The following is a 72,089-nucleotide window of genomic DNA, read 5'->3' as shown; positions in this document are numbered from 1 at the left end:
TTCCCATCTGGAGTTTCAGTGGAGGCTCAAGGTGTTTATCACCCTCTTTAACTTGGAGTGACTTGAACTCTATTCTTTGTTTTCACAACTGGGTAGTTTGTATATTCTCCGCTCAGCTCTTCAATCCTACAGCTGATACTTATCACTTCATTCATGGCAGTCTCTACTGGTATGTGTGCAGTTTAATAGCAAAATATTTGAGGGCAATGTGTTGGCAAATTCTTCAGCTTCCCCATCTGTCAGATTCCCCAGTCCACTTCCAAGTGGTTGACAATCTTAAGTTAGAAACTTGATTCCTCCATCCTGTAACATTGCGGCTGCTTTCTTCTTGCATTTTATTTCCCACGCACAGTGAGAACTGGAGGGTGGGGATGACGCTCTGTTTTAATTTGCCTCCTCCTTACCCTCTTGGTGAGAGTCAGATTCCTGCCTCAGGGTTGAGGAGATGGCTGACCACGTGACATACACCACTGGACAGAGGAAATTGACAACAGTTTATTCCTCATATATACTCACAACCTGGGGGAGGAGGGCACTACACGCCATGCAAGGCCGTATGGAGCTTGTCCAGGAAGGAACTGAGCAACCAGGGACTGTGGGAGGTGGGTATTGTAATATTAAGAGGAGAGGGGAATGCCCTCTGGTCCTCTGGGGGTTGTTGATTGGCTTGTTTGAATAATTTACTGGCTGGCAGGGAATTGAAACGCTCTACTCAGCGATAAGCAGGAATTACACCTGTTCTCTGTAAAAAGGAGAGCTGTTTGGCTAGGGGACTGGATCTGTGGGCGCAGAGCTGGGAAGGGAACTCATGGTTCCATTTTTTGAGGCCCTCTCAATTTCACTAGACATCGGGGCTGCACATGATATTGGACCTTAATCTGAGGACTTAAACTACATGCTCTAAGCAGAAAAGCCAGTTAATGTGGGTCTCTCTCGGTGAGATTCATAGTGTGATTCATTGTTCTCAAAGGTTATCTTCCAGCTTCTGTCTGCTTTTGATCACTCTTCAGTGTGTTGAAAGGTTTTTATTTTCATATTTGGTCAGTAATTTGTAACTTTTATTGGGAAGAGGTTTAGTCCTTCACAACCTTTGGAGGGACGTGTGTCATTGATTTATTATTCTTCAGTATTTTATTATGAAAATGTTCAAACATAAGAACAATGAAAAGAATTATATAGGGAACATGCTTATCTCCAGCATCTAGATTTTACAATGAATATTTTGCTACATTTGCTTTGTTACACATCTATTTATCTATTCATTCTTATATTTATTTATCAATCTTTCTTTTAGAATAAGTCACCTGTGTTTTTTTTTTATTGATGTATGATTGACGTACAACATTATGTTAGTTTCAGGTGTACAACATAGTGATTTGGTATTTTTGTATATTAAGAAATGATCATCATGCTGTCTAGATACTGTCTGTCATCATGTAAACTTATTACAACATTATTGACTATATTCCCCATGCTGTACATTACACCCTGGTCATTTATTTTACGAGTGGAAGTCTTTGCCTCTTGATTCACTTCATTTTTTTCCTCCCTCCCATCACCCCCCACCTGCGGCAACCATTAGTTTTTTCTCTGTATCTATGAGTCTGTCTCTGTTTGCTATGTTTGTTTGTTTATTTTGTTTTTTGCATTTCACATGAGTGAAATCATGGTATTTTTCTTTCTCTACTTGACTTATTTCACTTAGTGTAATACCCTGTAGGTCCATCTATGCTGCTGCAAATGACAAATTTTCTTTACTTTTAATGGCTAAGTAATATTCCATTGTGTGTATGTGTGTGTGTGTATATGTATACATATACATGACATCTTCTTCATCTATTCATCTACAGATGGACACAGGTTATTTCCATTTCTTGGCCATTGTAAATGATGCTGCAATGAACATAAAGTTGCATATATCTCCTTGAATTAGTGTTTTCATTTTCTTTGGATGAATATTCAGATATCCAGAAGTAGAATTGCTAGATTGTATGGTAGTTGTATTTTGAATTTTTTTGAAGAACCTCCACACTGTTTTCCATAGTGGTTGTACTCATTTACATTCTCACCAATAGTGCCTGAGGGTTTCCTTTTTTCCACATCCTCACCAACACTTGTTACTTCTTGTCTTTTTAATAACAACCATTTTGACAGGTATGATGTGGTATCTCATAATGGCTTTGATTTGCATTTCTCTGATGACTGGTGATGTTGAGCATCTTTTCATGTGCCTGTTGGTCATCTGTATATATTCTTTGGAAAAATGTCTATTCAGGTCCTCTGCCTACTTTTTGATCAGATTGTTTGTTTTATTGATATGGAGTTGTATGAGTTCTTTATATATTTTGGATACTGCCTGTTTATCAGATATATCATTGCAAATATCTTCTCCCATTCAGTAGGTTGCCTTTTCATTTTGTTGATGGTTTCCTTTGCTTTGTAAAAGCTTTTTAGTTTGATGTAGTCCCATTTATTTATTTTTGCTTTTGTTGCCCTTGCCTGAGGAGACATATCTGAAAAAATATTTCTAATCCTGAAGTCAAAGAGCTGACTGACTGTGCTTTCTTCTAAGAGTTTTATGATTTCAGGTGTTGCATTTAAGTCTCTTAACCATTTTGAGTTTATTTTTGTATATGGTGTAAGAAAGTTGTCCAGTTTCATTCTTTTGCATATACTTGTCCAGTTTTCTCAACACTATTTATGGAAGAGACTGTCTTTTCCCCATTATATATTCTTGCCTCCTTTGTAATAGATTATATGACCACATAAGCATTTGTTTATTTCTGGGCTGTCTCTTCTGTTCCATTGATCTATGTGTCTGTTTTTTGTCAGTACCGTACTAATTTGATTACTATTGCTTTGTATTAGAGTTTTAAATCCAGGAGTGCAATATCTTAAGCTATGTTCTTCTTTCTCAAGATTGCTTTGGATACTTGCGGTCTTTTGTGCTTCCATATGAATTTTAGAATTATTTGATCTAGTTCTGTGAACAATGCCATAGGCAATTTGATACGGATTACATTGAATCTGTAAATTTCTTTGGGTGGTATGGACGTTTTACTGACAGGAATTCTTTCAATCCATTGGCATGATATATATTTCCGTTTGTTTGTATCATCTTCAATTTCTTTCATTGGTGTCTTATACTTTTTAGAGTACATATATTTCACGTCCTTGGTCAAATTTATTCCGAGGTATTTCATTCTTTTTGATGCAGTTGTAATGGAGATTTCTTTCCTAATTTTTCTGTATTATGGTTTGTTATTAGTGTATAGAAATGCAACATATTTCTGTATATTAATTTTATATCATGCAACTTTACTGAATTCATTTATTAGCTCTAGTACTTTTTGATGGAATCTAATTTAAAATGTCAGTGCACTTCACTCCTATGGGCACAGTCTGAAGATAAATTCAACAGTGTTAGAATATTAGGTGTACAAAAATGTGAAGTCAAAGTTGACATGATAGATTTTGATCTGAAATCTGAAAGAATGATGTAGTTATTAACCAAATGAGAAGCCCTTTTTGTGGAAATATGGGAAGTATGATTTTTGAAATATTTAGTTTTAAAATCCTATTAGACATCTGTGAATTCTTTAGATATAAATATTAAGAATTTATTCTAGGGGCCCACCCTGCGGCACAGCAGTTAAGTTTACAAGCTCTCCTTAGGTGGCCCGAGGTTCACTGGTTCAGATCCCAGGCACAGACCTATGCACCACTACCAAGCCATGCTGTGGCAGGCGTCCCACATATAAAATAGAAGAAGATGGGCACAGATGTTAGTTTAGGGCCAATCTTCCTCAGCAAAAAGAGGAGGATTGGCAGCAGATGTTAGCTCAGAGCTAATCTTCCTCAAAAAAAAAAAAAAAAAGAATTTATTCTAAGTATCTGGCATGAAGGTATACATCCATGATTAACTTATGTCTTTATTTTTCTATCCTCAGTCTAAGCACAGAGCCTGGAACGTAGTGTGCCTATTAAGGTTTGTTGGATGAATCAGTGATTCAATGAATGGGAAAATACATGAAAAGAATTCTTTTGAAAAATTTTAATTATCTTTAATTTTGAAGCAGTATAGGTATTCATAGGAGAATGTTTTATCAGCGTAGAAAAACAGATACATAAGTTTTCTCATGGTCTATTTCAGTTACTTCTAGGGAACCATTGATTCAAAAGAGACACATTTTTAACAGTGCCTCCTACTATCTAGAAAGGATGAATAATTTTGACAGTGTCACTCAACAGTGTTTTCCTCAGTGGAACAGGGGTGGCTCAAATTTTTAATTATTTATTTAGTATTTACATAATTACTTCATGTTTGTAAGCCCCTACTTATGGACAAGATAAGTAAATTCTAATATAAATCAGTGTCTATTTACAAATTTTGACATAATGTAATATTTTATTTTATTTTCATTTCATAATTGGATTTGTTAGTTACCTTCTTGCAGCCAGTATGTAAACAACAAGATACTTTGATAAAAGAAGAATTCTTCAGATGGGGCCAAAGGTTAGCAACTACAATATAAAACATCTTGTATTAATTTCCATATGCAATTTTGCATTTTATAAATATAAACTTGCATAAGCTCAATCCTTCTATTTAGTCCTTGAGGGTATATTTGACCTAAGCTTGAATTCTATTTTTGTTTTTTTAGTTTGCTGTTCATTGATTCATTACAAATAATACCATGAACAATACTGCCAGAATATTTTAAAAAGTCATAAAACCTTTTCTTTGGTATTCTAATTAACATTTTATTATTAATGGAATAACTGGAAAACACTACAGTAATTGTTGGCTGTGTCAGTATTTTTGACAGCTCTCCTAATTTTGAACTCAAGAGAAAAATAATACCTCATGTTGTCCCGTTTGCCTAATTAATAGACAAAGAGTCATTCATCATCTTTTGACTGGTAGAGTATGATGAGGTCAAGGCCATCAATCAATATTCGTATTCTTTAACAATGTCTGAACTTGACAACAAGAAGAGAAATTTTGCCAGTAATGTGCATGTTTGTTTTATAGCGACTACACAAAAGTGTTAAGCGATTAAGATAGCAATTGATTTTTCGGTATGGTGACATTAAGAATATACTCAGATTTAAAGTGATGTTCTTACTGTGAATCATTCTGTTTCTTGATTTGCAATATTGGCCATCATCAGAGCTATTTTTCATAATACCCTCTAGCACATTTCAGTGTCGGAATATGTTTCACTGTGACTGACTGGCCCCGCACTGCGAAAGCTTTAAGAAGGCAGGTTCACCTGTCTCACCGGAATTCTAAGACCTGGAGCGTCTTCTACCTGTCACTTTCTGTATAGAATTTAGATTTTTAAAAGATGTGTAGAGACAGCCTATTTTCAGTTTTACCTCTCAACTGAAACTTCATTCAGAAATTTGCTCTTGACTATAAAATAACATATTGTTAAGTGATCTGTACTTGACCTATAGTGTCAATATGTATAAAAGAAAAATGAACTTGCGGGATATTCACATCCAATTCTAGTGATGATAGCAATGAAAGATTTAGTACAAATAGAAGTCATTTCATTTTAGGAAAATAAGACCACATATTAAATTAGAATCTTTAACACAATCAAAAATTAATTTTATCGAACATTGAATCAATATTTCATTCATTAAAAAAGGAAGCCACTTTTTAAAACAGTAGTTTCATTAAAAATGTATATCAATTAATAGTTTGTAACAGTGACTATATTTGGTTAATTATACATTACAACAGTATTTATATATTTTCCGAGACACCATAATATTTTATACTCCATTAGATAAAGGAAAATATTTCAGCTGGCTTCCCTTATATCATAGAGTATAAAATGTATGTGTCATCTGGGTTTATAGAACCAAATAAAACATTTCAACTGGAGAAATTCTACACATCACTGAAGAAATCATACTCCTCTTGGAAGATGTGTCCTCTCTATTGATCCTTAAAGAAATACATGATTTAGGCATATGGATATGAAGAACATGATATTTAGTGCTATAATGAGCTTAGAAAAAATTTTATTTACTAAATTAATTTTGTGCAATCAGCTTGAACTGAGGAGAAACAGATGTTGGTAACATTTTACCAATTTTCTTTTCAAAAATCATGTTATAAACTATGTGTCTGTGTTTATTTTATTTTTATATGTTGGTTTTGCCTCTGATATTAAAATTTTTACATGAATTTGATTTTTTGATAGTTCATGATAGTACAAAATATGTATACTTGTTTTTCTTATTTGGGTTTTTCCCGAATCTTAAAGAGAGTGATTCCAAGGAAACCAATCTCAAGCAGAAACACAGAAAAGGTACTTTTAAAGCTATATTTTTCTAAAGGTAGAAAAATATGTTTTTGCACATGTAAAACTAGATAGAAGATTAAAGCAAATAGTACTTATTCATGGGTAAATTTTGAAACTAATGACAGTGGAAAGAAATGATTCCTGCTTAATAATACTGTGCATCTTTAGAAATACAAATGAATTTCTATTTTATTATTAAAAAGAAGTGGTAAAAGGAATTATGAAACTTTTGAAATATCCTGCGGGGATCAGGCAAAGTGACTAAAACTGTTGAGGAAACAGGAAGAAGAAATATATCTACTAGGGACTTGTATCCCATTTTTAGAATTCAGTAAAATAATCACTAATTTCTTAGAATAAATCACATACTTCAGTGGTCCATAGAAAGGGACTTGTACAGATGGATTTGTTGAAAGTCACACAACATACAGGAAAAACAGATGTGTGGAACAGTCAGTCAGCCACCTGGGGTGGCACCTCTTTGTGATTTTTGTGGATGTCGTTCTCTCATTTTCACAAGGCAGAAGAACTATGTACTGAGACTTCCTCAAAAAACTGTATTGGCTTATTGTAGGTATCCAAAACTCTGTGCTTTGACATCATTATTGCCCACCTAGGGCTGCTCTTTTTTGGTCTAGCATCAGTGTCTTTGGTTCTCTTTCTCTGACCCCTGGTTCCTCACTGCACCAAGAAACGCTACGTCATTGCTATTATTAGATGTTGGAGAGACAATACAGTCTGCTCGCCTGTGTGACATGCCTATGGTTTAAACGTTGTGACAGCAGGGAGAGAGCTAACAGAGAATCTTGAAGAAGAAACCAGTCGCATTTTTCTAACGAGTTCTTATGCAGCATCAGGACATTCAAAGCAGATTTACATATGCCCACTTTGTTCTCTTTGCTAAATCGTGTTTGCTTAAAAACCTTTACAATTAATCTAAAGTGTTTTCCATGTTCTCTTACCCGGTTGATACCTGATACTCCAGGAGACCTTTCTCATGATTGCTTTCTCTTTACTACTCCTGGTAACTAACGGAAAAGATCCAAGATGAAGAGTTTGCATCACTCCTTTGCGCACACCCTCAACTCCCTGGCCCCTTTTCAGTTTTATTGCACTCACCTAGAACCCCTCCTTCCATTTACATCCTCCTCTACACTCACTTCATTTGATCCAAATTTATCACTCCGTCTCTCTCAAACACTGTCTTCACTTGGTTGGGGATAATATACTCCTAATATTTTCCTTCTATCTCACTGGTCCTTTTTATAAGTCTCCTTTGGGTGGTTTTCCTACACCTCTGTAATCTCTAAATATTGGAATGCCCTCAGGCTCAGTACTCATACCTGTTTATTCTCTTCCCTTGGTGTTGTTAGCCAACTTTTCGTCTCTAAGTACCACGTATGTAATGACTCCTAAATGCATATTCCCAGCCCAGTTCTGAACTGTAAACCAATCCTGTCCAACAGAAATTCAGTGATGATGTCAATGTCCTGGCCCCACACTCTGCGTTATGGTAGCCGTTAACCACATATGGTTATTGTGCAATTGAAATGTGGCTAGCTAGTGAGACCGAGGAACTAAAAATTTAATTTATTTAATTTTAATTAACTTAACTTCAAATTGTTGTGTGGCTAGTGGCTATTGTATTAGACAGCATAGCTGTAAACTAAAAATTTCTAACTGCTAACTCAACCTAATCACTTGGGTGCCTGCTATGCAACATGGTACAGCCATTACTCCTCTTTCTCTCATCTCCACATCCAATACGTTAGAAAATCCTGCCACTTTTATTTTAAAATTGTATCTAGAATCTGACCATTAACACCATCTCAACTATGACTACTCTGGGAAAAAGATCCACAATCATTTTGCACGTCGTTTGAAACAGTGCAGTAACCAGATCAGTGGTGCCTTGCTTCCCCTATACTGTGTGTTCGGTTTTTCGTAACAGAAAAGTCTCTTTCGTAGCTGGAGTAGATTTCTGAAATATAATCAGACCATGTCACTACTATGCTCAAAGTTTCAAATGGATTCCCACCTCATTCAGTGTAGAAGCCAATTTCTTCGCAATGACATCCAAGGTCCTATACGGTAGTTCTCTCTTCTCCAAACTTTCACTTCCCAAGATTTCAGTTACCCAAGGTCCACCACCATCTGAAAATATTAAATAAAAATTTCCAGAAATAAACAATTCATAAGTTTTAAATTGCATACTGTTTTGAGTAGCACAATGAACTCTCCCACCCTCCTGCTCTGTCTCACTGAGGATCTGAATCATCCTTCGTCCAGCAGATATGCACTGTAGACATTTCCACCCTTTGGTCACTTAGTCATTGTTTCGGTTATCAGATCCACTGTCACGGTATCACAGTGCTTGTGTTGAAGTTACCCTTATTTTACTTAAAAATGACTCCAAATTGCAAGAGTAGTGATGCTGGCAATTCAGATATGCCAAACAGAATCCATACAGTGCTTCTTTTAAGTAAAAAGGTGAAAGTTCTTGACTTAACGAAAGGAAAGAAAAAAAATTCATATCCTGAGGTTGCTAAGATCTATGGTAACTTTTGTTACAGTATATTGTTATAATTGTTCTATTTTATTATTAGTTGTTGTTAATCTCTTACTGGGCCTAATTTATAAACTCAGCTTTATCGTAGGTGTGCATATATAGGAAATAACATAGTATATATAGGGTTCGGTACTTTCCGAGGTTCGGGCATCCACTGAGGGCCGTGGAGCCATCTCCTGCAGGTAAGGGAGGCCCACTGTGGCTGTTGTTCCCCTTCCCTCCGCTCTCTGGACCATTGCCTGCTGTGCCCTCCCTTGTTCTCTCTGACCAACTGAGGGTTCCTTGAACATATTAAGCATTCTCCAGCCTCAAAGCTATTGCAATATTTTTCCTCTAGAATCTAGGACTTAGATATCTCTACATGGCTCCCTAATACAGCTCCTTCAGGTCTTTAGGCAAATGTCACATTCTTCATAAAGTTTTTCCTTAGTAACTTCTTTAAAATTGCAATCCATCCACTATAGTCTCTATTTCTTCTTCCATGTTTTATTTTTCTTCATGGATCCTGAAATCTCTAGTGCTATATATATGCTATGTAATTCCAGAATATTTTAATTACCCTGAGAAAATAAACCTGGCACCCGTTAGGAGTTATTCTCCATTTTCCTTTCCTCTAAGCCCTTGGCAATCACTAATCTACTTTCTGTGTCAATGAATTTGCCTGTTTTGGTTCTTTCTTTCTTTCTTTTTTTTTTTTTTTGAGGAAAATTAGCCCTGAGCTAACATCTGCTGCCAATCCTCCTCTTTTTGCTGAGGAAGACTGGCCCTAAGCTAACATCTGTGCCCATCTTCCTCTACTTTTTTATATCTAGGAGACCTACCACAGCATGGCTTGCCAAGCAGTGCCATGTCGCACCAGGGATCTGAACCGGCAAACCCTTAGCCACCTAAGTGGAACGTGCGCACTTAACACCGCGCCACTGGGCCGGCCCCTGTTTTGATTATTTCATATAAATCAAATAATACAATATGTGGTCTTTGGTTTTTGGCTTACTTAAATTAAAATAACATTTTCAAGATTTATCCATATTTTAGCATGTATCAGTACTTTATTTCTTTTTAAAGCTGAATAATAATAATATGCTTTATAGATATATTACATTTCGTTTATACACTCGTCCATGGATGGACATTTGGGTTGTTTCTACCTTTTGGCTATTGTGAATAATGCTGTTATGAAAATTAATATACAAGTAATTATTTGAACACCTGTTTTTGATCCTTTTGGTATATATCTATATATCTCGTGGAATTTCTGGGTCACATCATAACTCTATGTTTAACTTCTTGAGGAAATGCTAACCTGTGTTCCAAAGTGGCTGCACCATGTCACCTTCCCTCAGTAATGCAAGAGACTTCCAATGTTTCCACATTTTCTCCAACCTTGTTATTGTCCATCTTTTTAATTATGGCCATGCTATTGGTGTCAAGAGGTATGGTGTTGAGGTTTTGATACGCACTTCTCTGTTGACTAAAGATGTGGAACATACATTCATGAGCTTGTTGGCTATTTGTATATCATCCTTGTACTTTTTCATTTGGGTTATTTGTCATTTTATTGTTCTGTTGTAGCAGTTCTTTATATAATAATCTGGATACTAAATCTTTATCACATACGTATGATTTACAGATATTTTCTCCCCTTCTGTGGCTTGTCTTTAAACTCCCTGATGGTTTCCTTGAAGCATAATGTTTTTATTTTAATGTATTTCAACTTGTCTATTTTGTCTTCTGTTGATATGTCATTTAATAAAGTTTGCTCAATACAAGGTCATGAAGATTTTATTCTCTGTATTCTTCTAATAGTTTTATAGTTTTAGCTCTTATATTTAGGTCTATGAACCATTTTGAATTAATTTTATAGGGCATGAGGTAGGAGTCCAGGCTTATTCTTTTGCATGTGGATATTCAATCACCCCATGCAGAAATATAATAGATTTTTATATATTGCTACTGTACCTTTCAATCTTGTTGAACTCGTTTATTAGCTGTTTTTTTTGTTTTGTTTTGTTTTGAGGAAGATTAGCCCTGAGCTAACATCTGCTGCCAATCCTCCTCTTTTTGCTGAGGAAGACTGGCCCTGAGGTAACATCCATGCCCATCTTCTTCCATTTTATACATGAGACGCCTACCACAGCATGGCTTTTGTCAAGCGGTGCCATGTCTGCCACAAGATCCGAACCAGCGAACACTGGTCTGCCAAGAAGCAGAACTTGCGAACTTAACCGCTGTGCCACCAGGCCGGCCCCACTCATTTATTAGTTTTAATACTTATTTTAGTGGATTCCTTAGGATTTTCCATATACAAGATTATGCCATCTGGAAACACAGATGGTTTTACATTTTCCTTTCCAAATTAGATGCCTATTATTTTATTTCCGTGTCTAATTACCCTGTCCAGAACCTCCAGTGCAATGCTAAAATTAAATTTTGTTACTAAGTTTATTGGTAAGCATTCAATCTTTCACCATTAAGTATGATATTAGCCAACAAGTTTTGTCTTTATTAGGATAAGGAAGTTTGTATCTAGCCCTCGTTTGTTGGGTGTTTTTATTAAGAATGGCTGTTAGATCTGTCAAACACTTCTTCTGCATTTATTGAGATAATCGTGTGGTTTGGTTTTTGTTCCATTACTATGGTGTATTATATTCATTGATTTTTGTATGTTAAACAAAGCCTGCATTGTTCAGATGAATTCTACATCATCAGCGTGTATAATCCACTTAACATATGTAGGTTCAGTTTGCTAGTATTTTTTTGAGGATTTTTGCCTATATTAATAAAGAACATTGGTTTGTGATTTTCTCTTTTTGTAATATCTTTCTGTGGTGTCAGGATAATACTAGCCTTATAGAATGAGTTGGAAAATGTATGTGAGGATTAGCGTTAATTTTCCCCTAAAACTGGTAGAATTCACCAGAGAAGGCACTTGGGTCTGGGTTTTCTTACAGGATGATTTTTTGGTTAATAATTCAATCTCTTCACTTGTCACAGATGTAGCCAGAGATTTTATTTCCTCTTCTGTCAGTTTCTGAATTTTGTGTATTTCTAGCAATTTGTCCATTTTATTCCTATTGTTTAATTTTTTGGCACATAATCATTCATTTTTTTTTCCTTGTAATCCTTTTTATTTCTGTGAAATCAGTAGTAATATCCCTTTTTTAACTCCTGACTTTAGTATTTTGAGTGTTTCTTTTTATTCTTGGTAAGTTTAGGTAAAAATTTGTAACTTTTGAGCCATTTTTCAGTTTGTTGATGTTTGCAATTATTTTTCTATTTTTTATTTCATTTGATTCTGCCTTAGTCATTATTTTTTTCCACTTGTTTGTTTTGAGTTTAATGTGCTTTTACTTTTCAAATTTCTTAAGATGGAAAGGTGGATTATTGACTTGAGATTTTTCTTTTAATATAGGCATTTGCAGTTAGAAATTTTCTTTTAAACACTGCTTAGCAGCATTCCATAAGTTTACGTATGTCATGTTCTCATTTTTATTTATCTCAAAGTATGTTCTAATTTCCCTTGTGATTTCTTCTTTGACTCGTTGATTATTTAGAAGTGTGCTATTTAATTTTCACATGTTTTGTGAATTTCCCAAATTTCTTTCTGTTGTATTCTAATTTAATTCCATTATGGTCAGAGAACAAATTTTATATTATTTAAATCCTTTGAGATTTATTAAGATGTTTTATATCTTACTATATGGTCTGTCCTGGAGAATATTCCATGTGCTCATGAGAAAAATGTGTATTTTTTAAAAATTTTATTGCAGTAACATTGGATTATAACATTATATAGCTTTCAGTGTGCATCGTAATATATGTTAAATTCTGTGTAGATTACATCATGTTCACCACCCAAAAACTAATTATAGTCCATCACCTCACACGTGAGCCAGTCATCCCTTTTGCCCTCCCCCCTCCCCACTTCCCCTATGGTAACCACCAATCCAATCTCCATTGCTATGTGTTTTTTGGTCATTTTTATCTTCTACTTATGAGTGAAATCATGCAGTATTTGACTTTCTCCCTCTGACTTATTTCACTTGGCATAATACCCTCAAGGTCCATCAATGTTGTCACAAATGGCCCGATTTCATCATTTCTGATGGCCCAGTAGTATTCCATTGTGTATATATACCACATCTTCTTTAACCATTCCTCCCTTGATGGGCACCTAGGTTGCTTCCAAGTCTTGGCTATTGTGAATAATGCTGCAATGAACACAGAGGTGCATGTATCTTTGTGCATTTGTGTTTTCAAGTTCTTTGGATAAATACCCAGCAGTGGGATAGCTGGATCATATGGTAGATCTATTCTTAATTCTCTAAGGATACTCCATACTACTTTCCATAGTGGCTGCACCAGTTTGCACTCCCACCAGCAGTGTACAAGGGTTCCCTTCTCTCCACATCCACTCCAACACTTATTTCCTGTCTTGCTGATTATAGCCATTCTGACTGGAGTGAGGTGATACCTCATTGTAGTTTTGATTTGCATTTCCCTGATAGTAATGATGTTGAGCATCTTTTCATATGCCTGTTGGCCATCCATATATCTTCTTTGGAGAAATGTCTGTTCAGATCTTTTGCCCAGTTTTTAATTGGGTTGTTGGTTTTTTTGTTGTTGAGCTGTATGAGTTCTTTGTATATTTTGAATATTAACACCTTATCTGATATATGGTTTGCAAATATCTTCTCCCAGTTGTTAGGTTGTCTTTTCATTTTGTTGCTGGCTTCCTTTGCTGTGCAGAAGCTTTTTAGTTTGATGTCGTCCCATTTGTTCATTTTTCTTATGTTTCCCTTGCCCAGTCAGACATGGTACTTGAAAATATACTGCCAAGGCCGATGCCAAAGAGCATACTCCCTATGTTTTCCTCTAGAAGTTTCATGGTTTCTGGTCTTACATTCAAGTCTTTAATCCATTTTGAGTTGATTTTTGTGCATGGTGTAAGGGAATGGTCTACTTTCATTCTTTTGCATGTGGCTGTCCAGTTTTCCCAACACTATTTATTGAAGAGAGTCTCCTTTCTCCATCATGTGCTCTTGGCTCCCTTGTCGAATATTAGCTGTCCATAAATGTGTGGGTTTATTTCTGGGCTCTCGATTCTGTTCCATTGGTCTGTGTGTCTGTTTTTGTGCCAGTACTATGCTGTTTTGGTTACTATGGCTTTGTAGTATAATTTGAAATCCTTTTGTTCTTTGAGCATATTTATAATAGCTGATTTAAAGTCTTTGATTAGTTTTTTCAACATTAGGGCTTCCTCAGGGGTGGTTCTATCAACTGTGTTGTCCTATGTGCACAGGACAAAGTTTTCTACTATTTGGTGCTATTTTTTGGTTTAAAAGCAATCATTTAAAATAATATAATGGGCAATTCTGTAAGTCAAATCTCCTGCCCCTTCCTAACAGGATTTCTTCTTATTGTTGATTGCAGTGGTTTTCATTATTTCGGTTTGTCTGTTACATGAATTTCTTGTGCCATCTCTGCAAAGTATTCTTTGTCATGTGCAACCACTGAAGCCTCTGTTTGGTTAGCCTAGTGGTCATAAAGTGACTGGACAAACGTTTTTCTTAATGCTTTTAATCAATAAGTCTCCAAGTCTTCGCTGAGTCGCTTAACATGTGTGTTGGGACAAGTCTTCATGCTTTGAAAGGCAGTTTACAACTCTGCCTAAGTTTCCACTTCCTACTTATGCACTATCTCAAGGTCAAGCAGAGCTTAGAGACTAAAGCCTTCTCAGGCCTTTCCTGGTATTATAGCCTGCTAGATTCTGGGAATATTTCAAGCTTTTGAAATCTCCCGCTTTTAAATTGTTTGTAGTTAGCGTCTTCTTAGCCTAAATGGTAACACTACCTCAGACAGTTGGAATGTTAAACAAGTCTTAGTGATTATTTTTGACAAATTCCCTAGAGATAGGGCTGTTTGCACACAGTGCGCTCAAAGTCAGGTCAATTAATGACAAGCCCTGAGAATGGAGCTTTTCATCAAGCTTCCAGGTCAAATAATGACAAATCTCTAAAATGGGGCTTTTGAGGAGCTCCAAATCCATCTGCCCTATCCAAGTGATACTAGGCTGCTGGTTTTTACAGCTACCATATTTGTGAGACTCAGTTTTCAAGACCACCACAGAGCTGAGGAGAAGAGGATAGAATTAGGGCAAGTTAACAAAGGTTATAAACTTACAGTTCCGACAAATATTCCACCATTATTTTGAATCCATGCTTCTTGGATTGTTGAAAATCTTTAGTTAATTTAAAGAGTTCTGAAAAAGGTGATTTTGACAATTTTTTCAACATCCTCTCTGTTTTTATTGAAGAGCTGATTTTCATAGTTCCTTATTCTACCACTGTAGTATTGGGAAAGCTCTAGATTACACTTGTGTAATCTACTAAATAGTGAATACTATTGGTAATTGGAGAAAAGAAAACCCGCTTAGACTAATAATGAAGTATCAGAGGATGGCTTTTAGATGTTGAAAATATTAAATGCGGAATGATTTGAGATTTTATATTTGCATTTTTGCAATTAAAGAAAAATTGGAAAGCAGACTTAATCCATTGATCACATTTGAATAAAAGTTTACTTTTATGGATTGCTTACTAGATACTGATTTGTATATAGTAAGTCTTTGCAAAAATTAACTCATTTAATGTTTTCAACAACTGTATGAGAAAATTCAAGCAGAAAGTCAAAAATGAAGCAAAGAAAGGATAGAAAACATGACTAAAGTCAATATCTACTAAGTGAGAGAACCAGGGTTAAAGGGGGCAGTTTTATTCTGGAGCCCATGGATATAGCCATCCTACGTATTTCATGCCTAATATAGAAAAGTATAAAGTCCTAGAAATTCCCATCCCACAGAGAAAGAGGCATTTGCAGGTCTCAAGCCATCTGGAAGAGTCTCACCAAGAAGATGCCACAGGGCTTTTCATAAATAGCTAATTGAACGCAATCTTTGCTTGCTTCACAATTTTGTCATTAATTAAATCTGATATAGACTAGACTTTACATTTCTAGAATTTTAAGTGTGTGCCAATTTAAAATATAGGCAGAAGGAATTAAGACAACTCATTAACAAAAAAAATCCCTCTAAGGCAAGTCGGCTAAAAGTCAGGACTTGAGTGGATTAAATACTTAACTAAAATCAGGCAGATGGCCTCCTTGGCATCTTATTACTTCTTATACAAAGTCAGTGCAATTTCTCTTTAAACGCAATTCCTTAGAATCTGCTATGGTACATAGCAGAAAGTAGACCAAAAATGTTTATCAAGTGAATGACTGCAATTGAAATTCCGTGTGTTATAAATAGATAATTGCATGATATTGAGGAATTCTAGGTTCTGGTTCAACTTGAGGCCTTTTCTTGAAAAATAATTTCACCATTCTATGTCTCAAATTTCTTAATGAAAAATTAAAAGTGTGGATAGATCACCTTAAACATTCGTTCCAATAAACACAGTCTATGTCTGTCAAATACAAGGAAATTTATAACATAAACTGCTTCTAAACAAAAAAATATAATTTCTTCAGTTCCCTGTTTGTATATATGAATGTATACTAACTATTAAAAAATATGGCACTGATCCTACTTTCAAAGGAAGAAAACAAAATTATAAAATAGAAATATTCAGATCCGAACAGATCAAGAATAGTTTGGTGCAGTCTGAAATTTTATCATTAACTGTGTAGACAGTTCTCATAGTTGATGAAAATGCAGCTGAAGTGGTATTTAATTGGAAATTTCTTGATTAGCCACTGCAACTCTAATGAATGCAAATTTCAGCACTTTCAAAATTATATCCTACTGTGTGAATCTTTTTTATGCAATCAACAACAAAACCGAAGTACTGATTTACTAAAACGGCCTTAAAAGTTATTATTTCATTGTTAATTTAATCAAATTTTACGTTCTATCTTTCTAAAAACAAATTTTTCATATGCTTTTGTTTACATGACATAGTGGGATTCTTTTGGAATCTTAACTCTAAACTGGTAAAGAAAAAATGAACCAGAAATTAAATGTATTTTAAAGGACACAAATCATCAAGAAACAATCTAACTATGCAGGTCTCCCCTTTAATTTAATTAAACGATATCTATCAAGCACAGTACTTGTTAGCACTGGAGGTTTGCTGAAGTCTCCACCTCTCTCTTTAAATGGGCGCACAATAATAATACCATAATGTAAGGAAGGAAGAAGAAGTCTAGCCATTTGCAGCAACTGAAGAAGATATTTATTTTGTAAGCATTCATCCCTGGACATGGGATAAGAGAGTTGAAAAGAGACTTAAATCTTCCTAATTCAACTTTTGTTTTTCTTTCACGGGAGAAAACAACATTCCACCTGCCCTGCACAATGCATTCTTCTGCAATGTATAAACTGTGTATTTGGTACAGAGTCTGGAAGATAAAGCAGACTCTTGAGTACCTGTTGAGTGCTTTCTGCTAAACTACATTATCTCGTGAAAAGTCAGTTGACTTTTGCCTTGACATGTGATAAATAGAATCTGGTAAAGAGCCACCTGATACAGGGTTCTTCAATGTTAATCAGAACTTACACTTACTAGCCTAACAATGACTTGTGCTTCTGTAACAAGCACATTTAAATATTCACTCCTGAGCTAGTTTTCTTAGGGAATACACCATAATCATTCAGTTTAACTAAGTAATACTTGTAAAATGCTTAATAATATTGGAAAAGATTTTCACAAATCGATGTGATATTGATTGCAAATCACGATTCAAGATAATTTATCTGAGGAATTTTGATTTTGAAAGCTGTAAGAGTTGATTTGGATTTGGTTTGCACCCGTGTATTTTTACTTCATCTGCCTATGGAAACTCCCAGGATTTATACAAAATGTAAAAGAAGCCATTGATTTCCACGTCTGAGTTTACCTGCAGCCAGTGCAGATATGTAATATGTAGATATTTAGATATGCAAGTCATGCTTCCAACTTCCCACTGCTCCTCTGCCTGAGGGATTTTCCTGGATACATTGCATCTTGCTTGAAAAAACTCAGAGGTTAAGTAGAATTATTGCCTCCAGAGATTACCTTTAACTCCTGAAGGACAAGAGATGAATATCCCAGGCTCCCTATCTTCTGGTGGGACAATCCTGAGAAAATAGAAGACACAATTTTGAACTTACTAATGTATATTTTCTTGGCTTATTTTCCTTCTCTCTCTCACTTTTCCCACTGCGTCATTTATTCTTCCTGGTGTCATTTCCTAAGACCCTTTCTCAGAGTTTGTTTTCAGAAGAACTTAAATAAGACATTGGGTGAGTAAAATTCTCCATTTTTAATTATTTAAATTATAAAAATGAACCACCTCAACCTCTCATGCTTATGATCATAGAACTCATACCCTGCTGGCAGAGGGATAGATGTAAATTATATGAAGTAGTATATGTAAATGGGTTAAGTACACGTTTCCATTTTATAGAACTTTAAAATGTACAGAGCAGCATAGAATATATAGTAGAAAAGTTCAGGCCTGAATATGGAAAAGGTATGAGATTAATTAGAAATTCAGTGTTTTAAGTACAAGAGGGGGCGTGATACTGGACTGATGTCTAAGTCGTTGGCTTGACACTCTTCACAGACGTGTATTTGTATCTCAAATGCAATATCCTTTCTATTAAAATGTTTTAATAGTTACCTCTGTTTTCTTCTTATTCAAGAACCATTACATGAGGAATTGTCATAGTGGTTTGGCATGACTCCACCTCAGTTAAACAATGGACTTTCTATTCATAAATATTAGAATTCCATTCCAGCAGAAGAACAAATTAGGAAAATATATGAGTCAGTGTCATCTCATATCAAAACATCAGGGTAGGGCCAGCCTGGTGGCATAGTGGTTGAGTTCACACATTCCGATTCTTGGCGGCCCAGGGTTCGCTGGTTCAGATCCCGGGTACCGACTCAGCACCGCTTAGCAAAAAGCCATGCTGTGGTAGGCGTCCCACATATAAAGTAGAGGAAGATGGGCATGGATGTTAGCTCAGGGCCAGTCTTCCTCAGCAAAAAGAGGAGGATTGGCAGTAGTTAGCTCAGGGCTAATCTTCCTCAAAAAAAAAAACAAATACAAAAAACAAAAAAAAAACACACCAGGGTGTTTTAAATGTCAGAAAACTTAATATGAGTAGACATCTATAATATGACAAAGGAAACAGTTTCCAATTCATTTTTGAAGTCACTATACACTAGGAGAAAGGCCCAACATGCACTCTATATTTCTCATAAATGTAAAAAATGTATAATAATATTTTAACTCCTTAGCTTAGCACACGTGTATATATGTGTGTGTATGTGTGTGTATATATATATATATATATATGCACACACACATAAATACATGCGTGCATGTGTATATATTTTATACATAGTGGCATATCCAGCAAAAATGAACTTGGTTTTATTTACCAAGATCTGACAATGACAGTATGATCTTACTTACAAAATATTAATTAAAAAAGGAGAGCACACACTGTACAATGAGAACTATGTGTATATAGGAATATACCAACAGTTACTTTAAGTATACTTCGAAATTCTTACACATGTGAATGTATTTGTACATGTCCATATATGAAAATATTTAAAATCTGCCTGTTTTCTACTAATGAAAACTCCTGCCAGGGCAAAGTTTCATTCCAATCTGTGTTTTTCTCTCTCTAATTCTGACAAACTTTTACATCCTCAACAATCATGCCGTATAAGTTTCTTCACTGGAAGCCACTCTCTAATTTTAGGGACCTTACAAAGCAGCAAACATTATACTTTCTTCTCCAGTTGCCTTTATTCACAGGCTCTATCATTTTCTTTCCCTGTGGATACTTCCATGCACTACACTGAAAAATACTGGCTCTGTCCTCTTAATTCCCTAGGAAAATCTTTTTTTCTGTTTACTTAGTGGTAAATCAGTCAATGAACTGCTTGATTTTCCTTAAGCTATATTTTTTCTGTGTCTATTTCCCTCTAAAACTAGAATCAAACAGTACCTGGAACACAGTAGTTGCACAATACTTGTTAAAGAAAAGTAGATTAACATTCTAAATTGACGTGAGCAGAAGAGTCATTCCCTAACTGAGTTTGAGCTAAAAGCAGCTTTCCCTTTGAGCAAACCAACATGTTTCTCCCATGTAAAACTATAGCATCTGCCCATCTCTAGTGTAGTAGCATGGTTTGCCATTTAATTTCTCAGATTTTGATGCAAAAATTCACTTTTTTTGATTAAAAAATTGAGAGCTCTCTAAGGTATATGTGAAAGCATCTTTGGTACAATGAGATGCTTTTTATTTCCGTGTAATAATAGAATTTTGCTAAACATGAAGGAATTTGAGAGTTGATCTATTAGTTTGTAATACTAATTTATAGTAATTATTGTTTATTCATATAGCAAGCGTTTATTTTATATGTATTTGTGTTTTACAATCGTCATCTCATTTACTACTAGCTACAACTCCATGCTTGTTGAACAGATATTCATTTATCACCAAACAGTGTGCTAGCTCTGCAGAATAACACACTTTGTATCATTCAGAAATTTAAAGTCTAATAGTGGAGACATTAAGGAACGGGACAATTGCAATATTGTATAATTAGTACAATAATAGGGATAAATGATAGCTTTGGGGAAAATGCAAAAAGTTTCATCTAGACTATCCTGGGTGAGTGGGGAACAGTCATAGCTTTCTCCAAGAGTAACTCATGACCATCAACTTAGAGATACTTAGTGCTTACCTAGTTAGCAGATGACAAATATGGAGATAGGATTGGGGTGGGAAAGATAGAAAAGGACATTCTAGTGAGAGAATGTCAAAGATGAACAAAGCTGGATACTAGTTAAAGTGGTAAGGATGCATTTTATTTAGTAATACACTACTGCAAAAAAGGGAAGAGTCCAGCGTGAACGGAATTCAACTTTGATTTGTACAGTGGTGACTGGCCTTTTTTTTTTTTAAGATTTTATTTTTTTCCTTTTTCTCCCCAAAGCCCCCTGGTACATAGCTGTATATTCTTCGCTGTGGGTCCTTCTAGTTGTGGCATGTGGGACGTCGCCTCAGCGTGGTTTGATGAGCAGTGCAATGTCCGCACCCAGGATTCGAACCAATGAAATACTGGGCCGCCTGCAGCAGAGCACGCAAACTTAAACACTCAGTCACAGGGCCATCCCTGGGTGACTGGCCATTTTAAAGGAAGAATGAGGGCAGAGGGAGAGGAATGCATAGGGGCTCAGTAGAGTCAAGGAAGAGAAAAATAACGAAAAGCAGGACAGTGAGTTAATCCATGTGAAACTCAACTGGGTTTGTTAATGGGTGCTTATCAAAGTTAGGCTCCTACCCTCTCACAGAGACTCAGGGAGAGGGGCCCTATCTTCAGGTGTCAGATGTAACAGACAGTACATTCTTTTGTCAGCCTTGACTTTTCTCAGGCAGGAACTTTGAGGGGAGCTAGGATCATCTTGGGATGCAGCCCTGAGCTGTTAGAAATTATGTCTGGTCAAATCTTTATAGGCCAGGATTGAGGACTAATCAAGAAGAGGGCTCTAAGGAGCCTGGCTGTAGTTTGGTCAAGGAGAGAATCTTTAGCAAGAGAATTACATATATAACAACAGAAAGATTGAAAAAAGTAGGTTGCTTTAAGTACTGAAAGTAGTTTTACTAGTCATGATAAACTAGGTTACGATGCAGTAACAAATTAAGAAGTCTTAATGACTTAACATTTCAGAAGTTTATTTCTCATATACGCCAAGTCAGCTGTATGTCTCATTGCTTTTGGCAATTCGCTTCCAAGTGATGACTCAGAGATACCATGGCTCTGCCTTGTCAACAATGGCTTCCAGTTTGTTGCAGGTGAGAAGGGAGTACAGGAGGATCATGCAGGGCATTTTCATTGCCTAAACCCCGAAGTTATCCTTGTCACTTCTGCTCATAGTTTTTCAGCCAGAAACTAACCACATTATAAAAGAGAGAAAGCCAGTTTGAACTAGATTAATCAGAAAATGGGGATTAAACAGAAGGAAACCAGTATACTTTTCAAAAGTGAAAAGAAAATTAAACATACAAGTCTTGGAAAAGAAATAAATCAAAAATGTATCTGGATCTGTCCATGGCATAAATTTACAGAACTTCTCTTTACAGCACCAGCATCAATATGACTCACCTCTTTAGACATTCCAATGTCTCTTCTTTCAAGTTTTATGCTCCCTAGAAAAAAACTCCAATTGTCTCCACTCAGGTTAGTTGTCTACTCCTGGATCAATCAGCTATGGCCAGAGAGGCACTTCCAACATAGCCAGATATTGCTGCAAGACTCACCTCCTTTGTAGAGAGAACATTCTGAAGAAGAGGAAATTCTGCTAATAACTAGCCACTGCAAAAGCATATATTAAAAGAAGTAATAGAAATATTCTTGGAAAAGACAAGGCATGAGTTAGCAGGATACCCTATAAAGTAATCATTTATGCCAGGTCAATAAACTAAAGCATCAACTGGCAAGTTTTGTACTTCAGCACAAGACCAAGCTCTTCCAGCCACGTGATAGCTGCCCTTCTCCTCAGAAGGGAATGAGCAGACAAGGACCATCGAAGATACCAAGGTTGTAACTACTGAGTATAATAGACAAGATTTCAGGTATAGAATAGAAAATACAACATTGCTGAAGCAGTCTCTACCTTTTTCCCTTCATTACGGAGTAGAAAAGCCCTTAGACCTAGAAATAAGAGAAAGTAGGAAATAAGTTTAGATATAAGCTTTCCATCATAAATCCTCTAGTCCAGGACAGAATGTGAGTGTGGGTTGGAGAGAGAGGGGACAATGTGGCAGGCAGAGTTATTCTCTGAGTTAGGAGGATTGAGAATAAACATTTGCACTTTGTTCCTTGTCCGAGACTTAGAAGAAAGACAGCCACACAAACAGTCTCAATGTAAATGGGAAAACCAGCGCAAGTGGCCTTGAGATATATTTCAGCAGTAGAGGGCCAAAGAGATGGCAAAAGAGAGGTTTGCACTGTTGAAAAATTTCTCCTGAATCTCTAAAGAGCTGATTTAGGGGGAAAAGTCCCCATGTGCCTCAGCGAGAGACAATGTGGCTGAAAGTAAGCCCTCCCAGTCCGATAAGGTAGAGTGGAGTGAGGCACAGAGTGTTTCCCAAGGACAAGCCTGTCACGCCGTAGAAGCTGATACATGGGGGATCACAAGCAGGCATCAAATAGGAGATGCAACAGGGCTTCAGGAGATTAGCTCCAGCAAAAGTCACGATAGGACCAAATCAACAGGAAAATACTGCCAAGCCTTACTGGAGCAATCACCTCAGATTTTCTGTGCCAAAAAATAGAGATATATTTTTATCAGCATAAGCACAGACCAGTGGCATCCCTCTGCAATGGTGCAAGTTAAACTCCTCCTGAATTTAGACATAATCCCAATACATGGGACAAGTGGACCAGCTGCTTGAACTGACTAAACGTTAAATTGAAGTGGCTGATAAATCAGTGGAATTGAGCTAATTTGGCTGAAAGCATTCAGATTAACATTTTAGTTTCAGACAGACTGGAGCTCAGATTTAGACATTTGAATCAGTATTAGAAATAAAGAACTTTATGGAAACTTGTAATATTATACTTTTTATGTGTTTTTAAAGTTTGCACTAAAAAGCAGAAGTAACAGTGAGTATGCAGAACTTTAAAGGGTACAATGCATAGATGCCTTAAGAAGTAAGATTAACAGCTTGTTATAACAAAGAGGAGGGAGAGAGAAATAGATAGAAACTCCTAGACTGAGACTCTGCTTTGTTAGGCTCAGAAAATGGGTTTTGTGTACAGAAGAAGGTTGTGGATGATAGTCGGGGCAGAAAGCTTAAAAACTTCATGTGACCAGAAATGATCATATTATCAGACTATATCAATAGTGTAGACATGACAGAGAATAAAGTGATTCACTTTTCTATGCTAATTAAGTTAAACCTAAAGTATTTTATTCAGCCAGTGGCCCACGTTTAACAATTCATGTGGTGGAGCACTTGTAGACAAATCGGGATTTAATAATTACTCATTCTGATTGCTTGTTCTGAAAGCAAATCTGCAAATGCAGGAATGGTTGAATAAGCTGGGCTTTAAGATCCTTTCTACCCTCAAAATCTTTTCATTTCTTTAAGATGTTTGGTTTTTGTTAAGAGCAGACATTCAAAATTGATGATTGAACTTAAACATTAAATTATCCCCATAAATTGTCCAACGTACCCCCAAAATGAAGCCTTACGCAACACTAACTTTGCATTTGCAAGGAGGTGGAAAATTAGGACAGTGGCTTTGTTGTCCTGATAGCCTATTAGTAGTGGCCTAGTATCCTGATTTTCAATATGTGATGAGAATAGAGACATGCAATCATATTTATTTCATATTAAGCTAAAATAAAAATTTTGATTTTGCCCAAGTGGTTACTTTTCATTAATTATAACCTCTACAATGACTTTAGGACTATCTAGCATTTAGTTTATCACAATGTAATTTTAGGAACAAACCCATGTATCTGAAACTTGTAAGCATTTAATTTGTATACTAAATACTAGCCCCACATTTGTAAAGAAAATAAAATCCCAGGTAGTAACTATTTGGTGTGGAACTTCATACCTTATCATGGGAGTTTAAATTTTTGATTAAGCAAAGTTTTATTAATATTATACATACTGGTTGATGTGAAACAGAGTAAAATTTACTAAATCTTACAGTACTCTCTTGATGTATCTTATAAAGAGTATAACCCCTCAGTGATGTGAGCAAGTTAAGAGAATAACATAATAGGTGAAAAAATACCGATCTACTTACCTACACCTTAATCAGTCATAGAATCAACTAATTCAATCACTGATTTAGTGTAGTAAGCATTCACTTAATGTCAACCACTTGTCAAAATCTAGATACACCAAAATGAAAAAATCACAAGCAGTGTCCTCAAGGTGGTCCACTGTCTCAAAGGGAAAACCATCTTTCAGACAAGCATTTATACTGTGATATTATTAATATATTTTTATTATATAAATGGGCAGGAAATAATAGGGAGGTCAAAAGATATATGATCAGGGAATACTGTAGAGAAAACATGATATTTGAAATGAATCTTAAAGAATTATTTGAATTTTGACAAGTATATCATTAGGAAAACAGTATGATGAGAAACCTTAAGGTATTGTGGTGTGTATGTGTGTGCATGTGCACACACACATACACACATAAACAAGGGGCAGATAAATAGCATAAACTATCTCATTATGAGCACACAGAGTTTGGTGGAACTAGTAGCAGATAAATCTGGAATGGCTTTTATGCACAAAGTTGAAAAATTATTTAGAAAACTTAAAGGAATTTGGAAAGTCATCAGAAATTTTAAAAGTCAGATATAGATCTTTACAGCACTAACACTTGGGGGAGCGTAGAAGACACATTGGAGGAGGGGAGGGTGAGCAGAAAATAAGTGTTGTAAAGTCCCCACTGGGAAACAGATGGCCAGGATTATGCCATTGGTTAACCTTGGTCTGTCCCTATTCGGATAAGTAAGGTAGAATTTCAAGGATAAATATTGAAATTATATATAAATTGCTTCATTTCTAAAAAAGTATGGATAAAAGTGTAAAACAAAAAATCAACAAACCGAACAAAACTCCATAAAGAAAAAATGGGTAGAAAAAAAGCAGTTTAGGAAAAGCATGGCAACAAAGAACATGAAATAAGATAATTTTTAAAAAGCCCGAATATATCTATGATAATCAATGTAAATGTACTGTCTTAGGCCATTTGGGCTGTTGTGACAAAATCCCACAGACTAGGTAGCTTATAAACAACAGAAATTTATTTCTCATAGTTCTGCAGGCTGGAAGTCCAAGAAAGGTGCCAGCATGGTCTAGTGAGGGCCCTCTTCCACTTGCAGACTGCTCATTGTTGTCTCACATGTAAGAAGGGGCGAGGGAGCTTCATGAGATCCCTTTTATAAGAGTGAATCCTACTCATGAGGGCTCCACTCGCCTGTCCCAATCCCCTCCCAAAGACTTGACTCCCTAATACCATCACATTGGGCATAAGGATTTTAAAATATGAAATCTGGGGGGACACAAGCATTCAAACCATACCATGCACTAAGCTCACCAGTTGAAAGGAAGAAATTATTATTTTGAAATAAAAAATTATTATTGTAAGAGTTATGCTGTTTTCAGGAAAAATGTCTAAAATATACAGACGTTGAAAGTTGAAATACAAATATTTGAAAAGATAAATCTGGTGTATATTCACCAAAATAAAGTCATAGTAGCTATATTAATATCACACATGACAAACTTTAAGTTGAAAAGTGTTTTTAGAAATAGATATGGAGACAGTAATTAAAAAGTTTCCACTTTTCAGGTAGATATAATAATTCTGCATTTAAGTTCAGTTAATACTATGTCTCAAGATATGTAGGGGGAAAATGGAATCATAAGGAAAAAAATTATACATCACATTACAAGAATTCAATATATCTCTCAGTTGACCAATGAAATGGAAAATGAGTAGCAAATGTATAAAATATTTGAACAATATAGTTAGCACATAATTTAAGGGGCAGATATAGAACTTTCATACAACAGTTGGAAGAAACATATTGTTTTTAAGCTCACATGAAACAATTACAAATACAACCATGCACAAAGCCTTAAAGTAAGTCTCAACAGGTTTCGAAGATTCAGTATCATAAACACAATGTTTTCTGACCATAGTAGAATTTCTATTTGATTAAAACATAAGAGAAGGCATAAAACCAACATATATTGTCATATAATTCATGAGTCAAAAAACTATAAAAGCAGGACTTTAAATATACCTAGAATTAAACAATAGTGAAATGACTATATATCGATTTTGTGAGACACAATGAAATTCACAGTGTTAATTATTATATTAGAAAATAAGAAATCTTGAAAATTAAAGAAGTAGATATCCAACTTAAGAAGTGAAGGGAATAAAGCATGCACTCAAGTAAATTATGAATGATAAAACACAATTAATAAGATTAGAAATAAAAGGAATACTCAAAATGAAAATTTGACTTAGTAAAATGACTACATTAATCCTGTTTTTCCAAATTGGATTGGTGATCAAATCAGGTTTTAATTATCTCCTATTTACCTCATTATTTAGAGAGGAACTCCTGACCTAGGGAATATGGGTGTGGCTAAAGATACAACACCCAACAATATGAAGATGATATTGACGGAAATTCATCAGGCACATGCACTCATGGTCTCAGGGGAGGAAGACACTGCACAGCACACGAGGTTATATGGGTGTTGCACTCAGGAACAGAGTGAACAATCAGGAGGTGTGGGAGGCAGACTTTTTATCGTCAAGAGGGTGAGGTGCTCTCTGGTCCCTAAGGGAAAATGAAACTGTCTTTGACCAATTCCACAGTTTAGCAGAGAACTGAAACCCACTACTCAAGGATAAGCAAGAACTGTGTCCTTTCCTTTTGACAAGGAGTGTGTGGCTAGGGGACATTATCCATGAGAGCAGAGTGGGGAGGAGACTTAGGAGTTAGGCCATTTGAGTCCCTCTCAATATTACCAGATGTCAAAGCAGCACGTAACATGAAGACTTAATTTCACACCTATACCACAAATTGGTGCAAAAAGATAGCAAGTAAACAAATGCATAAGTAAACAATCAATTGTATAAAAACAGTAAAAAATGCCATTATTTGTAAAAGAAATGTTCCCTACATAAATATTTAAGTATAAATCACAAGATAAACAGTAAGTTATGCAATTTTCTGGATATCAAATTATTATAAAAATAGATAAATTACAATCCATTAGAAAATATTATTTTAATTTTATTCAATTTTACAAAAGAAACAAAAGCTGCAAAAAAAATCTGAAGAAATCTAAGAAAAGATAATCAAGACATCTATAGAGATAATTACAAAAGTTTTTGACAGTGTGGCAGAAAGATAAACTAGGTCAATCGTCACTTTTTTAACTTCCTTCTAAATGTGCATTATCATATAGCATCAATACAAAAGCTGAAAACAATGTTTCTCACATTCCTTTGCAGTTTAGGTCCCAGAAGAGATTTAAGTTCTGCCAGTCAAGTGTACCCAACTGAACTTGGACTTGAATTTGGAACCAAGTTACGCTGGGAATTTGGCAGTGTGCAAGGCATTCGTTTTTGCTTTTGCATTTCTATTAGACCCAGTGTGGCTCTGAAGCCAATAATTGTAGAAACAGCTGAATGGCAGTGAAGCTGGTATTCTCCTGAAGCCAACATTTGTGGTAGCACCTTCCCGATCCAGGCAAAATGGCTAACGTGGGATGATCACAAAGTCAGTGGCTGGGACTGTTGACTTCCTATGTGCCAAGTTTCTGATTATGGCAAGGGTAGAACGTCATTGGCAGGTCAACATATGATTTTATCCAAGGTGTCATTCCTGGAAATCTAGCTTAAACACCACTCCTCCGACTCTTCCCACCATTTGCAAGCAATTAAATCACCTTCTGCTTAAAATAGTTTAAAGGTTTTCTCCTACTTTACTCTAACAAAACAAAGACATAATAAAGATGTGCATAAAATCAGTGATATGCTTTTATAAAGAACTTTCAATATTATAAAGATATAGGTACTTTTTTTTTTAAATATTTTTTTTTAATACCACTTTTTTTTTTTTTTTTTTTAAAGATTGGCACCTGGGCTAACAACTGTTGCCAATCTTTTTTTCTTTTTTTTTCTGCTTTATCTCCTCAAACCCCCCTGTACACAGTTGTATATCTTAGTTGCACGTCCTTCTAGTTGTGGGATGTGGGACGCCGCCTCAACGTGGCCTGATGAGTGGTACCATGTCCGTGCCCAGGATCCGAGCCCTGGGCCACCGTATCGGAGTGCGCGAACTTAACCATTCGGCCATGGAGCCAGCCCCTAGGTACTTTTTAAATTGATAAATTCTCAGAGCTTCTCCTTGAATTTTATTCTGAATCTAAAATTTACATAGAATAATTATCTTACAAAATATCAAGATAATATAAAATCTTTATGTAAAAAATTGGTGTGGACATAGGGAAAGATAGATAAGTGAAAATAGCAAATCAAAAACCGAGATCAGAAGTAGGTTCTCGTTTATATTCATTATACCAACACATATGTAATTATTATTTAATCTAAGTCAGGAATTGTTCTCGAAGCTGTGACTACATTAAAGAAGAAAAGAGAAAAAATGATGTGTTCTCATTTAGGTTGCATTCTGGAGTGGGGAAACCCCATGTACACTTTCTAAATAATGAGGCAATCAATTTGAGAAAAGTGAAATTGGATTTCTATCTTGTACTATACACAGAATAACTAGTACCATTTAAATTTTTAAAAAGGAGACAAAGAACACCCACTAAAAAATGAATTAGGATTTTAGCTCTGACACATAAAGAGTTGTGAATTCATTGCTCTCATCTTTCTAATACAAAAAAAAGATGGAAAAACTGAAAAAACTGACTTTTGTCAGACTCATGACAGAATTGAGGCTGCAGGGAAAATGGCCACACTAAAATCTGGAAACATGTACATGAAGAGAGATTCAGCAACCAAGATTTGCTTACCTGGAGCAGAAGCTACTAGAGCCATAAACTGCTAGAAACACTTAAATGGTAAATTGCTGAACTGAGTCTGAGTGTGGACTAGAGTGGTAATGATAAAACCCTGGGGGCCACAGTCTTAAAGGTGCTCTCATGCTTTCATGTATTCATCATAAGGATCTGGGGGAAATCCCTTCATGATTCTGGCAAGGGAAGGAGAAGAGTAGCCATTCTGAAATATGTCCGGAACCTTCTTCATAGCAAAGGACTAGTCTCCAGGGAAGAGTCTTACCTAAGAACAATTCCACAATCCTGAAACATAGTCCCAACCCTTCCCAGTTTTCCTTTCTAACATAAGGGGAAAATAAAAATATAGTCAATAGGAGTAAGTGCTTCAAGGAAATTGATTGGGAATTATGCAAAAAAAAAAAAAAACAAAGAAAATAGAAGAGGAGGCAGGAAGATTAAAACTAACCATTGGAGAAACACTTGCGTGGTCGGTCACCAGAGAAATGGGCCGCTAGAAGACTGAAATGTAATTGGAAGAATATGCCCCTCTCTCACACTTCACCTAACAGCAACAGGGTTCTAGGATAAAAACAATGAATTAAAGTTGAAGCAATAGAAAGACACAGACTCAAGACATAGGCAAGCTCAAAAGTCAAAGAGGAGACGAAAACAAGGACATGAGAGGAATTTGAAGCCTCTGATCACTCAGCTATAGCAAACAATAACCAGAGTCCAAACAGTAACCAGGAAAACATGTATATTCACACTCAATGCCTTTTTACTTACATTCCTACTATCTGATACACCATGTCCAGCTTTCCAAAAATTGTCATGTTAATAATGAAGAAAAAACACACGCTAATGAAAGAAAGCAGTCATCAGAACCAGATTATTTAAAAAAAAGACACAAATGTTGGAATTATCAGATAGGGAAATTAAAATAACTATAATTAATATGTTAAGGGCTTTAATGGAAAAAATAGATAGCATAGAAGAATGTACACAAAACAATGCAAACTCTAAGAAAGAATCAAAAAGAAATGCTACAAATAAAAATCACAGTAAATGAAATGCATTTGATGCATTTTATCAGTGGACTTGAAGCATCTAGAGATAGAAGCCCATAAATTGAAGATAGGTCAATAGAAAATTCTGAAATTGAAAGGCACAAACAGAAAAAAAGAAAAGAAAGAAATAGAATACAATCTTCAATAATTCTGGGACAATATTAAAATGGATAACATATGAATAACGGGAATACCAGAAATAGAAGAAACAGAGAAAAAAACAGAAGAAATATTGGTAGTAATAATGTTTGAGAATTTTTCAAAGGTGATGACAGACACGAAACTACATATCCAGGAAGCTAGGAGAACACCAAGCAGGAAAAATAACCCCACAAAGCATGTAGATTCACATTCTATTCAAACTGCAGAAAACCAAAACTAAGGAGAAACATCCTGAAAGAAATCAGAAGAGGAATGAACCCCACTATCTATAAAGGAACAAGGGTAAGAAATACAATGGATTTCTCATCAGAAACCATGCAAGCAAGATAAGAGTGGAATAACATAGTTAAAGACGAAAGGGGAAAAAAAGCACGAACCAATAATTCTGTATTTGTCAAAATTATCCTTCAAAAGTTAAGGAGAGAGACTGCCATGGTGCCCTTGTGGTTAAGTTTGGCACTCTGCTTTAATGGCCCAGGTTCCGTTCCCAGGTGTGGACCCGCACCATTTGTCTGTCTGGCCATGCTGTGGTAGTGAATTGCATATAAAAGGAGGAAGATTGGCAGCAGATTTTAGCTCATGGCCAATCTTCCTCAGCTAAAAAAAAAAAGTGAAGGAGAAATAGACTTTCTCAGAAAAATAAAAAGCAAGAACATTCAGCAGCAGCAAACAATTTTGAGTAAGAGAAGCTCTGTAATTAATAAACACGAAAAATACTCAAATTCACTGATAATCAAAGAAATGCAAATTGAAATAGATTCCACTACACATCCATAGGCTTAACAAATTAAACTTTTAGCAGATCTGCAACAGAGGAATAAAACAATTATCAGAAAGTAACAAAGCTGTAATTACTTGCAAACCTTATGATTGTGTATATTGAAAATTCAAGAAAAAAATTATGTACTGTTAGAATTAATAAATCAATATGGCAGGGGTGATCTATATAAGATAAACATAAAAATTGCATATACTCTTGGAAGCAATGAATAGAAAATGTAGTCAAATACTTATTTTTCATAGCATTTAAACCCTCGAATATTTAGAAATAAAACAAAATATATCGAAGATTTCCACACAGACAACTATATAAGATTACTGAAAGAAAAGAGGACTTGAATAACATATAACAAATGTATAGATTGAAAGACACAATATTGTAATAATGTCTATTTAACTCCAAATGACTCCAATCTTATTTTAAAAATATAGTTCTTATGCTATGATTGTTGCTGTTCTATGTGCTTTACAAATATCGACATTTATTTTGCATAACAACCCAATGGCATGGGCATTATTGGTATTCCTATGTTATAATGAGAAAACTGGGGCACAGAGATTTAAAAAATATTGTCCATCACACAGAATTTGTGAAAGTATGTGTGTGCATATATACGTAATTATATACATATATGTGTGTGTGTTGTGTGCATGCATGTGTATACGGTCATGTCCCACATGATGTTCCAGTCAGTGATGGATGCGTATACGACGATGATGACAAACGATTAGTACCAGAAAGCCTAGGTGTGTAGTAGGCTATACCATCTAGGTTTGTGGAAGTACATTCTATGATGTTCACACAATGACAAAATCACCTAACACATTTCTCAGAACATATCCCGTTGTTAAGCAGCGTATGACTGTATATTTTTTTCATGAGACAAAAAATAAAAATGGTAAAGTTGACGATGAATTGATCACTGTAAGATTATTTTTTTAAATCAATAAAAATTACTAAATTAAGTCAAACTTTTCAAGATAATTGGTAATATATTGATGTAAAAAAATTACCATTTGTTTAAAATGATAAAAATTGCAATAGAAGATGTAAAATTTAAAGTAAAGCAATTTAAAATGAAGAAATATAAATAATGAATGTATATTTGAATTACATTTTCTGTTCTTATAATAAATGAAATGCATATACATCAAAATAATGATATGCTATTTTACTTGTTGAACTTTTTAGATTATAAATAATAATACCCTTTTTTTATAACATTTGGAAAACAGATATTCTCTTGCCAAATTTAGAGAATCTTTATGAATGACAATTTCAATACATATTGATAACTGTAATAAATGTACAAATCTTTAGTCTTAGAAATTCTACTTCAAGCAATAAAGAATATATCAAAGGTATGATCAAATGTGCATACATAAGCATATTCACTGGAGCATTATTTATAATGGAAAATGGAGAAAAGGAACTCAATCCTCAATTATAGTGTGTTGACTAAGTAAATGAAGGTATATTTCTATGCTGACATTATGTGAGTTCTGATAAATTATGGTTTGCATGTGTGTTTGTTTACATGAATAGATATACATAATATATTCTTAATTTCAAAGAAAGCTAAGAAGCACACATTTTATAATACTTTTTACATTTTATAATAGTATAATACTAATTTTATTTAAAATATATTTATATTCATATTTTCACAGAAGTCCCTCTCACTCATCCTCTACAGCCTACCTCAGTCAACTATCTATGCTCTTCTTTCTATGTGGCTGTTCTACCACCGAGCTAGCAGATTTTAAAAAGAAATAAATACTCAAGGGTCAGGGCTTCTCAGCTTGGATTATCCTTAGTGAGTTTGATTCTCAAATCAGCACTCTTTTCAAGAAAATTTCTTAAATGACACGGTTTTGCACTCAGAAGCGTGGCTTGTTCCAGCAAATATGACTCATTTTAAATATTATTACCATGATGTCTGAGCAATTCATAGAAAAGCCATTAATATTATATTATTGGCATGGATTTTTCAAGGTTCATAAAGAATTTCTGAGGCAGTATTCTGGCAGTGCATGTTCTAGTTCCTTTTTTTTTTTTTTTTTTTGCTGAAGAAGATTTGCCCTGAGCTAACATCTGTGCCAATCTTTCTCTATCTTTTAGTATGTGGGCCAGGATCACAGCATGGCCACCGATAGTCAAATGGTGTAGGTCCATGCCCAGGAACCAAACCCAGGGACACCGAAGAGGAACAAGCCAAACTTAACCACTAGGCCACTGTGGCTAGCCCTCTAGTTCCATTTTTATGAATAGAAACTGCAGAATATACTCTCATAAGATGGAAACAAAATATGAATAACAGTGATGAAGATGTACGAATCTATATTAAAATAGAGTTATGACGAGGAGATGACCTATATTTGTACTCAGTAAAAATGAGTTACGATGCTCTGACAAATTGACTTCATTCATAAACCTAACTTACAAAAGAAAAATTACTTTTTTCCTGAACATATTTTGTCTGCAGCTGCCAACTAAATGGGTCACCAAAATCTATCCAGTGCCATAATGTTTGATTCGGTGATTATATATAGTAAACTCTGATGTGTCAATATGAGCATTGAGGGGCCAACCCCGTAGCCAAATGGTTAAGTTTGTCTGCTCCACTTCAGTAGCCCAGGGTTTCCCCGGTTCAGATCCTGGGCGCGGACATGGTACCGCTCATCAGGCCATGCTGAGGCGGCATCTCACATGCCGCAACTAGAAGGACCCACAACTGAAAAAAGTAGATGTATACACACAACTGTGTACTGGGAGGATTTGGGGAGAAAAAGCAGAGAAAAAAAAGAAGCAGATTGGCAACAGTTGTTAGCTCAGGTGCCAATCTTTAAAAGAAAAAAAAATGAGCTCTGAGACTGTAAAAAAGAAAATTATTAAAAATAAGTTAAAAAGCACCACTTCATCTTTCTTAGGACACATATTTTCAGTTTAGTACATGAGTAAGTGAATACTATGCATCATTGTTTAGTTCAACCAGAAAAAAACACAAAAATAGTGAAAATCATAAAAAGATCACAAGACGTCTCTGTTAAATGGTTAAGAAGTTATAATCAAACTTTCCATTACTTTCCCTTTAAGGCTTTCATCTAACATTAATTTTGTGGTCATAACTATAAACTTGAGAAACACATTAAGTAGTAAGTTAGGTATACTGTTGTAATCACAGGCTGCCTTAATATTTTATTATTACTATGTATTATTTTCAGAAAATACAAAAAGAAATAAAAACCAAGAGGACCATATGACATCAAACGATGAGTGATCTTGGATTTGAAAGTTTCATGATGAAGCAGACAAAGAAAAGCACCATTTCCCAAGTGGTTGGCATTTTTTTTAACGGAAAGCATTGACCTCAATGGAAAACTTCTTCATCAATTTATCTTTACTGAAACACATAGAAAGAGTACCTGTAATAAAAGAGACAAAAAATCTTTTCCATCGAATTAAAGAAGACTGGATTTAACTCTTTAAATTGATTGTAGACTTTAGTGCTTTTTATTCCAGTAAAAGTATTGATTGCTAGAAAATTTGAAAACTTTTTCATTATTTTACAGTCTATTTCTACTGCTAGTTTTTTGTCTAATGGAGATTAAGTGGAAATGGGGAAAAATTACAATCGTCATTTCTAAAACAAAAAGCTTTCCAGGCATTACAGATTTGAGATAGATTAACCTGTGTGGTGATTAATTACACAGGTCTCGGGTCAGGCCACATTACGTCAGACTTGCAACTCTTAAAATAGTTTTGATCCAAGGCAACTTTCTCAACTTCAGTTTCTTCACTAATAGAGACAATCTAATAGTAGAGGTAAATATTGTGTCATACTTCCAAGAGTTTTATTTGTTTCTTTTTTATTGAATTCGTTACAGATGAGAATGCATACCATGCGCCTAGTACCATACATGGCAGTTAGTAAGCGTGTAGTAAGTGTGAGTTATTACTTATAAGGGCTTATTAGGCAAAGTCGGTTGGGGAGGGTATAAGTCTCCTGGGATGCCGTGACAAAATAGCACAAACCTGGTGGCTGCAAGTGACAAAAGTTTCTTGTCTCACAGTTCTGGAAGCTAGAAATCTAAATCAAAGCGTTGGCAGGGCAATGATGCCTCTGAAATCCATAGGGGAGAATCCTTGCCTCTTTCTGGCATCTGGTGGTTTGCCAGAAATCCGTGGCGTTCTTTGGCTCAAAGTTGCAGCTCTCCAGCCTCTGCCTCCACTGAGGCATGGCATTCTCTTCTTGGATGTCAGTATTTCTGTCTCTTTTTTCCTTTTCTTACGAGAACATCAGTCATCTTGGGTCAAGGGCTCACCCTATGCCTGAATGTCCTAATCTTGATTAATTAAATCTGCAATGAGCCTATTTCCAGATGGGTCACATTCTGAGATATTGCGTTTATGATTCCAACATCTCTTTTCTGGGGGATAAATTCAACCCATATCGTAGGGCGTTATGTGAACTCACATCAGTTAAAAAAAGACTTTGAAGGTGAATAGCAGGATATTTAGGATCAATTTATAGGGATAAATTAAAGATTTTGATAAAGCTATGAAAAGAAAATATTAAATGGCATGCTTCAGGATATCTGATTAGTAAACTGAGGCAGAACTGGGTTTTCTGAATTTGAAGCAAGTTCTCTTTTACTAATCTACCTGGGCTCCTGTCAGCAGTGATAAATGGAACGGGCAGATAAACTTCATCCCATTCCTTTTTTAGGTTACTTCTATTTTTTCTGTCTTTTAATTTATTCATTGTATTTCTCAGGCTAATGTACTTTTAGTTGATATTTTAAATTAAAGTAGGCTCTTGAACGTCAAAGGCATTTACAAATTGTTTATTGTGCCATAGAACAGACCTCTAAAGTTAAAAAAAATAACATGAGTCTTAGTTTCCTTACCTGTGAAATGAAGAGAGTGATCGCATATGATCATTTCACAAACTTAAGAGGGTTCTATAAGATTATACATAAAAAGAATCAATTGGGGCCAGCCCGTTGGCACAGCAGTTAAGTTTGTATGTTCTGCTTTGGTGGCCCCAGGTTCACGGGTTCAGATCCCAAGTGTGGACATGGCACTGCTCATCAAGCCATGCTATGGTAGGCGTCCCACATGTAAAGTAGAGGAAGATGGGCACGGATGTTAGCTCAGGGCCAGTCTTCCTCAGCAAAAAGCGGAGGATTGGCAGCAGATGTTAGCTCAGGGCTAATCTTCCCCCCCCAAATAAGAATCAATTAATAGTGTTCAAGAGTATTTGAATAATGAGTATATTGGGAATTTGCATATAATATGCATGTACTTCTTGTATTTGTGTACGTAAAATTCATTTTATACTATATTTTATATAATCATATATATTTCAACCCCTTGTGTTTTATATAACAACTTTATTGAGATATAATTCACATACTATGCAACTCTCCCATTTAAAGTGTACAACTCAATAGTTTTTAGTACATTCACAGAGTTATGCAACAATCACCATAATCAATTTTAAAACATTTAAAAGAAACCCAATATCCAGAATCAGTCACTCTCCAATTCCCCCCACTTCCACAGCCCAGCCAACCACTAATCTACTTTCTGCCTCATAGATTTACCTATTCTGGACACCTTATATAAATGGAACCATACAATATGTGGTGTTCTGTGACTAGCTTCTTTCACTTACACCATTTTCAGGGTTTATCCTCGTTGTAGCATGTATCAGGACCTCTTTCCTTTCATGGCTGAATAATATTCCACTGCATAGACATGCTACATTTTAAAAGCCATTCATCAGTTGAGGGACATTTGTCTTTTTCTCCTTTCTGGTTATTATGAACAATGTTGCTATGAGCAAATTTTGTGTGGATATGTTTTGATTTCCCTTAAGTATATACCTTGGTGTGGAATTGCTGAGTCATTTGTTAACTCTATGTATAACTTTCTGAGGAATTTTCAGACTATTTTCCAAAGCAAATGCATCATTTTACACCCCCACCAGCCATGTATGGATTTGGGTTCTCTCCACATCTTGGCCAAACCTTGCTTTTATCTGACTTTTTGATTATAGACTGTCTAGTGTATGTGAAATGGTGTCTAACACTGGTTTTAATCTGCATCTCCCTAATGGCTAATGATGTTGAGACTCATTTCACAGTCTTATTTCCATTTGTATGTTTTATTTGGAGAAAAGTCTATTCAGATCCTTTGACCATTTTTAATTGGCTTGTCTTTTTATTATTGATTTGTACTTGTTCTTTATATATTCCAGAGACAAGTCGCTTATGAGAAATATGATTTGCAAATATTTTTTCTCCTTCTTTCTGTTGTCTTTCCACTTTCTTGATAGTATCATTTGAAACAAAAATGTTTTAGTTTTGATGAGGTACAATTTACCGATATTTTTATTTTATCATTTGTGCTTTTGGTGTCACGTAAGCTTTCCCTAACCCAATGTTACAGTGATTTCCTTTTATATTTTCTCTAAATGTTTTATAATTTTAACTCCTATGTATCAGTCTACAACCTGTTTTAGTTCATTTTTGTGTATGGTATGAAGAAGAGGTCTGTTATGGATTAAGTTGCATCCTCCAGAAAGCTGTGTTGCAGTCCTAACACGCAATAATTCAGAATGTGATCTGATTCAGAATTAGGGTCATTTCAGATGCAAATACTTAAGATGAGATCAAATTGGAGTAGGATGGGCTGTTAGTCCGATACTACTGGTGTCCTTATAAGGAGAGGAAAATCTCATGTGAAGACAGAGACACACAGGGAGAATGTCCTGTGATGACACAGACTAGAGCGACACAGCTTCAAGCTAAAAAATGCCAAGGATTGTTTGCCATCACCAGAAGCAAGTAAGAAGCATAGAAGAATTCTAAAGAGAACCTTGGAGGAAACATGGCACTGCCAGTATGTCAATTTCAGATTCCTGGCCTCAGAAAGGGTGAGAGAATACATTTCTGTTGTTATAAGCTAACCAGTTTGTTACTTTGTTACAGAAGCCCTAGAAAACTATTATAGATTTTGGTACCAGGAATTGAGGTGCTATGATAACAAATACTTGAAAATGTGGAAGTGGCTTTGGAATTGGGTAATGGATACAGGCTGGAAGAATTTTGAGACGTTTGATAGCAAAAGCCTAGATTGTCTTGTAGAGTTCGTTGGTAGAAATATGGATGTTAAAAGTAATTCTGGCAATGGCTAGAAAGAAGTAAGGAAAGCTGTAGAGAAAGTTTCTATCATCTTAGAGAATACATATACCATCAGGAACAGACTGATGCTGGAAATATGAATGGCAAAGGTGCTTCTGGAGAAGACTCAGACGGAAGTGAGAAACATGTATTAGAAACTGGAAAAAGGGCAATCCTTATAAAGTGGTGTAGAACTTGGCCAAACTGCATTGTGCTGTTCAGTGGTAGAAAGTAGAATTTGCAAGTCAAGAGCTTGGATATTTAGCTGAGGAGATTTTCAAGCGAAATGTGGAAGGCTCAACTTGGTTTCCCTTTGCTGCTTATAGTAACCTGTGAGATGAAAGAAAGAAATTGAGGAAGGAAGTATTGAGCGAAAAGGAACCATACCATTTCCTTAGTCTTCAGTTTCTTTCAATTACATTTTATAGCTTGCTATACACAAGTCTTACTTTTCTCTTGTTAAGTTTATTACTAAGTATTTTATTCTTTTTGATGCTATGGTAACAGAATTTTCTTAATTTCACTTTCTAAATATTCATTCTTATTGTGGTGTTTTCTTCACAGGATTCTTTGAGATTTTGATCTTCAAATTTATGTCATCTGCAAATAGGGATAGTTTTACCTCTTCTTTTCCTTTTATTTAATTGCCATGCCCAATTGCCAGGGCTAGAATTTCTGGTAGAATGTTGAACAGAAATGGTAGGAACAGACATTTTTATCTCTTCCCTGATCTCAGAAGAAAATTCTTTAGTTTTTACTCATTAAGTATAATGTGGGCTGCAGGTTTTCCTAGATGCTCTATTACAGGTTAAGAAATTTGCATTCTATTCTTAGTTTGTCAACTTTTTATCATGAAAAGGTGTTGTTCTTTGTCTATTACTTTTCCTGAAACTATTAAAATGAGAATTTGTTTTTTTTTACTTTATTCTACTAACATGGTTTATTACATAATTTTATTTTCAGAAGTCAAAACAACATTCATTTCTGTGATAAATTCCACTTATGTAATCCTTATTATATGTTTTCAGATTCAGTTTTAGAGGATTTTTGTTTTGATATTCATAAAAGATATTGGTCTGTATCTTCTAAGTCTTGTGAGGTCTTTGATTTTGGTATAAATGTACTACTGGTTTATAATGTGGACTGGTAAGTGTTCCCTGTACTTTTATTTCTTGGAAGAGTTTGGGAAATATTGGTTTTAGTTCTTCTTTAAATATTTAGTAGAATTCACAGTTAAGCCATGTTGGCAAGGGCTTTTATTCCTGGGAATTTAAAAAAATTTCTAATTGAATCTTTAATTGTAAAAGATCTATTCTGATTTTCTATTTCCTCTCAAGTTAGTTTCCATAATTTGTGTCTTTCTATAAATTTGCCTTCATCATGTAATTTGTTGGCATACATTTGTTCATAATATGACCTTATGATTCCTTTCATTTACTGAAAGTTAGAAATGATATCCCCCTTCCATTCCTGATTTTAGTAATTTTTAGACTTCTCTCTTTTTTTTTTCTCTTGGTCATTCCAGCTAAAGGGTTGTCAATCTTTTTGATCTTTCAAATAATCCACTTTTTATTTTGTCAATTTTTCTCTATTGTTTTTCTATTATCAATTTCATCAATTTCTATTCAAACTTTCATTTTCTTTTTCTGCTTACTTTAGGTTTAGTATGCTGTTTTTCCCATGTCTTCAGGTGGAAAGTTAAACTGTTAATCTGAGATCATTATTCTTTTTAAATACAGTGATTTACGGCTTTAAATATCCTTCTAAGCTGTACTTTGCCACATCTCCTAACTTTCGGATGTTGTGTTTTTCATTCTTTTCAAAGTATTTTCTAATTCCCATTGTCATTTTTCTTTGGCTCATTGAATATTTAGGAGCGTGCTTTTTAATTTCCACATATTTCTGATTTTCCCAAATTTCTTTTTATTGATTTCTCATTTCATTCCATTATAGGAGAATGTGCTTTGTATGATTTCAATCCTTTAAATATTTGCTGAGACTTGCTTTAAGACCAAACTTGTTTTATAGTCTTTCTTGGAGAACGTCACATATGCACTTGAGAAAACATGTATTCTGCTCTCATTGGGCAGATTGTCTGTAGGAGTCTCTTAGGTCCAGCTGGTTTACAGACTTGTTTAAGTCTTCTGCTCCTTGTTAATCGTCTGCTGGGTGTTCTCTCCACATTGAAAATGCGATATGGAAGTCTGCAACTATTAATTTTGAATTGTTAATCTCTTCCTTCTCTTCTGTCAGTTTTTGTTTTCCGCATCTTGGGGTTCTGTTGTTAGATGTATATATGCTCATAATTGTCATATATCATCCAGTAGATTGGCCCTTTGATTATTATAAAATGTCCCTCTTTGTCTCTAGTAACATTTGTTAGTTTTAAGGCCTATTTGGCCTGATGTTAGCATAGCCTTCCAATTTTCTTACTCTTGCTGTTTCCATGTGTGTGCAGGAAGGAAACGGCAGAGGACTGGACCATGGGGCTCAGGGAGTTGAAAAAAGATGCACGGAGCCAATGGCACTGTAGATATGCCTATCCTCTTTGTTCAGCAGGGGGAGGGAGCCCCATGGCTTCTCCTGTGGCTGTTTTTATGTGATTTTTACACAAAAGTGACACAGCCATCTCGGGTTACATAAGATATGTTTACATTGGCACAGTTCAGTGCATGCACTGCCTCCAGCGGACACGTTGAGTCATGTGCACCGGAAACTGCTCCACTCTAATTGTCCATAGTGCCTCCATTTTCCCTTCACCATGCTATATCATTTTTTCATTGTTTTGCTTCAACTTGTTTGTATCTTGTAATCAAAAATATGTTTCCTATAGACTGCATCTATCAGAACTTTTTAAATTCTAGACTGATAATTTCTGACCTTTGATTGGATTGTTAATCCAGTTTCATTTAATGCTATTAATATGTTTAGATTTACATTTGCCATTTTACTTTTTGTTGCCTCTGTCTTTTTTCTTCATCTATTCCTCTTTTACTGATTTCTTTTGCAGTAAGTGAATATTTTCTAGTGTAAAATTTCAATTTCCTTAAAAATTTTTTTCGAACATTTTTAATTTTTCTAAGTGGTTGCTGTAGGGCTTATCTTAAACCTCATAACTGCTCAGAATCTACTTCAGATTTATACTAACAATTCCAGTGGTATATAGAAATATTATTCCTATATAGCTCTATTCCCTATTCTTTCTTTTTGTTCTATTTCATATATATATGAACCTGAAGCCAAGTACCTGAGGGTTACTGTAAATATTCAATAAGAACGTGATTTTCCTTCAACACTGTACCCAACACAGACACAGATGAAAGGAAGCTAATCTTGCTAATTTGCTGTTTTCTTGTTTAACCTAAGGGTGACTCATAAGTCACAAGGATTTATGAGCTTGTTTTACACGAGAAAAAGAATGCCTTCAAGGAAGTTATGATCACCAGAAAACCAGTCCCCAGCTGCCTTTGACACCCAGAAGTCTGATTGCCCAAGAGCTTATCTGGCTTGAAAGAAATGTGGATTTCTCCTTTGTTTCTCTGAAACTCCTCCTCCCAAGCCCCTTAGCTCTATAAAAGCTCCTGCTTGCTTCTTTTGTTAATGCAGATTTGAGAGGATTGATCCTCCCACCTTCTCCTTTGGGCCAGTTGGAATAAACTTTTCTCCACCCCAAGCACCATGACTCAATGATTGGCTTATTGAGCATGGGCACATGAACTTGAGATTAAGATGTTGGTTATCAAATCCAACAATACATTTTGATAATATTGCTTTATGTAATTTTGTCATTTAAAGAAGTTGGATAAGAAAGCCAAGGAAGAATATATGTATAGACTTTATTATATTAACCTTCATAGTTCTGGTTCTCTATATTTGTTCCTGTGGTTTGTAGTTATATCTAGGGTCATTTCCTTACTCTAGTACAGCTTTGTTTCTTCTTAACCTCTTTCATGCAGTTATTGTCAATTATATTGAACTTCGGTATGTTATGGCCCCAGCAATGCAATTACATAGATATGGTTTTCTACAATTGTTTTTAAAATAAGAGAAGAAAAGAGAAAAATATGCATTCATATTCTATAATTACATAATTACCTTTAACAATGCATTTCATATATTTTAAAATACTGTCTGTGGTCACTTGCTTTCACTCTGAAGAATATTCTTTATTATTTCTATCAGATGGGTCTGCTAGAAATAAATTCTTTCTCTGGTTATTTTTTTAAATCTCTGATTGTCTTTAGCTTGCATTCATTTGTCCTCATACTTTATTTATTTCTACAAACAAAGTCCGTTTATTTCCTCGAAAATATGTATAAAATCCACTTTCAAGTATTTGTTAAGTTCAACATCTGGGCCCTCTCACAGACATCTTCTATTGCCCATAGTTTTTTTTTTTTTTCCTGCATGTGTTTCACACTTTCTTTTCTCTGCAGATCTCAAAATTGATAGTGGAAATCAGACACTTTAGGTAATTTATTATATCAAGGTTGAATACTGATCCCCTCTCCCTGGGGCTTGCTGCAGTTGTAGTTTGTTTGTTTATTTCTTTAGTGAGTTGGCTGAAATACTTTAGTTAAGTCTATTTCTTTCACAATGTGAAACCTATGATGTTGCTCCTCACAGTTGATAGTCTTGGGCTTGTGTACAATTACTCTGAGATGACAGTGATTTTATCAATCTGCTCCTCGACTTACTTTTTCGCTGATCTCTCTATTTAGCTTTTGGCCTCTGTTGGTATCATATCCACCTGTTAGGCGCCACTAATATTTGAATAATTGCTCTATTGTTTTTGACAGCATCCTGGGGCATAAATTGTTCCATGATCTGATCCAATTAAATTCAGTACTCTTTGCATGGGTAGTTTTTGAGGTCTATCTGTGAGGTTTGTTTTAAACCTAGGAGGCCTCCTCTTAGCTGTGGCTTTCTCTAGTTCTTTCTGGTAATCTAGCTGGCTACTTAGTTTCTTGCTCCCATGGAGCATCCAGCTTTCTCTTAATGGCTTACCACCAACATCTCCATTGTTTTCAAGAATGCCCTTAGGCTTGATCACCCCCACCCTCTGCTCCAAACAAAGGCACTTCCTTTAGCTTTGTTGTCTTCTGTTCTAATGACTTGCTTCTCTTTTCTTGTGGAAAAAAATCTCTGAGCTATTTGTCTGTGGCTGGGGGCAGGGACAGGGTACAGATCTCTTGGGGTGACACACCTGGTTAATAAATAGAGTGCTTGGTAAGGTGGTAATCTCTGGTCTTCTTGGTTTGCCTCTCCCAGGGTGGATCCTTCAATCAATGTGTGAGCTGAAGCAAGGGAAATCAGAGCTCCACTTTTCTCAGCTTCCCAGAGCTGGACTAGAGCCTCTGCCATATCTGTTGGGATTAAGAAGGAAGGGAGCTTCTGATTTCTTGCCTGTGCTTGCCTGGAATTTAACTCCTCTGAAATTTAGAGCTGAGTGAGACGAGAAATGGTGGTGGTCTGCCTCTTCCAGTGTTTATTCTCAGCCCTTTACTGGGAGTTAGGGAGCAAGGAAGCTCCATCTTCTTGATCACACACCTGGAGGTGCCACAGATTCTATCTTTTCTATCTGTTCTTGCCAAGACTTAGAAGATTTTATTGAATAAATGTTTCTTCATTTGCTGTATGGCCTTGGGACAACCTCCAGAGATTTTAAATGGCCATATTTTAAATGATTGTTACCAGTTTATGGCTGTTTCACTAGGGAACAGGTCCATGAAGCTTTTCCTGCCACCATTCCAGAGGTAGAATCCTCTTCAACACATTTTTTAATGTCTCTACTAAATATGGAATGTTATCTAATATATTTTAAATTTAAACTTTTTTCATAAGGAAAGTTGACAAATTGGATCAGATATAAATTAAAATACAGAATTGTCAAAAATTCTCTCTCAGGGATTGATGAGGATTATTTTAGGCTGGTTAATTTTAAAACTGCAGATGAGAAGCAGGCTCCAAGGAGCAGAGTTTGCTTGCCCTTGGAGAGAAATTTGCATTTGTGAAGGAAATCTCCATGCCTCCCCCTCTGCACCAGGAGGAAGGGGGGATTGCCTTATCTCTGGAAACTCTTAATCAATGCCAAAGGCAAGAACTTAAGTTGGTTACTGTCTGGCAACCTCATGTAACTGATTTAGGATGGTGGCTTCTGGCCTTTACTTAATCTGATTTTATTCTTATCTAAAAGTTGTGGGACCACCCAGTGGCTGGACCCCACCTGCACTGATACCATCAAGCGCTGTGCTGACAGAGCAGCCTCCTGACTATTGTAAAAGGGACATTTCAATCATATGTGAAACACCCTGTTTGGGGGTATATAACCACTCTGTGCACCCCACTTTTTCAGTGCCCTTTCTTCCTTCGGGAAGAAAGGCCCCAGGGAATGGTTCCTCATAAAGCTTTGTTTAATTTTCTCTTGCTATTCTGTCTCATGTGAATTTAAATCGTTCTCCGGCCAGACAAACCCACATTTGGGAAGAGTAAATGTCTTCCTCCCCTACATTAGAATAGCTAAAATTAAAAAGACTGATGATATCAAGTCCTGATGAGGATATGAACAAGTTGGAACTCCCATATGAACTGCATATGGGATATAAAATGGTAAATCCATTTTAGGAAACTAATTTTTTATGTGTGATGCAAAAAGTGATGATAATAAATAGAAAAATAACCAAGACTATATTAAGATTTTGATTTCTATTCACCTAAGATATACTACTGAGAGAATAAAAAAAGAAAGTCACATAACAGTAGATGTTTGCAATGTATATATCTGTTAAAGGAATTATATTGAAAATATATGAAGAACTCCTACAAATCAATAAAAAATAAATAAAAGACAGACATACGGAAAAATGGCCAAGTGATTTAAATTGCAATTTTACAACACAGACATCAAAAAAGCCAAAAAAAGAGAAAGGCTTGAAAACGTGCATTACTTCATTAACCATGGTGGAAATTCACAACACAATAGTGATACACAACCACACAATGGCAAAATGAAAAAGAAGGCTGTTAATACAATGTTTTGGTGAGAATGTTGAGCTGCTAGAGCTCACATAAAATGTTGGTTGGAATGTAAATTTTTTTTATAACCTTTGGGAAAATTCATTGTCTGTTTTCACTAAAGCTGAGTGTAACTCCTAGTATATATCTATCAGAAATGTATATGTACACATGTTCACTGAAAGATACAAATATGGTCATACTGGTACAAAACAAGAAGCAACCGAACTGTTCAATAGCAATTAATGGATAAATACATTTTTATATATTCATAAAATGGAAATAATGAGGATAAATATACAAAAATGAAAATGCATAAGTCACTGCTATACACAACTGCTTGGAAGAACGTCATAAAAACGCTAATGAATGTAGGAAGTCAGACACAAAAGAGTATATATCATATGATTTCATTAATATAAGGTTCAAAATTAGGAAGACCAATCTGTAGTGTATGGAATGTGATGGAATTCTAAGATCAGTGATCTGCAAGTTTCACTCCCACTTGTGTATGCAAACTGTGTGATCCCCTTCCTTTGATTGTGGGTGGGATTTGTGTAAATGACTTAATTTCTCTTTTATGGTTAGTTTACATTAAATGGTAATAGTAAAGGCATTTTGAAGATGTCATTAAGGTCTCTAATAAGTTGAGTTTGAATTAATCTAAAGGAAGATTATTTTGGATGCACTTGACCTAATTAGGTGAGTGCTTTGAAAGAGATTGTAGGCCCTCACTGTAGATTTGAAGGTGGGAGATTCTCCTGCTGGCCTTAAAGTGGTAAGCAACCATTTTGCGAATTGCCTATGAAGACAATTTTGTAACAAAGATCCAAGAGAGGGCTCCAGGTGAGAATTATCCCCAACTGACAGTCAGCCAGAAAAGAATGACATTTGTCCTACAATCACATGAAAGAGGACCATGAGCCCAGTTGACATCACAGCCATGACCAACGCCTTGACTATAGCCTGGTGGGACTCTGAGCAGTGCATCCAGCTAACTTTACCGAAACTTCTGTCCCATAGAGACTGTGAGATAATAAACTCAGGTTGTTGAAAACCAGCAAATCTATAGCAATTAGCAACTCATAAATAAAAGACTAATACAAAAGCCAGGACAATGGTTTCCCTTGGCGAGTGGGAGGTAATGACTGGGAAGGGAATCCAGTGGGTTTCTGGAATTCTGGTAATGTTCTCTTTCTTGATCTGGGTGTAGTATAAATGAATGTTTACTTTGTAAAATTCCCTCAAGCTAGACACTGACATATACCGGCTATAAAGTATGCTTCACTTCAGTACAAAGTTTATGTGAAAAAAAAGAATTGAAAAGAGAATGGATATAAACATTGGTATGTATTGTATTATTATGTTATATGCAAAGCAATTTTAGTGCATATACAGATCACACTACATATTCAATAATTCCTTAAATTTAGTCGTAAGGGTTCCTAACGTTGCTATATTCCTCTTAATCTTCTCCTGAGTCTTTCCAGTCTTGTCATAATTTTTCTCTGTTTTTCAGTCCTGTCTTAATTTCTATTCCTTTTTCTTCTCAATATGAGGGAAAAAGGAAAGAAAATAAGTAAAACAACTACAACTAAATTTTGGAATGGACTATTAACACTCCTCTGTTTTAAAATAAACTATGTATTTTTTTTGTAAGCACAAATTAACACTAACGTATTTCCATTTAAACTTTGCCAACTGTATGGATATTGTTTGGAAATAGCTCAAGGAAGCTTTACATGAAAGGGAGTCGCTTTCTATTCTTGGCTCTGAATCAATTTGCCCAACCCCTTTTTGAATGTTTCATTGACAAGATATAGATTCTCCATTTCCCACATTTCCATATAAGACTGGCTAGTCTCATATTTTGGCTACTGAATGTACTAAAATCTGTTTTTTTACTTAAGATATAGTACATTCCAGTGCTTGTGTTAATTTTCTAATATTGAGTGTTTTTCCTTTCTGCTTTCACGAATTTCAAAGAAGTGTGTGATATTCTGGGAGGTGATATTTTTATACCATCTTATAGTCTGAGATGATCTTATATCTGAAATTTGAACAGACATCTTTTAACCCTTGGCCTTTTAGGGCAATAAAGCACATTAGCAATCAGTTGTCTATTTGGGCCAGTATGGCTACCAGACAATCACAATCAAACCAATGGTAGGAAAGCTGCCTAAATATATCCTCCTCCACTCACTGATTTGAATATTTCATTGCTTTTTACAAACAGATTTGGCTTAAAGGTAGAGGAAGATTTTTTTAAAAGGCCAAATTGAGATATTCACATGCATCTCAACAGATTTGAGTTTATTGGATTACAGTGATATCTCGAATCTTGAGGATATTAGAACAAAAAGGGGGTTTGAGTAAAGATGGAAGATTCAACACACAGATTCATGATTGTCCCTTTATTTTCAAAAAAAATAGAAATAACTTATAAAATATTTAGACACATTTTAAAAATGTAAAGATGAGCTTGAAATCAAGAAACAGAAAACCCAACGCATCCGGAATGTTGTTGTCTTGGATGGGAGTTAAAGCTTGGTGGCTGCCGGTGGACCAGGACCAAACAGCTATCTCGGTGCTGTAGTCTCTGTGCACACAGAGGAAGGGTTAAGGTAAAAGACCTCTGGCACAGCAGGAAGCCCAAAATATTTGCATCTAAGAATAAACAATGTTCTACTCTCATTAGTGAGTAGGATAAACTACTGGTGGATAATAATCTGAATTATTACTTGAAATGAGCTGCCTGCCCTGATTCATGGGCTTAACAGTAGCCAAATAACTAAGATTAGAAACTCTGTTTGAAGATAGGTTTTGAAAATGGAGCAGACAAGAGAGAAACAGATTACAAGAGCTATCACTAACAAAGCCATTTAAACATAACTTTGGCATGGGGCACATAGCAATGGGCCAGAAAAGAGACCAGAGAAACAGTGCTATACATGTAGGTTACCTTGACAAAAGTAGCAATGTACATTAATGTTAATACATTATTATTAAAATTATGAGTATTAATATATGGTGTTGCTGCACCTGACATTTCATTTTAAGAGAAGAAATTTAACTACACACTTCACGACATTACAGAAATAAATCCCAAATAAGTTTTTAAATAAATTAATAAAGATTGATATAAAATACAGTTTATTTTATTTATAAGGGCAAATTAACTATAACATAGGAAACTATCTTGGTTTCAGGATAGAATTTGTTTTCTTTAAAAATGCATGAAGAAAAAATCAAAAAGAAAATTTAATCATTATTCAATTAATATTTATTAGGCTCCTACTAAGAGCTAAGCACAGATACTGAGGATAAAGTGTGGGGAAACAGACCAAGTACGTGCTCTCTTCTTTACATACTATTCAAGGAAAAGCGAAAGTTAGATTAAATTACTACACCACAAAATAACTTCCGTGTGGCAAAGGACATTAAAACAAAATTCGTAAAGACTCAAAACACACAAAGATAAGGTTAAGTTAAAGTAACCAGGTAAAATAGAATACATTTTGTATGATTTAATGATTTTCTATATATATCGAATATATACAATAACATTAATATATACATAATAAAATATATATAATAAAATATATATGTAACAAAAGTAAAGAATAATTTTTCAGTCATTAACTTGGTAAAAATTAAGATTTTTGATAATATAAAGTATCGCAACGGTGTCAAAAATAGCATTCTCATACAGTTGCTTTGTATAGTCACTCTAAAGAGCAATTTGAAATATTCAGGTCAAACTGTATGAAACTGACAGTTTAAAAAATTTTATATGGGGGCCAGCCCCATGGCCGACTGGATAAGTTCCATGCACTCTGCTTCAGTGTCCCAGGGTCTCGTGGGTTCAGATCCTGGGAGCATACATGGCACCGCTCATCGGGCCATGCTGAGGCAGCGTCCCACATAGTACAACCAGAAGGGCCTACAACCAGAATGTACAACCATGTACTTGGGGTCTTCAGGGAGAAAGAAAAGAAAAAAAAAAAGAAGATTGGCAACAGATGTTAGCTCAGATGCCAATCTTTTTAAAAAAAGAAATTTCATATGATTCAACCAAATACTTTGTAAATTTTAAAATTTGTATACATTGTAACTCAGGAATTCCACTTCTGAGTATACAATCTAGAAAGATTAATCTCCATTCTCACAATGTGAATTTACTAGGGTGTTTATTTCATCATTTTATCTTTCGGTAAAAGTAGGAATTGGGAATACTTAGAGTGTACTTTTATATGCTGAAAAATGTGATATATTTGCAAAATGGGATGCTATATGGCAATTTAAAAAGATACAAGGAATTGTCAAAAGTCTCATGGAATAACCCAGACAAATGCTATATAAATATACATAGTTCTCATTTTTATTAAAAAGATTTAAAAGACACCACAGTAAGAAATATCGTTTATGGATACCCACGTATATGAGTAAAATAACAACATATTATACATGTCAAAATGCTGAAAAGGCTTGCCTACAGAAGAAGGGAATGTAGGGGTTGAGAGTTGTTAAAGGCTACCTTAGATACATTTATAATGCTTCATTTCTTACAAAAAGCAAAGAAGTGAGCATCACAAAAATTTAGCAGTTGTTACTTCTGTCTAGTGGGAATATTTTTAAAACGCATATATATGTAATGTGTAGAATATATATTTTTCTATACACAATTTCATGTTACTTTAAAAGAAATAAATAAAATAAAAAGTCATCAAATTTTAGTCTTAGAAGCTGGAAAGAATGTAGCAAAGGATGACTGATGGCTGGCTCGGGGCTCAGGGAGGAAACTAACATTAAAGCGAATTTAAGATAAACTGTTAATTTAACTAAAGTCTTTAAAGTTACAGTCTTTGGTAATCATGTATAAAATGGGCAGATTTCAGTGGAAGTGTCAGATATCCAATTAAAGAAAGAGTTGATTTTTGTATGCCAGTGAAAGTAATGTATAACAAAACCTAAGGGAATAATTTCCCCAAATCATATGTGTATTGTGCTTAAGGATATACACAAAGCACAGTACTTTCTTATTTTATTAATTCTTTCCTACCAAATAATTGTGAAGCTGCTTAGGCTCTATATTTGGAAAACAGTCCGAGGTTACTGTTGATGTGACCAGGGTCTTCTGCTCCCTCTTCCTGCCTTACAGTTTCAGTATTGGAAGCTCCATCCCATTTTGAGATTGAGTCAAAGACAACACCCAAGGATGGAGAGCAGAGGCAGAGGAGGCTTGATCTTTGATGACGCATTTGAGTTGCTACAGCCTTGGCCTAATGTCCTTAAAATCGCTCATTATGAGAAAAGAATAATAAACCTGTAAATGTTTGAAGCTTTATTCATTATCGCTTCTAACCAATCATATCACTGACTGAAACGTTTTGTGCAAGTGGGTATAAGTAAGAAAAAGTGGGTGTATGTGGTTGGTGAGCCCCATCTTAGATATCTCCGTCTGGCCCTTCTTATGTGGGAGGTGATGTAAGCTTTTTCTGATAACCTAAGGCAAGTTGGTATCATTTGCCAGATGAGCAAACTTGCTTTAACCTTGGCTTGAGGAAGATGGGAGATGTAAATGCATGTTTTACTGGTTCACAGGCAGGAAATCCACTACCTTGTGTTATTGTAGTCATGGGATAATTTGAGAGTGGATGACCAGTTAAATGATATCTAAATTCGTGAGAAGGGGGATTTCAAAGTGTTATATAAATCTTCTGGGGTGTGCTTAAATAGGCACTGAATGGTACAATGGAAAATGTGCAGCTCTTGTACTGAGGCTGGCCGGGTTCATAATCTCTGATATGTTGTCTGACTGGAACAGTTTTGTCAACCTCATTTTCTCATCTGTAAAATGAGATAATAAGCCCTATTTCACAAGGTGGTATGTGACAAAAAGATATATATGATAGAAGTATTGTTATTTTTACTTAGCACCTAGTAAATGTTTGTATTGGCCTTTTCCCTTGACAAAGAATTAGTTTCTCCCAAGACATAATTAAAAAGTATGACTATTATGAATATTCACTGAAAAAACTCTCAGCTCTCTAGTCAAATATATCTTAGCAGTTCTATAAAGCAAACTCCCATTTACCTCTGGTTCTTTGGGCACCTGTTAAAGCCCTGTACAGAGTGCACGTGGGAGGACTTATACCAATTGGATGCATAGAATACGGAGTGAATCAAATATATTTAAATAATATGTTACCATATTTTTATAAAGAAAAATTGACATGGAATTTCTTCTTAACATGTGACTTACTTGCACACATTTTTGTTCACAATTTTCAAATTTTGGTGCTTCATGTCCATAAAAGCTGTATAAATCTCTTTCATATTTGAATTTTGTATGGAGTTTGAGTGTGAAGATTGATATTAATCAGTCAGAGATGAAGCTGAATCTGTCATAGTCTCAATGTGTCACCTTTCTTGCCATGTCAGGCACGGCCCTTTGATAGTTACAGAGAAAAGCTATTTAGGAAGCAAAACCAACTGAAACCCAATAGCAGAAATGATGGCAATAAACATAACAAAAATTTTCTTGATTCTTTTTGCTCAGGATATTCTCCAGTGAGGGCTCAGACCAATGAATGTAAGTAGCATCAGATACGAAGAAAGTGTTCACGAGGATCTACAAAAATTTGACTTATTTGAAATTAAACAAGATTCATACAAATAGAGACCAGCTTAAAGAGATATTTTCAGTCCATTCAATGTTACCTAAAAGTATAGCAAATTTAGGGCTGGCCCAGTGGCATAGTGGTTAAGTTCATGTGCTCTGCTTTAGTGACCTGGGGTTTGCAGTTTCAGATCCCAGGCACAGACCTACACACTCATTCATCAAGCCATGCTTTGGTGGCATCCCACATAGAAAATAGAAGATTGGCACAGATGTTAGCTCAGTGACAATCTTCCTCAAGCAAAAAAAGAGTAGGATTGGAAATAGATGTTAGCTCAGGGTCAATCTTCCTCACCACCACCAACAACAAAAAATAGTCAAGCAAGTTTTCATGTATTCCAATGGTCAGTATATTTTAAAAGCCAACTACACATAATATGGAACTAGGTACAAAATAACTATAGATACAACTGAGAACCTGAAAATTTCTTTAGTGAGATAGTCATAGGAGATGAAACATGGGGTAAAAAAATCACAGCTTGCTACCAGGATCCAAAGGGAATGATGACCTATTAGTATACGGAGTAGTTGTGGAAAGCTTTGCAGAGAAGGTTGCATTTGTTTGATACTGATGAAGGGTTACTTTTCGGAAAGATAAGATAGAGTAAAGAGCAGTCTCTTTCCCTGACTATCTTTTCAAAGAAAGAGCCGTTTACCTGTTGTTTCCTTCTGAAAACTTCTTATTCACAGCATAGTTTGGAAATAATTATAGCTTCCAAAAAGAAACTTTTCTCATGGCACCAAAGTGCATTCTGTAAAACAAGTGTTGTACTCCCTTAAGAGTTAAAAACAAAACAAACAAAAACACTCAATCGCGAACTTTTTGAGAGCCAATTTGTCTCATTGATTAAAATGTAAATTCTGCGAACTGAAAGAAGAAGTTTGAGTCCAGGCTCTATCACTGACTACATATGAAACATTGTATTAAGTATGTATCTCTCTCTACATCAGTTTCCTTATCTGCACCATGAGATTGTTTTAAGTGTTAAATGAAATGATGCAGAACATTTAGTGCAGCTTCTGGCCCATGGTAAACAATTCATAAATTCATAACTGTAACCAAGAGAGAGATCATCTCTCTCGTGTCCTTTTCTATAAGGGCACCAATCCCATTCTTAAGGGCTCCACCCTCGTGATCTCGTTATTTCCCAAAGACTCCACTTCCAAACACCATCACATTGGGGAGCAAGCTTCAGCATATACATTATGCGGGGATACAAGCATTCAGTCCATACCAGAGGACCATTGGTGTTAAATAGATTTTTGTTGTTACTGATAAAAGGACTCTATGGCCAAATATTTGGGGAAAATATTGCAAACTAAATCCATCTTTGAGATATTTCTGTTGAAAATGAGCATATCACAGGCTCTGTAACTTCCTTCAGTTTTAACAAAACAACTTTAAAAATAATGAATGCACTTCTTTTTTTCCTTGCACATCAATAAAATTCTGTTCTAAGTGGACTCAAGGGTTGCCCATAGCACACATTTTGAGTACAATGGTTTATGCTATTAATTTTCTAACCATGTTCCAAAGAGCAATAGGATTCTATGAGGCATTTCTTTGGTTTTCAGGGAAGAAAGTATGATCACTATGTTTATGTTTAATTTATACCCGAGCTGTCATCCCAGACTATGTCTCAATATCACCACAGAAGCTGAGCTTCTAAAGCATAAAATGTTGCCCAGCAGGGTTTCCCAATTCCCAAAGTTTAAGAAACACTGGTAAAGATGATGAAAGCTAGAAATCTGAGTTCTAATTTCACCTCCGCCACTGACTGGGCAATCTGAAATAACTAACATATTCTTTGTGATTTTTTATATTTATACATAAGCTAAGAAAAGAACTCCTTTGTCACATCATCTTGCATATAAAGCTTATTGACATTTATTGAATAATTATTGTGTATGTCAAAGAATATTGACTAATAAATGATGGTCAAGCACTTAGTAAATGGAAATCACTATGTAAACACATATTAAAGTCATTATATAGAAGGAGAAAGATGAGCATGTAAATATTATATGACAAGAAAAAGCAAATAAAATTCTGAGCTGCTCTCATATTTCATAATTAAAGGAAAAATATATACTGGCAACTTTAATGCTTGCCTAAGTGAAACATGAGAGAACTTTTTAGAGTCATTCATTAACATAACTCTTAGATAAAGCATACTGGCCTTCTAATGGATAATAATAATACTAACGGTAATCGTATGCTACATTTACATAATGTATTTATTTTGCTGTGTGTGCTGGGAGTGCTTTCACAACATTGATCTCATTTTTCTTTTAATGACATTCTTATGAGATAAGCAGTGCATGTAGTTCAGTAACAGATATAAAATATGGACTAGAAAACAGTGCAGGTAATCATAAGAGAAAAAAAGCATTTAAAACACACACAAAACATGTTAACATAACAGTTATCTCATTTTAGAGGCACATGAAGAAAGGCACAGAACATATTTTATAAATTTAAGATGGCAAGTATTTGTAATACTTTTGCTAACACTTATTGGAACTGTGTGCTTATTTTTTGTTCATGTATCCCGTGCCCAAATACACATATATTTTCCATAAATAAATTGCTCTTGTACTTATCATTTTGTATTTTGTGTCCATATACAGATTTCATATGACATTAATTAATATTTGAAATTCTCTTTATAAAATGATCAAATTCATTAATTTATTTCAAGATTGATGTTCTAAGTTTAAACTGTGAATATGCCTCTGATCTATAAGCACATAGCAAAAATAGATAAAACAATAAGATATTCACATGCAAAAATCAGACGAAGATTTTTGTGGGCCATTATAGAAAAGAAAAATGTAGCAGTAGGTGGGGCTGGTGCTTCAAGCTTTCTAGACTCCTGAAGGGGCTGCTGCACAGTCACATATCCCCTGAGAAGCAGACAGCTTGAACCAGATTCATTGCTTGACACCAGAAAGTATATGAAGTTCCACCGCCTATAAAAATGATTTGATAAAAACTGGAGAAATACTCTCAAGAGATCAGTTTTAATAAAGCTTCATACTCAGAGAAGCTGGATCAGTACTTTTCAACAGCAAGTTTCAACCCATTAATGGATTTGAAATCAATGTAGAATGGCATAATCAGTGTTTTTTTAACAAAAATAAAATAGTATATAAGAAAGAATATTAGAGTATATCACATGTAAATCTTCATATGTTTTCTTTTGTGAAGTTTATTTTCTTGATATGTATATACGAACATAGACAATTGTGCACCAGGTTAGAATGCATGATTTTTTGTGTGTTGGTTTCTGTCAAAAAAGCCTTGAAAGGTAGTGGATTTTAGTAAGTAGAAAAAGTTTGTAATCATCTTGGAGGACTGGGCTTCTTTCTTAGTACGGCTATCTATGATATACACATTATCAGTGTAAAATAAAATTTAAACTACGTCCTGGTTGCCTTCATATACCTGGTTTTAGACTGGGAGCCAGGATGATCGCCAGGAAAGTAGGATGGGGGAATGTAGAAAAAGAGAACAAGAGGAAACAGATAAAAATAAACATAAGACAAGCTCCCAATCGCAATTAACCTATAAACTAAAATTAAAAATGTAAGAGAAAAAGAAAAGCTAAGAAGGATAAAAAAAAAAATCAGTAACTAAGTTATAATCTTATCTCAAGCCAATAAAAACATTAGAAGAATAAAATAAAATCTTAAGGGGTTGGCCCTGTGGCCGAGTGGTTAAGGTTGCGTGCTCCGCTTTGGCGGACCAGGGTATTGGCGGTTCGGATCCTGGGTGCAGACCCGGCACTGCTCATCAGGCCATGCTGAGGTGGCATCCCACATAGTACAACCAGAGGCACTCACAACTAGAATATAGCTATGTGCTGGGGGGCTTTGGGCAGAAGAAGAAGAAAAAAGATTGGCAACAGATGTTAGCACAGGTGCCAATCAAAAAAACAAAAAAAGATATGTTCTTAAAATAAGGATATTGTGGAGGAATGGAGCTCTAGGAACATGACAACCCAAACAAAGCTGCCAGTTTTTCCAGTCTCAATTCCAAACTGAGTCTCTCTGAGCCAAGTAGCATATAAGACAATGGGTATCTAAGTTTCAGAGAGGTGCTGGTTTCTGACGGGTTTCCAGTAGAGACATGTAATGAAGATTTTTTTCTCCAGGTCCTTCCCTTCCTTGTCACAGACAGAGACTGGAAATCAGCTTAGTGAGACACAAGCCTGGGAGAAGACCAGGAAGTATCATACACCATGTCCTAGGAAGACTTTGCACTCAGAGGTCTTTGGAGCACTCAGAAGGCATGTGAATGAGCTGCATTTCCTTGTATTCCAGTCTAAGAAAGAACTGGAAGGGCAGATTGAGTCTTTTCTGCTGCTGAAGTTTGAAAAGTATAAAGCAAATTTGGATCAGGATGCCGGTGTCAGCTGCCTGCTACTATGCCCCAGCCTGTGACAGCACTCATTACTTTGCCTATCACTATTTAATATACTTGAACAACAAATCCTGATCTCAAAACAAAGAGGGCTTAGCAATTACAGGGAAGAGCACAGAGGAAATAAAGAGAGAGAGAAAGGGAGAAAGAGATGACTGAAATAAAGCTGCAGAGGCAGAGAAATAACATTTTGAACAAACAATACTAATATAATCAATTTCTGGTGTTCAGAACAATTTTATCACAAAAATAATAATAATAAAGAGATTTAAAGAAGAAAACGGTTACTGCTGAGGCTTGGTTTTGCAGCCTGGAAAATCACAAGTGAGAATTATCTTGAAATGCATAAGCAAATACAAAGACAGGAGACTCTAAAGGAAAAAGATAAGATAATTTGAAAAGATATTGGGAGACGTAGTATATGAACAATAGGTATTCTGAAGAAAAAGGAAACAGAAAGAAAGAAGTAATATTTAAACAAATGATAGAAAATATTTTCTTGAGTTGGAGAAAGACCAAAGTATGCAGATGGAAAGAAATAACCAAGTTATCAGCTGCTGTATGAGATAAAACTCATTCACTCACACACTGGTGAATTCTTGAATTCTTTGGATAAACAAAAAATTCTTACATGTTCCCAGGGAGAAAGAACAAGTTATCGTTCAGATTATAATCCAATTGGAATTGAACTTTTCATCTGTGCCACTGGAAACTAGAGGATGGTGTAATGTCATCTACAAAACACCACAAGAAATGAACTGCAACACAAGAGTGCCACTCTCAGTGATGAAATCTTCCTCTTGCTAGAGCAAAAAGAAGATATGTGAGGCCACATAAGATTCACAGAATAGAAATCAGTTATTTCCCACTATGGAAATCACTGAAGTGGCCGCACAAAAGTCATTCGCAACCCCATTCTCATTTTCCTACATGAAATATGGAGGCTATGAAACCTAATTCACCAATTTCCCTTGTAAATCATAGTGTGCATACTACGTAATTCTAGCCAATGATATTTAGCAAAAATATGCTGGTGTCAACTATTAATTTTCCTCTTGTTTCATATTCACAATATGAACTGAAAGCCCTAGAAGTGAAGTGGCCATCTTGGTACCAATCCTTTATTCTAAGAATGGCAGAGATAAGTGATATAAAGATCCTTGTTTCCTGATGGATTATGGAACTCTGAACTTCCTACCTTTATAAATTTTATTACATGAGATAAATAAACTATTGGTTGTTCAAAACATTTTTTAGGGTTTTTATTATTTGTAAGCAAAGTGTATTATTAACAGATACAATGTGTAGTATAGGAAAGTGGAATTCTGCATGACATAGAACCTAAATTGTGAAATTGGCTAAGTGTAAGAGGGAGGGTATATTACAGAATGAGGATTCTGCCACTACAGTCTGGAAAGTTGATGACCCTTGTTTTGCAGTGATGGGATCTTTGTGCCATTTGACACATGCTGTATTTTGGGATGCAACTCATGTACCTTGTGAGGTAAATTGTGGGATAATTTCAGAATGCTCGTATGTCTGGTTCCTCAAGGGAATGGTCATCTTAGGATAGTAGGTACATTGGATTGCGAGAGACAGAGGCATAGAATAGTAGAGGGTCACAGAAGTAGTACGTCTCTCTTAAAGATCTAGTTTCCATAACAGTGGTGGTTTCACAGGTGTTTAGACATATTAGATAACAACCTCATCGAGATATCATAAAGGATTATATTATAACTGTCTCAAAAGAATAAGCAATCTTGCCTAGTACAAAGCTTTACTAATAATTTAGTGATAATTCATTATTGTCAAAAATTCTGGGAAGAAACAAACTGCTCTTTAACTGGTGAATGGATAAACACATTATGGTATATCTACACAATAGAATACTACTGAGCAACAAAAATGGAACAGAATACTGATACATGAAAAAAATAGATGAATGTCTGAGACATTATGATAAGTGAAAGAGCCAGACTTAAATGGTTATATACTATACGATTCCATGTCAATGATGAAATGTCAGTAAAAGGCAAATCTTTCTAGAAAAGATAAAACTATAGGGAAAGAAAAGAGATTAGTAATTACAAAGAGCTCAAAGTTATAAAATGTATTGACTACACAGTGGCAACAGAATGGAACTTTTGAAGTCAGTGGATGTTACGGATAGAATTGTGTTCCACACGGAATTCGTATGCTGAGGTCCTAACTCCCAGTGCCTCATGTGACTTTATTTGGAGATAGGGTCTTTACAGAGGAAATCAATTTAAAATAAAGTCTTTAGGGTGGGTCTTAACCCAATCTGACTGGTGTCTTAACAAAAAAGGAAATTTCAATGCACAGAGGTGTAGAGAAAAGACAATGTGAAGAGACAGAGGAAGAAGATGACCATCTGTAAGGCAAGGAGAGAGGCCTGGAACAGACCCTTCTTACACAGCCCTCAGGAGGAACCAACCTTGCTGACGTCTTGATTTCGGACTTGTAGCCTCAAGAAGTGTGAGATAATAAATTTCTGTTGCTTAAGCTGCCCATTTGTGATACTTCGCTATGGTAGCCTTAGAAAGCTGATACAGTAGAATTATACTGTATCTTGATTGCAATGGTGGTTACATGATTGTGTACATTTATAGAATTCATAGAATTGTACACCCAAAAGAGTGAATTTTACAGTATGTAGGTAAAAAGTGAATAAAACTCAGATTAGAAAACAATCACTTTTTGTTATCTAAAAAATATAACATAGTAAAATAAAGGACAGGAGATTTAAACAAACACTTCACAAGGGAAATATACAATTGGCTAATAAGCACATGAAACAATGCCCGATATCATTAGTCATCAGGGAAATTCTAAGTAAAATCACAAGAAGATATCATTGCCTACCCATTCTAATGGCTAAAATGAAAAAGATTCACAGTATCAAATTATTGGGGAGGATGTGGAGGAACTGAACTGTCAGCTCTTGCTCATGGGAGTGTAAATTCGTACAACCAATTTGCAAAAGAATTTTGAGAGACAGAGAGAGAGAACATGAAAAGATCCAGAGACTTCCAGAGAGTAGTATAAATGTCTTCATGAGAGGAAACTACCACATCTGGGAAAAGAACTACTGGGAAAAAAACCATGTGGATGCAATTCTTACAGAGTTCACACAAGGCCGGGGGAATAGTGCCTGATCTCAACAGTCAGAGTAGAAAACCACTTAAACTCTTGGGACATTGGGTAAAGTACACAGGGGTGTTTTGACTCAGTAATGGGAGAAAATTAGCCATAGACTAAAGGCTGCTCTGGACTTTCCTAAGAAAACGGGAAAGTAAGAACTAAAAGTATCTACATGTAAACTATTTCTAATAAACTTAACTGTTCCCCAAAAAAATACTCAAGAGTGTTTACAGGAAATATCCAAAAATACCCAGAAGCAACCAAGGTGAAATTTATAATCCCTGATATCCAACAAAAAGTTACCCTCCCTGCAAAGAAGGTGAAAAATAGACTCATAATGAAGAGAAAAGCCGCTTAATCAAAACTGATCTAGAAATGGCATGAATGACAGAATGAACAGACAAAGAAATGAAAAGCCATCATTACGTATTTAGTAGGTTCAAGAAGGTAGAGGAAAAATTGAGCATGTCAAGTACAGACATTAGAAGATTTAAAAATAGCCAAAATCTGACTTCTATAGATGAGAACTGCAATGTCTCAGATGGAAAATAACCTGGATGTGATTAGCAGCAGATTCAACAATGAAAAATTAAAGATTTGTGAAGACCTAGCAAGAGAAATGAAACACAGGGGGAAAAATATCTCCAAAATGAAACAGAGAGAAAAAAATTAATAGAATAGAGCATCAGTGAATGTGTAGTCTTAAAATATATGAAGTGAAAATGAAAGAATTACAAGAAGAAATAGACAAATCCACAATTACTGGAAGGGATTCCTAAATTTATCTCTCAACAATTGATAGAACAAATAGGAAAAAATCAATAATTATATAGAAGACTTGAATGGCATCACCAACCAAATTAACCTAGTTGATATTTATGGAACATTCTATCCAACAGTAATTTTTTGATTTTTGTTTCTTGGTGAGGAAGATTGGCCCTGAGCTAACATCTGTTACCAATCTTGCTCTTTTTACTTGAGGAAGATTGTCACTGAGCTAGCATCTGTGCCAATCTTCCCCTATTTTCTGTATGTGGGACCCTGCCTAGGCATGGGTTGATGAGCAGTGTGTAGGTCTGCACCCAGGATCTGAGCCCATGAACCTCAGGCAGCCAAAGTGGAGCATGCAAACTTAACCACTATACCACCCGGCTGGCCCAACAGCAGTTTTTCTTTTTTTCTTTGTTTACTTTCCCCAATACATTCATTAAGATGCACATAAAACATTTACCAAGATTAACAATCTTCTTGGCCATAAAACAAGCCTTTTTAAATCTAAAAGAATGTGAAATATACAAAGTATATTGTCTGAGAAAAATGGAATTAAATTCGAAATCAAAACAAAAGATCTCTAGAAATCAAAACAGAAGATCTCTGGAAAAATCTCAACTGCTTGTGAGTTTAGCAAGGTTTCAGAATGCAAGATAGATATAAGATGATCAATTTTATTTTCGTATATTAGCAAACAATCAGAAATTGAAATGTGAATAAAAGTATCATTTATAATACCATCAAGAATGAAATATTGCTAAAATATCAATTCTACCCAAATTGATCTATATGTTCATATTTTAAAAATTGTCAAGTTGAATCTAAAATTTATTTCGAAATGAAAATGACCAGGAGTAGCCAAGACAACTCTGAAGAAGAGAAGCAAACTTGGATTTCAAGAATCGCTAGGAAGCTAAGGCTTCATACAATCACAGCATAGAGATAGACGGGTAGACAAAGCAGGAGTGAGAATCTAGAAATAGATCCACAGGTTTATGGCAATTTGATTTTTGACAAAGGTGTTGTGATGATGAATTTTATGTGTTAACTTGGCTGGGACACACACAGGGTACCACGATATTCAGTCAAACATTATTCTGAGTGTTTGTGTGTGGGTCTTTTTGAATGAGATTAACGTTTAAATCTGTGGACTTTGAGTAAAGCAGATTGCTCTCCATAATGTGCGTGGGTCTCATGCAACTAGTTGAAGGCTTGAATACGACAAATCAGCCTCCCTCAAGCAAGAGAGAATTCCACAGCACGCTGTCTTTGGACTTGAACTGCAACATCGGTTCTTCCGGGTCTCCAACCTACTGGCCCACACTGAAGCATTTGAACTTTACAGCCTCCATAAGAGAATGAGCTAATCCCTTATAATAAATCTCTTTCTATCCATAAATGCTCATCCTACTGGTTCTTTATCTCTGGAGAACACTGACTAATAGAAGTACCGAGACAACTCACTGGAGGAAGGATGATCTCGTCAACAGATGGTGCTAGAACAATTCAATATCCAATAAAATGATATTTGATCTATACTTTGTACTATTCACCAATACTAACTAAGAAATAGCTCATAGGCCTAAATGGAAAAACCTAAAACTATAAAAGGTCTGGAAAAAAAATCATAGGGCAAGTTCTTTATAACCTGAGTTAAGCAAAGATCTCTTTGATAGGATACAAAAAGCAAAATAAATAAAAGACAAAATGATAAATTAAACTTCATTAAAACTAACCTGAATGTTCTGCAAAAGATAACGTTCAAAGAGTAAAAAGACAAGCCAGCAACCTGCTAAAATATTGAAAAGCACGTAATTTGATAAGGAGTTTTTATTTAGAATATGTGAAGGACATTCAAGAAGCAGTTATAAAAACCAAATAACCCAATAAAAAATGGACAAAATATTTTGACAATTCACCAAAGAAGATATGTGGCTGGCAAGTAAGCATGTGAAAAGATGCTAAACATCACTAGTCATTAGGGAAATGCAAATTATAACTACAATGAGACATCACTATGTTTCTATTAATATATACCTAAAGTTAAAAGGACTAATGATACCAAGTGTTGGCAAGGATGTGAAAAAACTGTTTGTCGGAATGTAAAATGCTACAGCACTGTAAACCCTTGCTTATTTTCTTAAAAAACTAAACATGTAATTAACATATGACCTAGACATTCTGTTTTTAGGTAGTTACACAAGGAAATTGAAAGCATATATCCATATAAAGACTTACACATAAACATTCATCACAAGTTTATTTACAATGGCTGAAAACTGGAAACAACTCAAATATCCTTCACAAGGTGAATGGATAAGGGGCTGGTCTGGTCGCTTAGTGCTTAAGTTTGTGCACTCCACTTCAGCGGCCTGGGGTTTGCAAGTCTGGATCCCTAGCGTGGACCAAGCACCGCTCACCAAGCCACACTGTGGTGGCATCCACATGAAATAGAGGACGACTGGTACAGATGTTAGCTCAGCAACAATCCTCCTCAAGCAAAAGGAGGAAGATTGGCAACAGATGTTAGCTCAGGGCCAATCTTCCTCACATACACACATACAAAAAGGAGAATAGATAAATAAATTGTGGTAATGGAATACTGTCTTCAATATAAATGAATGAATCTTGATATGAGCAACAATATGGATGCATCTCAATTAGGCTGAGTGAAGGAAGCTAGTAAAAAAAAAAAGAGTACACACTGTGTGATTGTATGCATATAAAATTCTATAAAATGGAAACTAATCTTTAGTGACAAAAAGGCAAATCAGTGGTTGCCTGAGGATGAGAAGTTAAGGATTTGGTAGGGGGTTCAAAAAGATACAAGAAAACTTTTAGGAATGATGGGTATATGTTCATACCTTGATTTCACATTCTGGTGATAGTTTCATGAGTGTATACCATTCAAAACATATCCTCATTACACTTTAAATATGTGCAGTTTATCAATTATAACTTAATAGTCTGCGAAGGAAAGAAAAAGAAACAAATTATTTTCCCTGGATGAAAAAACTAACATGCTTTGACACATAATTTGATATTCAGAACAAGATTCTTAAGTCAAAGTAATTATTTGAAGTCAATACTTATCACCATGCTGGTTCATAGTCATGACTGCCAAAGGTACAGGACAGATAGTAAAAATGTCTATCTCACCACTCAGTCTGAGCACACTCAGAGTCAAAGGTGGCTACAGTTCAAATATGGCTTTGTTATTGTCAATGGGTATTTATTGAGAATAAACTGCCTGTCTTGCAATAAAGTCAAAACTGGAGATCATCTTCTATTACAGTAATGTAATTCTTCCCTTAGTAGTTTGAAACATAAAAGATGACGAGTTAGTTTAAGTGAGACTGTAACTATGATGACAAAATATCTGAATCAAAAGAGAGAAAAAATCTAGCTAATTAAGGATCCGGCTATGCAGATGAAACATCTGAATGTTTGACAGGTTTTTTTTTTCCTTTTTATTCATGTTCTATAGCTCCCTGTTATTCACTTCAGTTAAAAATTTCAATGTATCCAAGATAGCAAGGAAATCAAAATAAGTACTTTGGATCTGCAAACAGAGGAAACACTTGGATCAATAATTTTCTCATTGATTTTAAATGGCTTTACTGTGTCATGTCAAAAGTTTTAATAAATTGGCAACTGACTGGCCAATATGATTAAAGGAGTGTTTTGTTTAGATAAGTGAATCATCTGATCCTCATTTAAGAAAAATCATAATGCTAAGCAGTGCTTCTCAAACTCTAAGGTGCCTATGAATTGGCTAGATAGCTTATTAAAATGCAGATTCTTTTTTGGTCAAGTCTGGAGTGGGACTTAAGACATAGCATTAATCATAGGACTAATCAGTTCCAAGGTGGGCATATTAGTTTCATATTGCTGCTGTAGCAAATTCCCACAAACATGGTGAATTAAAGCAATATAAATTTTTATTCTATTGTTCTAGAGATCACAAGTCCAAAAATCAGTCTCAGTGGTCTAAAAAGATGTTAGCAGGTTTGCCTTCATCTAGAAGCATTAGGGGTAAATCGGTCACCCGCCTTTTCCAGCTGCTGCTTGCATTTCTTCACTCATGGCCTCACATCACATCTACCTCTGCTTCCATGGTCACATGACCTTCTCGGACTCTGACAATCTTGCCTGCCTCTTGTAAGGATGTTTGTGATTATATTGGGCCCACCAGGATAATCAGGATCTTCATGTAATGAATCTGCAAAATCTTTTTTGCCACATTATGTAATTTTTTCACGAATTCTAAGGATTCCACATGGATGTCTTTGGAATGCTATTATTTGTCCTACAACCAGGTGATGCTGATGCCGCTGGTTCATAAGCCACACTTTGAATAACCAGTCTCCATAGCAGAATAAAGTCCAAAGACACTCACCCTAGTAGATCTGCTGGACAGAGAATTACATCACTTTTTGGCTCTGTCACTTATTCAGTTGTAGTACAGAAACTGACCTGAAACCAGGGAACTTCTATCCTGTCAGTCAAGTTACAAAAAAAAGATACTTTATTTAAAGGATGATGAATACACTAAAAATTTGATGGTGTGTAATTTTATTACTTGGATATTGTATTTCCAAGCTAAAAAGTTTTAAAAATCTTTCTGAGAAAAATATTTGTGTGTACATGAGAGAGAGAGAGAGGGAAGGAAGTGGAAGGAGAAAGAAAGGGGTGGGGAAAGAGAATGAGCTTAAAAAATCTATGGTGCAGTTCTACATTTAAAGAGCTTAGAAGTCCCCACTCCATCCAAACAAGTAAAAACTGAACAGACTGAAAAATCAACCCTTCATGGATCTATAAGAGAGGGGGAGACATAGGGTGAATCACTGATCCCAAGATTGGAGAGACAGATGCGTGAAGGTAAGTTATCAAGACTAGCCAAAGCAAAGACTCGAGCAGAAACTGTGCTGGGAACCAGTGCTGGGGGAGGAAAGCCCGAAGTGTAATAGACAAATTGCTGGAGGCTCAGTATGGACAACTCTGAGAGTTAAAAACTCCAGGGGGGCCACTTAGGGGCAGCCAACAAAGTATTGTGAGATTTACATCCAGGTGCTTAACTAGGTTCCCGCAGCAAATATCAGAGAAAAATCCCTTTGGGCTTTGGCAGGGGGAAGGAAAAAGAAACTGTTTTGACATACATCAGAACACTCTGTTCTTCTTAACACGGCCTTTAGTCACAGAAAACTAGTTAACCAGAGGCTAACCTACGGGAGTATTGTCAGAGCCTGACTGATGTGGGGAAAGGAAATCTCCAACTCCAGTGCACTCTAGCCATCCTATCCCACCTAAAGGGGGAGAAAGAAGCTGAGAAACACTTGGAAAGTTCACAATCCAGAGGCATAGACTGACTAAAACATTGAGACCTAATCATAGGACTAGAGAATGCTTTGCCTCCGACATCATGTTACTAAAGCCTATTTATAGCAGTTCCTTTTACTTGGTACATCACGTCCAACTATCAAGAAAATGTTACAAGACATACCAAAAGGCAAAAAACCCCACAATTTTAAGTGACAGAGCAAGCATCAGAATCAGACATGGCGGGGATGTTGGAATTACCAGACTAAAAATTTAAAACAAAGTATATAATTAATATGTTAAGAGCTCTAATGAATAAAGTACACAGCATGCAAAAATAGATGAGCAGTGTAAGCAGAAAGATTGAAATTTTAATAAAAAAACAAAAATAAATGTTATATATCAAAAACACTGTAACAAAAATGAAGAAGGCATTTGATGGGCTTATTAGTAGACTGGACATGGCTGAGGAAAGCATCTCTGAGCTCTAGGGTATGTCAATAAATCCTCAAAAACTGAAAAGCAAATAGAACAAACACTGAAAACAAGCAAAACAGAACAGCCAAGTACTATGGGACAACTACAAAAGTGCAACATAGGCATAATGGGAATACCAGAAGGAGAAGATAGAGAAAGGAACAGAAGAAATATTTGGAACAATAATGATTGAGAATTTCCCCAAATTAACGTCAAGCACAAAACCACAGGCTCAGGAAGCTCAGAGAATACCAAGCAAGATAAACACCCAAAACACTATGCTTCAGTGTATTATTTTCAAATCACAGAAAATCAAAGAGAAAGAAAAAAATCTGAAAGAAGCCAGAGGGAAAAAGCAGCTTACCAATAGAGAAACAAAGATAAGAATTACATCTGACTTCTTAGAAAGCATGCAAGCAAAAAGAGAATGGAGTGAAATATTTAAAATGTTAGAGAAAAAAACTACCAACCTAGAATTGTGTACTTTGCAAAATATTCTTCCAAAAAGTGAAAGAGAAACAAAGACCTTTCTTTTTCTTCTTCTTCTCCCCAAAACACCCCAGTAAATAGTCATATATTCTATTTGTGAGTGCCTCTGGTTGTGCTATGTGGGATGCTGCCTCAGCATAGTCTGATGAGCAGTGTCATGTCCATACCCAGGATCTGAATCAGTGAAACCCTGGGCCACTGAAGCTGAGCATGCTAACTTAACCACTCGGCCCTGGGCCTGGCCCCCAAAGACTTTTATACAAACAAAAATTGAGGGAATTTGTAGCTAGTAGATTTCCCTCACAATAAGCATTAAAGGAAGTTCTTTACAGAGAAAGAATGTAGGTCAGAAACTCAGATCTATATAAAGAAAAAAAGAGCAATGAATAAGGAATAAGTGAAGAAAAAGTAAAAGCTATTAGTTTTCTTATTTTAAATTGATTTAGCAGATAATAGTTTGTTCAAAATAATAATAGCGACAATGTATTTGATTATGTATGCTTATGGATATATATATATTTTTAGAGTATTTACACCACTCATGAAGTAGTATAATGTTATTTCAAAGTGGACAAGGATTAGTTGTAAGTAAATATTGCAAACTCTAGGGCAACCACTAAAAAAGTAGAAAAAAAGGAAGTATAATTCATATACTAAAAGAAGTGGGAAAATGAATCATATAAAATGCTCAATTATAACTATAAAAGACAGAAAAAGAGAGAAGACAAAAAGAGGAAAAAAGACTACAAATAGAAAACAGTAATGAATATAATAGATATTAATCCAAATATGTTAATAATTGCTTTGAATGTCAATGGTCTACATACACCAATTAAAAGACAGAGGTGGTTAGAGTAGATCACAAAACATGACCAAACTATATGTTTCTTGCAATAAATTCACTTTAAATGTAAAGACACATATAGATTAAAAGCAAATGATTAGAGAAAACATACCATGCCAACTCTAATCAAAGAAATCCAGAGTGCTATATTAATTTCATAGAGAGCAGATCTAAAAATAATGAAGTTATCAGACATAAAGAACGTTACATAGTGATAAAGAAATCTGTTCTTTAAGAAGATGAAAAAAACCTTAGTCCGTATGCATCTGACAACAGAATGTCAAACAATGTAAGACAAAAACCTATAGAACGGCAAGGAGAAATAGCTGAATTTACTATTGTTGTTGGAGATTTAAACAGCCTTTGCTCAGAAATGGACAGATTCAGTAAGCAGAAAATCAGTAAGAACATAGCTGAACTCAACAACACCATCAATCAACTGTATATAATTGACATCCATGGTCTACTTCGTGTAAAAACAGCAGAATACACATTTTTCTCAAACTCACATGGAACATTCACCAAGAGAGACCACATTCTGGGCCATAAAACAGACCTTAACAAACTTAAAAGAATAGAAATCATACAATGTCTGTTCTCAGAAATGAATAAAAGAGAGATAACTGAAAAATCCCAAAATACATGAAGATTAAACAACATAATACTAAATAACTCATAGGTCAAACAACTCATGAAAAATTAAAAAATATTTTGCCCTAAATGAAACCAAAAACACAAGTAATCAATTTTGTGGGATGCAGCAAAAGCACTGCTTAGAGGGAAATTTATAGCATCAAATGCATACATTATAAAAGAAAAAACATCTAAAAAGTAGTACAAATTTAATCCAAAGTAAGCAGAAGATAACATTAAAAAATCAAAATTAAAGCAGAAATCAATGAAACTGAAAACAGCAAATTAATAGAGAAAATCAATGAAACCAAAAGCTAGTCCTCTGTAAAGGTCAATAAAATTAATAAGCCTCTAGCCAGACTAGCCTAAGAAAACAAGAGAAAGAAACAAATCACTAATCAGATCCCCTGGAAATTAAAAGGATGATAAAGGAATACTATGAACAACTCTATGCCCACAAATTTGGTAGACTAGAAGAAATGGACCAATTTCTTGAAAGATATAATCCACAAAATTCAACACAAGAAGACACACATGATCTGAATAGGCCTTTTTTTAAAAATTTGAATCAATAATTAATAACATTTAAAAGAAAAGCACCAAGCTCAGATGAGTTCATTGGTGATTTCTACCAAATATTTAAGGAAGAAATGATATCAGTTCCCTACACCCTCTTTCAGAAGGTGAAAACAGAGGGACTATTGCTTAACTCATTCTGTGAGGCTAGCATTATCCTAATACATAAACCAGACATTATAAGAAAAGAAAACTACAGACCAATATTTCCCATGAACATATATGTAAAAATCCTCACCAAAATATTACCAAGTCAAATGCAACATTTGAAAAGAATTATACACCGTGACCAAGTAGGATTTATCCCAGGAGTGCAAGGCTGGCTCAACATTTGAAAATCAATTAACATAATCCATCTTACCAATAGGCTAAAAAAAAAAATCACCATTATAACAATAGATGCAGAAAAAAAATTCAGAAAATCCATTCATGATAAAAACTGTCAATAAACTAGTAATGGAAGGGAACTTCCTCAACTTGGGAAAGACTATTTACAAAAAACCTGCAGTTAACTTTATATTTAATGAAGAGAAACTTGAAGGTTTGCTGCTAAGAACAGGTGGAAGTCAAGGATGTCCACTCTCATCACTCCTTTCAACATGGTATTGGAAGTCCTTGCTAATGCAATAAGACAAGAAAGGCAATAAAAAGCACACAAATGGGAAGGAAGACATAAACTGTCTTTGTTTGTGTATGACATCATCATATGTAGAAAAACCTAAAGAACTGACAAAAGAACTCCTGGAACTAATAAGTGATCATAGCAAGGTTGCAGGATCCGAGTTAATACACAAAAGTCAATTGCTTTCCCATATACCAGCAATGAACAAATGAAATTTGAAATTAAAAACACAATAAAATTTTCATAAGCATCCCCCCAAAATGAAATAGTTATAAACCTAAGGAAATATATACAAGATCTATTTTAGGAAAACTACAAAACTCTGATGAACAAAACCAAAGAACTAAATAAATAGAAATATATTCTGTCTTCATAAATGGGAAGAATGAATATTAAGATATTAGTTTTTCCCAATTTGATTTATAGATTTAATACAATTGTAATCAACATTCCATGAAGTTGTTCTTATGGATATTTTACGGATATTGACAAACTGATCCAAAGTTTATATGGACAGGCAATAGACCAAAGATAGTCAATACAATATGGAAGAAGAAAAACGTTGAATGACTGACACTGCTTAAAGTCAAGACTTACTATAAAACTACAGTAAACAGGATGGTTTGGTATTGTGGTGTAAGAATAGACAAACAGATCAATGCGACAGAATACAGAGCCCAAAAAACAGTCTCAAAAATATAGACAACTGATCTTTGACAAAGGAGCAAACACAATACAACAAAGGAAAGATAATCTCTTCAACAATTAGTGCTGGAACAACTGTACATCCACATGAAAAAAATGAATGTAGGCAGACTTAACACCCTTCACAACAATTAACTCAAAATGCATCATAGATCTAAATTTAAAGCACAAAACTGTAAAATTCCTAAAAGATAACATAGGAGAGAATCTAGCTGTGCTTGGGTCTGGTGATGCGTTTCTAGATAAAATATCAAAGGCATGATTCAGGGAAGACATAATGAATAGGCTGGATTAAATGAAAATTGAAAATATCTGCTCTGTGAAAGACACTAACAAGAGAATGAAAAGACAAACCACCCCGGGAGAAAATATTTGCAAAAGACTCGTCTGATGAAGGACTGTTATCAAAAATATACAAAGAATTCCTAAACCTCAACAATAAGACAACAAAAAAAAAGCAATTTAAAAATGAATCAAAGAACTTAACAGACATCTCACCAAAGAAGATATACAGATGGCAAATAAGCATATGAAAGGATGTCTCCGCAGCATATGTCATCAGGAAAATGTGCATTAAAACAACAACAAGATACCACCACAGACCTATTAGAATGGCCAAAATCCAGAACCCCAACACCAAATGTTGGTGAGGATGTGGAGCATAGGAACTCTCATATATGGCTGGTTGGAATGCAAAATGGTACAGTCACTTAGGAAAACAGTTTGGCAGTTTCTTACAAAACTAAACATACTTTTATTATAGGATTCAGCAACCACACTCTCTGATATTTACCCAAGTGTTAAAAAGTTATTTGCACCCAAAAGCCTGCACACAGATGTTTATAGCAGCTTTATAATTGCCAACACTTGGAAGCCACTAAGATATCCTTCAGTAGGTGAATTGATAAATAAACTGTGGTACATCCAGGCAGTGGAATATTATTCAGTGCTAAAAATAAATTACCTATAAAGCCATGAAAAGACATGGAGGAAACGTAAATGCTTATTCCTAAATCAAAGAAGCCAGTCTGAGAAGGCTACTTACTGTATGATTCCAACTATATGACATTCTGGAAAACACAAAAATATAGAGACAATAAAAAGTTCAGTGGTTGCCAGGGGTGTGAGGAGTTGGGGAGAGACAACAGGCAGAGCATAGAGGATTTTTAGGGCAGTGAAAATACTCTGTATGATACAATGATGGATATATGTCATTATACATTTGTCCAAACCTACAGAATGTACTACACCAAGAGTGAAACCTAAGGTAACCTATAGCCTTTGCATGATTATGATGTGTCAATGTAGGTTGATCTTGGGTAAAAAAATTCTGCTGAGAGGCCAGCCCCATGATCCGATGGTTAAGTTCATGTGCTCTGCTTCGGTGGCCCAGAGTTCACCAGTTTGGATCCTGGGCCCAGACCTACATACTGCTCATTAAGCCATGCTGTGGCAGCATCCCACATAGAAGAAGTAGAATGACTTACACTAGGCTGTACAATGATGTACTGGGGCTTTGGGGAGAAAAACAAAAAATGAAGATTGGCAACAGGTGTTAGCTCAGGGCTAATCTTCCTTACCAAAAAAAAAAAAAATGCATACTTTAAAAAATAAAAAAAGGGGAGGTTCTCCTTAAAAAAAAATCTGCTGAAAGATGTTGATAATGGGGGAGGCT

Source organism: Equus przewalskii, chromosome 24, assembly GCF_037783145.1.
Source record: "Equus przewalskii isolate Varuska chromosome 24, EquPr2, whole genome shotgun sequence".
Taxonomy (NCBI): domain Eukaryota; kingdom Metazoa; phylum Chordata; class Mammalia; order Perissodactyla; family Equidae; genus Equus; species Equus przewalskii.
Note: the sequence above shows the minus strand (reverse complement) of the source record.